General features: G+C 35.2%; 2 protein-coding genes across 3 annotated transcripts; one reads left to right on the top strand and one right to left on the bottom strand.

Annotated features, from left to right (window-relative positions):
- Nucleotides 1-7,117: 7,117 nt before the first annotated feature.
- LOC107851498 (chalcone synthase F) lies at nucleotides 7,118-8,800 on the bottom strand. Its single transcript, XM_016696552.2, has 2 exons — nucleotides 8,492-8,800; nucleotides 7,118-8,212 (listed from the first exon to the last, which is right to left on the bottom strand). Exons 1-2 carry the CDS (start codon nucleotides 8,667-8,669, stop codon nucleotides 7,233-7,235), a joined length of 1,158 nt encoding a protein of 385 aa, XP_016552038.1. The 5' UTR covers nucleotides 8,670-8,800; the 3' UTR covers nucleotides 7,118-7,232.
- Nucleotides 8,801-19,015: 10,215 nt separating this feature from the next.
- LOC107850899 (protein ALWAYS EARLY 3) lies at nucleotides 19,016-46,950 on the top strand. 2 transcript variants are annotated; one of them, XM_016695708.2, is made up of 21 exons: nucleotides 19,016-19,234; nucleotides 22,087-22,207; nucleotides 22,702-22,800; nucleotides 22,926-22,988; nucleotides 24,715-24,792; nucleotides 25,282-25,456; nucleotides 25,820-26,079; nucleotides 26,173-26,527; nucleotides 37,991-38,065; nucleotides 38,867-39,120; nucleotides 39,203-39,259; nucleotides 39,405-39,713; nucleotides 39,794-39,972; nucleotides 40,093-40,375; nucleotides 42,485-42,712; nucleotides 42,981-43,139; nucleotides 43,946-44,089; nucleotides 44,166-44,381; nucleotides 45,610-45,714; nucleotides 45,802-45,900; nucleotides 46,552-46,950. In XM_016695708.2, exons 2-21 carry the CDS (start codon nucleotides 22,097-22,099, stop codon nucleotides 46,714-46,716), a joined length of 3,414 nt encoding a protein of 1,137 aa, XP_016551194.1. In that variant the 5' UTR covers nucleotides 19,016-19,234; nucleotides 22,087-22,096; the 3' UTR covers nucleotides 46,717-46,950. The 2 variants fall into 2 exon arrangements, with proteins under 2 accessions (XP_016551194.1, XP_016551195.1); XM_016695709.2 differs by having other exon boundaries at nucleotides 38,867-39,087.
- The last annotated feature ends 4,563 nt before the right edge of the window (nucleotides 46,951-51,513 follow it).

Below are 51,513 nucleotides of genomic sequence, written 5' to 3' on the forward strand. Positions count from 1 at the left end.
AATAGGTTGGTCATCTGTTGCATTACACCGATGTTATTTCTATGAATAATCTAATAATCTAAGTCTAATCTGTTGCAACAATAGGAAGACCTGTTTGATAATTTCCAATAGATGACCTAAATTTTACAACATATACCTAAATCTTTTTGATATTTTTCAACAGTTACGCTTGAATATCCATGTGCTCGACAACACCAAACCAGTAGCAAATACACACACCACCATGAAAATTTCAGTAATTAGGCTTGAATATCCATGTGCCCAACAACACCAAACCAGTAGCAATAACGGCAATAATGTAGTATATTCTTGCTCGATTTTGTTTCTCTTCAAAAGCCTTGACTTAGTTCAACAAACTCCAGATTACATGATTTGCTTGTTAAGGGTGTCGTTCTTTATACCAATCAAAGTAATCGCAATCACCTAATTTCTAAAAAAAAAAAAAAAGAGAACACAATTATAAAACAATTACAAGTCAATAATTAATCAACTAATTAAATAAAAAAATATTACCTATGAAATCTTACAAGTAAAAAACCTACGACCGGGATTTTTTTGAGTCCAAGAAGTCTTTAATAGAGCTTCATGACTGCACTGATAATATCAAAAATCTTTATCACAAAAAACAGTGGAAGATGCGCTTGACATTGTCAAGCTCAGTTAGAAAAAATGAAAGAAATAATTTAAAGAATTTGGATAGATAAAGAAGATGACGATGAAGAAGAAGATTTGGGAATTTAGGGTTAAATTTTAGGAGGAAGATGAATATATAAGACAATGGGGGGATGACTGTTGGGGGCCAAGTGACGGCAAGTTAGCAAAATATGCCAGGTTGACACATTTGATGCCTATTTTATTTTACGTGTTTAAAATGAATACTGTCTACTTGATGCCTATTTTATTTTTGGTGTTTGAACTGAACGCCGTCGATTGGTTCCGCCTTTTTTATTTCAATTCAATTCACTTTAACCTTTTTACACATAGTGGCAATTTTTATGTCCAACAAAAGTTGAATTTTTATAATGCAACAGATTCTTCATCCGTTGTAATAATTATTCTACCTGTTCTGACAAATAATTTATCTGTTGCAATAGGTTCGTCATCTGTTGCATTATATCGATGTTTTTATCTAAGTCCATCTGTTGCAACAGTGGAAAGACCTGTTTGATAAATTCCACCAGATTACCTACCTGTTGCAACATATGTCTAAATCTGTTTGATTTTTCCAATAGATGTTTTATCTGTTGCAACAGATACATTATCTGTCACAATATTTGAATCTAGTATTCCTTTTCAATTAATAAGTTCAAATCTAAGGAATAAATAAAATTCATAGACAAAATAAAATAAATAGAAGCCTTGATAAATTAGCTGAAATAAGTCAACGAATAAATGAAATGTAAAAAAATTGTTATGGGTACAGATCTCAACAAATAAATCAACAAAAATTTAAGTATACTGCCAAGGATTACTTTGACAGGCTTAAGCTATAAAGATCTACTCAGTATGGACAAGTTGTTCTTTATTCGGTGCTATGGAATTTGGCTTTGCTTGTCATGGATCTTTATTGTCGCTTACATACGGTTTCTACGCTTTTAGTTCTCCGTAGTTCCATAAAAAGAGTAGAATATTGTTAATGTTGTTCAGCAGTAGCTTCTTCTACATCCACCTGGAAAGCCAGAATTGGTCAATGCTAATCACGGAGATACAACAAAATGAAAAAGGATAACTCATCTCTTCTAGCAAATCCAACAGGTCTTTCTCTTATTTTAAATTATCCCAAATAGATTATATTTCTGTTATAATAATGAATCAACTGCTGGGACAAATTTCTACATGAGGAAGACCCTGTATGATAATTTCTAACGAATGAACCATCTGTGTAACATATGAATCATCTGTTGCAGCAGATAGGTCATCTGTTGGTACAAATAAAAGTGGTATGAAGAGTTGTTTGATTTGCTAAAATAGACGAGACATATGTTGTACCAGATCATTTTTCTGGTGCAACAAGTTAGTCAACTATTGCAATAGATGTATATATTTATTTGATAATTTTCAGCAGATGTGTCATCTGTTGAAACCGATATGTGTCTGTTTGTTTTGTCAGTTGAAAGACATATATATTCACCTTCTTCAGCTCGTGCTGCTCTTCTTTGGACTTTGTACGTTGCTCAGTGCAACACACAGACAGAGGAGTTGTAATTTCGCTCTTTTGGATGCTTGATAATGCCCTGAAAATTACTCTTCTTCTTCTCTTAGCCCTAATCTCTAATGGAGCGAATGAAAATAAAATCCTCTTTGATGGAATGAGACCCCTCTTAGATGTCAATTTCTTTACAGAAGTAGTTAATGCATTAATAGCATTAATCACTACTTCATGTTTTGCCTTGCATTCTTGACATTTGCATGCAGAACATTCGCTGGGACAGGCAAAATCTGTATAACCAGTATGATCATACTCATAATGGTTTGTTTTAAATACTGTAAGAGGAGCATCATTAGCACCAACAGCAGCACCACTACCGCCACCAACAGCTCCATCACCACTAAGACCATCAACAACAACAAGCCCACCCTCCAAAATTATTTTTCTTGTAATGGTTGTTGCTCCAAAAAACTCCATTTTTATTATGTCGATGACCTTAGGGTTCGATAAAGTTTGTACAGACCGTAAAGTAAGAAAAAATGACATCTTCAAATCTCGATTGATTGAAACTAGCGACGGATGCATAATCTAACATAAATCATTACATATATTAGAATTATGATTAGATCATTCAAAAAAAGTCATTAATTAAAAGAAAAATTAATTACAATTATACTTACTGCATCCTTCGCGGGATTGAAGAGATCAAGAAATTTTGCATTTTTATTAGTTTTGGCCGACAACCATCTCAAGATTCTTGGACATAAAACTCCTTCCTGGTAGTTCACTTGTTATCTCAAATAAGGAATGGCTTCAAACGCCCAAGCCTATAAAATAACGCCAAGAAATCAAAACCATTATTGAGTGAAAAAAATGAATGATATCATAATAGAAGAAAGAAACATTTACCATGAAAGCCCATGGGAAGCCATATAAGTTGACTGTCTTTGGCGCTAATGGAGTCAACAAATATTTGACAGTCATTTTGAAGCTTTCATACCCCCAAGGATAATTGTTAAACGCCTCAAGATCCTCAGAGAGATTTATTAAACCAAGGCCTATGTTATTGTCAATGTCTCTCACCCATGTATAAACCAAATCAAGCACAATGACTGCTTGTGCTTCTTTGAAAGTCTTTTACCTTTAAACGCTTCTATCAAATTTTTGTTTTTAAAACTTGGACCAACAATGGACACCAGGTCATCAGGATCACACGACTTGCCTTTGCCTTTTTGGGGTGTGCGAAGTGCTTTTTTTTGGGTTAGAATAGGTATAACTTGATAAGGAGGATAACATTTTAGTCCAGTAACTATGGCAAACTCCTTCCAACCAAAACAAACAGGCATGCCACAGTAATTTATCCACACCTCATCCATCACATCTTTGTTTTCATACATAAACCTACGCTTGAGAAGTTCATATACCATTTTTATTTCAAAACGAGCATTGTTTTCCTCCGGTAAATCAAGATATTTCCCACAGTAGCTGTCCCTGAAATAAGCATCCAATTTTTATTCTCAAAGTATTTTTCTGAAGGCGTCGAAAGATTTTTCCATGGCTGACTTAACCACAAAATCACCCGTTAAATCTGCGGCACCATCGCCCTGTATTTTCACAGAATAATGATCAATGCTGAAGGCTTTGACCAACTCTTCGGTGGAAGGGCTATTAGCATTTGCATCATCTCTTTTGAAATATTCCTCCTCCCCGTGTTCATCATATTCTGCTCCCGATTGAGATAACGCTTGTAAAGCAAGCTCATAGAGTGATGGATATAGCCTAGCTGCTTCACTTGTTCCTTTACTTGGACTTGATTTGGTTTCTATTCTTTTGGGAACCATATTATCTAAAATTAACAGAAACATAAAAAAAAAATATTATAGTTGATTAATGCATCGTTAAAAAAGGATAACAGTAAATCAAACAAGTAAAATAGTAAATAACAGTTGCAACAGATCACCGATTTATTGCACAAGGTAGTATATCTGTTGCAGCATATAACCAAACTATTGCAGCGGATGAGTAATGTATTGTAATAATACAAAATATATCACTCATCTTTTAAGACAGATGAATGGTCTATGCAATAGATCACACATTGTTGCGACATATGAGTGATTCGTTGGGATAATTAAATAACTTGTTGCAATGAATGAATAATTTATTGCGATAATACAAAATAAATCACTCATTTGTTGAGAAAAATGAATGGTCTGTGCAGCAGATCATACATCTGTCGTAACATCATCTGTTGTAACATGTGAGTGATCTGTTGGAATAGTTAAATAACCAGTAGCAATGGCTGAGTAATCTGTTGTGACGATACAAAATATATCACTCATCTGTTGAGAAATATGAATGGTATGTGTAATAGATCACACATCTGTTGTGACATTACCTGTTGCAACATATGAGTGATCTAGTAGAACAGTTAAATAATCTGTAGCAACGGCTGAGTAATCTGTTGCAACAATACAAAATACATCACTCATCTGTTGAGAAAGATGAATGGTTTGTGCAACAGATCATACATATATTGCAACATATGAGTGATCTGTCAGAGCAGTTAACTAACCTGCAGCAATGGCTGAGTAATCTGTTGCGACAATACAAAACATATTACTCATCTATTGAGAAAGATGAATGGTCTGTGCAATAAGTCATACATCTGTTGCAACAAATGAGTGATTTATTAGAACAGTTATCAACGGTCAATATTGTTTAGATTTTTTCCAACATAGAGTCGTCTATCGCGGTAGATGAATGATCAGTTAGAAAAATCAAGTCTTGGACATTTTCTGTTGGAAGATTTGATAGGATTTATCCAACAGGAGGTTCATCTGTTGCATCGGATCATTAATTTGATGGTTCTTCCATTGCACCAGATGGTTAATTAGTTGCATCAGATTATTTATCCGATGCTTAATCTATTGCAACATATGATAAATTTGTTGCATCAGATAGTTAATCTGTTGCATCAGATTATTAATCTGTTGTATCAGAATTATAATCTGATGGTTCCTCTAGTGCATCAGATGGTCCATCTGTTGCATCATATGATAAATTTGCTGCATCAAATGGTTAATATGTTGCACCAGATGGACAATCTGTCGGAGGAAACAAAAAATAGTAGAACGATTTTGTTCAACAAAAAAATAGTAATTTCACCATTTTTCCCAAGAACAAGAACAGAACAAATCAACCTAAATTGTCATTTTGTTTTTATAAACACAAACAATAAAATTCAAACTTCAAAAAAATGCAACAAACAACAAAATATCATAATTCACTTCAAAAAGTAAAGAGAAGAGAAGAAATACCAGAAATTAGGATTTTATTCAGACCGCATTTTAAATTAATGCAATAATATTGAAATTGTTAACCAATACTATAAGAGAAGTTGGCTCAAGTTCCTCGTTTTCTTCAAAACTAAAAAGGCGATAAATTTTTACCTGTGAAAGAAGAAAAGGAACGATGAAGAATTCGAAGCTGTTGTGGCCGGAAAGCAAGGTTGTCACGTCGATTGAAGGTTGAAGTCGAAAAGAAACTCGAAGCCCAACTATTTGTAGTCGGATGTTAAAGTCGTCGAGGATTGAAATGAGAATTTACAGAACAGTCGGTTAGGAGAGAGTTGAGAGAAGTTGTCGAGAGAGGGATGAGAGACGGGTTGATTTAAATTGAAGAGGGGAACTCGAAGCCGTACTATTTGTCGCCGAAGGTAGAAGTCACAGGGGGTTGAAGGGAGAAATTTTGCAGAACTGTTGGTTGGGAGAGAGTTGAGAGAAGCTGCCGAGAAAGAGGAAAGAGTGGTTGATTTGGATTGAAGAGGGGTGTGGGTTGGGTTGATTTGTATTTTTGAAAAGATTAGAAAGTTTTGAAAATATTAATCAAGTCCACAATTAACTTAATCAAGTTTCCTAATAATGTTTGACCTTATCTGTTGATCAATGTCACCAATCCTTCATTTAAGACTTAAAAGACACATTTCCTTCAATTTTATCATCTTACTAGCAATTTTTTGAATATAATAAATTCAATATTTTGAGAAACATTACATGTTCTCTTTATTTTTCAGTTGAAACTATTTTGAAAAATTCTTATGGAAGTGAAATGTAGGCTAACATCAAGAAGAGTTTTGAGTTTTGCTTAGTGAACTGCTAGTGATGCATTAGATTATTAAATTGCACAATGTGCTTTTTAAATGAGTTTGGTCTTTAAATTTTACTTTTAAAATGAATTGATATTTAATTTTTGTTGGTCTATATCAAACTTATGCCTAGCCTAGCGGGATCGAAATTCTTTAAAGGAGTGGTACATGACTTGTGAAATATTATGATGCAAAAATATAAACGTATACCCCACAAAAAATTAAAGTTAATTTAATTAAGATTTAGATATTTAATAACAATACAAAAATACTATAAAATGTAATTTTTTTTAATAACAATATAATAAAAAAATACATTCTAAAATATTGGCCAAAACTCTCAAAAGAAAACTGTGACATGTAAAAAAGGAATAGAGAAGTATCAAGTTGATAAGCACTATATTTATAAAGATCCTTTTTTGTGGTACTCTAACCATCTACTTAAATATTATTTATTTCCAACAGGATTCTTTTATGTCCGAGTCTCAAATCAAAAAATTCTAGTTAAGAGTAGAGTGATCCTCAATCATTCCACCATAATTTATGTTAGGCAACACGAAGTTATTTTCACTTGATCGTAGCTAAGAACTCAATGATTGAAGTCAAGATGTTGATAGCCAGTGCATATAGTGAACCTTACATAAGTAAAATTAAAGCAATTTGATCTAGTTTTTGTTAAGTTGTTGAAATTTAATTTGAGACCATGTGATGTTTAATTACTTCCTAATCAAATGAGAGAAATTAATATTAAATTAATATAAAATACTCAATCTCATTCAACAAGTCATACTCCCAAATCTTCAAAAAGAAAAAAAAGAAGGTTTTTGGCACAAATGCAAGACAAATTATGATTGCAATAAACTTTCAAGATTTTGTGTTTCATGAGAATAAGTTGAATTTTCACTTACTTTAATTATTACATAACAAGAAAAGTGTCTATTTGTGAATTTTGTCCACATTATGGAGGACGATAGTTTCAATAGTTAGTCCAGGCCCAAAACCAACAAGCACACCCCACTCAAGCCCTTCGTTGATAGAGCCTTTCCTCATCTCATCCAAAACAAACAAAACGCAAGCGCTAGCGATGTTTCCATACTCACTCAGGACATTCCTTGTGGCTTTGAGTATCTCAGGCTTTAGGCCCAACTTTAATTCGATCTGATCTAAAATTGCACGTCCACCTGCATGTACTACCCAGAAGATGGAGTTCCAATCGAAAATGTCCAAAGGCTCAAATATTTCCGTTAGGCTCTTCTCAATATTATTTGAAATCAATTTTGAAACATCTTTATGTAAGTGAACTGTCAGCCCGACCTCACTAGTATTACCATAAACAGCATATCTAGTATCGGGGATAAGAGTTTGGGTTGCAGAGACAAGCTCAAACAAAGGCCTTTCCACCTCTGCAATTGGGTCTGATCCAATAATGATGGCACCAGCTCCATCACCAAATAGGGCTTGTCCAACCAAAACATCCAAGTCAGTGTCACTTGGGCCATGAAAGGTTGCTACTGTGATTTCTGCACAAACAGCAAGGACTCGAGCGCACTTATTATTCTCTGCCAAATCCTTGGCCAATCTAAGAACGACACCGCCACCATAGCAACCTTGTTGGTACATCATGAATCGTTTTATTGATGGACTAAGCCCAAGTAGCTCAGCGAGTCGACAGTCAGCCCCAGGCATGTCTACACCAGTAGTGGTGCAAAAGACCAAATGGGTGATCTTGGATATAGGCTGGCCCCATTCCTCAATGGCCTTTTGGGCTGCCTCCTTGCCAAGTTTTGGCACTTCAACAATTGCTATCTCTTGCCTAGCACCAAGGGAAGGTGCCTTGTGTTCACAAATGCTAGGGTTCTCTTTCAATATTTCTTCTGTTAAATGCATATACCTCTTCTCAATCATTGATCCATTACCTACAACATGATGAAAACAACATGAGTACTAACTAAAAACATGATAGGAGTTGCTACACCACCCAACACTACTAAAGCATTTTTCTACTAAAATAACTTAAATGTCCACTAAAGTATTTATAAGAAATATTAATTTAAAGATATTTTATATTAAAAAGGTCTAGTGATGAAAATATATAGAACAGAAAGATAGTATATTTAGAAGATTACATAATTAAGATATTAGCTAGGGATAAAATCATTAAAAGACTTGGTCAAACATCATCTAGAAAATCTTACACATGCGCTTAAACTTCTCCTTAAGATCCGTCTGATGCTCACTGTTAGTGACACGAAAAAAATAATCAGGATAAGTGCTTTGATCAACACAATTGAGAGGAGTGGCTGTTCCGATGGCCAAGACGGTGGCCGGTCCCTCGGCCCGTTGTGCCCGGCGAACCTCCTCGACAGTCACCATTTTTGCTATAGCAAATAGTGATTAGATGTGCCTGCAAGTGGAAGCAAAGAAGTAGATTATACTATGTGACTATGTTTTAATGCACTTTGGTTGATTATGTGACTATATATAGAGAGAGAGATCTCACCGACAATATTGAAATACATGAGTAACAATAATATCATACACGCTCCTCGTTAATCACTTAATTTGACTTGACATAAAGTTTAAGAAAGTAAGGAAATTTTGGAATTGTGTGGCCCTAAATTAAAGTTATGTCAAATGAACTACAATGTCATTTAATCTTGTGGTCTTAAACATGTCACCTGAAAAGTTGAAACTAAAGTATTTTCAAAGAGGTCATTCATTTTTAAACGGATTAAAAGATAGTAACTCATTTTTTTTTAAACGGAGGGAGTATTTGATTATTGGCTCGAATATATCATTTGTACATGTGGGATGTGACACTTTTCTATTAATTATGTATTGGATTTGACATGCAACGGCATTGGATGCGACGCTTTTCTAGGATTTGACATGCAACAGCCCAGCATTTGGCTTGTGGTATAATTCGTTGAGGCTTAAATAAATTGAAATGGAAGAAGCATATAAGAAGTATCAGTTGAGGTTCTTCATGCTTGCTTAGCTCCTGTTTAAGGGTATTGCATAATAACAGTGGCGGAGTCAGGATTTTCGTTAAGGGGTTCAGAAGTAAATATACAAATTAATCGAAGGGGGTTCAACATCTACTATATATGCGTAATTTTTTTTAACTATATATAAATAGAATAATTTTTCGTCGGAGGGGGTTCGGATGAAACCCTTGGGCTAGGGTAGCTCCGCCCCTGCACATGAAAAAATTGAAACGAAAGAAGTATAGAAGTATCAGTTGAGGTTCTTCAATCTTCATGCTTGCTTGGCTTACATGGAAAAATTGAAATGAAAGAAGTATATAAGAAGTATCAGTTGAGATTCTTCATGCTTGCTTGGCTCCTGTTTAAGGGTACTGCACATGGAAAAATATGATTATAAAAAGGGGTTGTTGTTAGCAGTATAATTTTGGGCCCCATAATATCAATCCATTTTAGTGCTATGTTATTCATTTAATTTGTGAGCATTATGGAGTTTGTAATACTATAATTTAGGATGATATTGTAAATAAGGATGCTTAAACGATGCAGAAATATAGTAGTCAAGAAGAAAACTGACTTATCAACCTCAAACAATTCCTTTTGCAAATGGATGAATTAAAAATGGTAGGATTGTCCATCTAAAATAACTTGAAGTATTTTCCTATAAATTAACTTGAAGTATTTTCCTCTTATCTTCTTCTTCAACCTCCTCTAATAGCACTTGATAGTTCATCACTTCTTCATAGATTTATTGGATTTTGTTGAAGCTGCTAACATTGTCATATGTTTATGCTTTGTCACTTAGTCGCATCGGTACATATCTTGGAACAAACTCCTCAATCTCTTTACCACATCTCAATTGTGTTGCCTTTCATATGTCTTCTTTTGCTTTTGTTACTTTCATTTCTTTTTCTTTGTTGCCTAGGGATAAGATATTCCCGTATTTCCAGCATATGATCTTCCTCATCGTGGTCAAAAAAATCCTTGCATGTATCAATTGTATAAGTATTAGTTTAACTCAGGATCAAAATAAGTCATTTTTTAAATGAATTCATCAAAGTAATATGTTTTTTTTGAAACTTTACCAAATTAGTATAAACGTTGTTTTTAGTAACGCATTATGCTTTAAAAAAAGTTAACGGATCAAGAAAAGCTATGGATGACGTTAAAATAGAAATTGGTAGTAACGAATTCAACGTCAGATTTATACAAAAATTCTGATGTGGCGGAGTTGCAGAGTCTCGTTACTCACAGTAAAGTTTTATGTCAAAAACGTTACTGACAGTAACCATTCCTATTTTAATGTCATCCACAGCTCTTTTGGTATGTTAACTTTTTTTAAAGCATAATACGTTACTGGGAATAACGTTTATACTAGTTTGGTAAAATTTCAAAAAAACATACTACTTTGATGAATTCATTTAAAAAATGACTTATTTTGATTGAGATCTCGTATTTGTTGGACTAAATCCTAATCTTAATAATGCCCTTGATTCAGTCGTCTTTGCAATGCTTGATTTTCTTGAGTAATCTTAGCTACTTCTTCAGGATTAGAAAAATGTAATAGCTCTTCTTTTTCAAGTGTGTTCAAAATTTCAAATATATGTACTATATGAGTTTTTATGTTACATGAAGATGAAGACATTTAAAAAGTAGTTATAAACATGACATTAAAAAGGGAAATCATGACCAACATGGGTTGTGGTGCAGTGGATGGGGCTGCTCCATCCTTAACCAGAGATTGAGGGTTCGACCCTGGGTATGGAAAAAACTCTGTTGGGAGCGCTGCCATCTTAATGGGTCTTGCAACGCACAATCCGGATTAGTCAAGGCTCCAATGCGAGCACCGAACACCGGATGGGAAACCAAAGAGGGAAATCATGAAAGAGGCGACAAACATAGCGTCAAGTAAAAGTGTCAAGTGGGCCGGGCCAAACCGAAACTGGCCCGTTTAGTTTAACGGGGTTGTGGACCGGTTCCGATTCGGGTTGGGTTAGGTGGGCCGGGCCGATTCCGGGTTCAACAGTACAAATGTTGAAAACAATCCTGAACCGGCCCACTTAATCCAACCCGGTTAAACCACCTAAACCTGGTCAAACCCGGTTAAAAATCAATCCAACCCGTTTAAAAAAAATGAAAAATTCAATATACACTACAATTATATACACTTCAATATACACTATATGCACTACAATTATACAATATATATTTTTTAAAATATATATACAATTACACATATATACGTATCATTCAATATATAATTATATATGACTATACGTACTTTAAATAAAACATATACTACAAATCTACAATAGTACAATATATATATATATACACACTACAATATATATATATATATATAGTTATATACTAATTTATAAAACATATACACATTTATACGTTAAACATATACTCTTACAGAAGATATATACACATATATACGCACCATTCAATATAGATGTACTGCTTTAAATAAAATATATACTACAATGTACATATATATATACAACAATATGTATATATATATAATTACATACTAATTTATAGAACATATACACTTGTATACGTTAAAGATATACGTCTATAGAAGATATATACACATATATATGCACCATTCAATATATATGTACTACTTTAAATAAAGTATATACTACAATATATATATATATATATATATATATATATATATTTACTACTATATATATATACATATACTTATATACTAATTTATAAAATATATACACTTGTATACGTTAAAGATATAAATCTATAGAAGATATAATATATACACATATATACGCACCATTCAATATATATGTACTACTTTAAATAAAGTGTGTGTGTGTGTGTATATATATACTTACATACTAATTTATAAAACATATACACATGTATACGTTAAATATACACGTCTATAGAAGATATATACACACCATTCAATATATATGTACTACTTTAAAATTAAATAAACTATATACTACAATATAGATGTATTACAATATATAGATAGTTATATTATACTAATTTATAAAACATATACACATGTATACGTTAAATATATACGTGTATAGAAGATATATACACACCATTCAATATATATGTACTGCTTTAAATAAAATATCTACTATTCTACAGTATACAATTATATATACTACAATATGTATATATATATAGTTATATGCTAATTTGTAAAACATATACACTTGGATACATTAAATATATATGTTAAATATACATGTGTATAGAAGATATATACAATAATATACAAAACATATACTACTTAATATAAAAAATTAATAATACTTGATAGTTAATTAATGAATATTGAATTTTATTGATTGCAAAATGATCCAAAATTTATAATTTACATGAATAAAAAATCTACAAACTATGCATCATTTTTTCCAACTCATTCATGTTAATATTAATGGGAACTTGTATAGGATAGTCAAAGTCAATGGGGGCAAACCCATGCATTGGACTTGATTCTACTGAGTTCTCCCGCGAAGTCATAATTTCTTCAAGTTTTTGCTCGTCATTCGGCTCCGGGTTCATTCCTTGATTTCTTCTTTCTTCTATAATCCAATCTCTGAGGCAAACTAGAACATTCATTCCATTGTTTCCCAATGAGTGACGGTTGTCTCCAAGTTGCTGTCGTCCCTGACTAATGGTGCTCTCTGATGCAATGGTTGACATTGGAACGTTCAAGATATCTCTAACTAATCTTGAAAGCACAGGATATTGTGATTCATTATTCCTCCACCAATCCAACGTTTTGATCCGTCGTTTGTGATCCTCTGGCGGAGACCAAAGATAATACTTAAGCTCTTCCCGATAAGTTGATGTGTAAGCTCCGTCGTCAACACTGTTCCAATAGAGTAAATCATAAAAGGAATCAGGAAAACCACAATGTGCCGGCCTTTTAGAAAATGATGGCACCTCAGGAGGATGAGGAGCGACAGTTGGACTGATATGTGTCGGTACAGCTAAATCAACTAAATCAGCATATTGGTTATATAATTTATCTATGTAAGCATTCGCATCAGACGTAGCCCTCCACAAATCAGGTTGTACTTGTTCAGAATCATTGTTAGTATTTATTTCTAAGTTACGATAAATAAGAGTACTAAAATGACACATTATATGGTATTTAATGCACGGATTTAGCATAGCACCAACCAAGAAAATAGGGGAAATCGGAAAAAAATATTTTTAAAATTTAGTAAACATGGCTCCAACAGCATTTTCATAACCTTCTTTATTTTTATATTCTTTGAGCAAACTAGAAATATCGATTATATATCCCAAAATATTACAAACAGTAGGATAATAAGCACCGAAAAATTCAACCGTAGCTACATAAAATTTTTTCAAAAACTTAACAAGATCATTAATTACAACCCAATCAGAATCAAGTAGCATGCAATCGGCAGAATCAGCAAATGAACCACAATGTTGGTTAAAAGCTAATGTAATAGGAACTCTATATTTATAACAAGTTTTTAAAAAATCATACGTAGAATTCCATCTAATATCAATTTCCTTAGGCATCAATATCAGTGCAAGTCCATTTTCTTGACATTTAACTTTAAATTCTTTAATTCTCGATCTACGATTATTTCCTTGTATAAAACCAACAGCAAGACGGATTTTTTCAATATAAATCTCAAAAAATTCAAGACCATCTTTTACAATTAAATTATATATATGACATGCACACTTAATATGAAAAATTTCAGGTAACGACGGTGATAACTTAGATTTCAACTTTGTTATAGCAGTCTTATTATTAGAAGCGTTATCAAAAGCGATACATAAGATTTTATTTTCAATACCATAAAATGTTGCAACTTTATGTATCGAGTCAGTAATAAACTGTCCAATATGTTTACGATCTTCATCATATAAAAAAGCAAGAATACGTTTTTGCATCACAAAATTACTATCCATCCAGTAACAAATAACGGTTAAATAATCATTTTTATTTACAGCACGACCAAGATCAGAAGTTAGGGATATTCTACATTGAATATTTTTTAACAATGTAGATAAATAAAAACAATATTGTGAATGAATTCTAAAAATATCTGACCAACAAGTACTTCTAGGAATACCATTAAACATAGGATTATAAATTGCTTGAATATAATGAATAAAAGCATCAGAAGAAGGAAAATTAAAAGGCAAACAACCTACAGCTACCATTTTTGCTATTTCTTTCCGGTCCCTCAATTTATTATACTTTTTCGTTACGTGACCGGTTGTTGGGTCCATTCTAGTTTGTGTGGGCCCACCAACAACCTCACCACCTTGTGCAATTTTTAACTCTCTTTCGTGGTCTTCAGCTAAATGTCTTATTAACGTACTCGTACCCCCTTACTTGCCTCCTCTTTTATGCTTATATATTTTTTAACAAATATTGCATTGCACCTCAGTATCTGATATACGTTCAAAATATTTTCATGCAACACTAGTTTGTTTACGAGCTCTTGGGGCACGGGGAGGACGGGGAGGGAGATTAACCGATTCGGATCTAACATTAACATTTCCTACTTCGGGTGTCTCACCAATATTTTCATCATCTTCATCTAAATCAACCGCATCTACTTCATTTTCTTCTTCTATACCGTAATTTTCCTGAACTTCTAAATAATCCATATCGTGAGCACCTACACCTATTTCTTTCTCAAAAGGTTGACTAAGTGGTACCAGAGGCGAAGGCACATGGGTATATCTAGTACTTGAAGTAACTCTACTGCTAGTAATTCACTTTTTGCTGCCACTACCACTTCCGGAATAAATTTTTTTGACATTTTTACCGTGGTTTCTTAATTTATCCATAGTATAAATCAAACTAAAAAATATTCAAAATACACAAAAAGTAATAAAAATAAATATTCAACAATTAATACACTAATTATAAATTAAAAGTAAGAGATGGAACGGCAATACCAAATTTTGAAAGTATCCGAAGGTTGCGACTTTAGAAACTTCCACTCGTACTTAGTAATCGCAAAATTAAAAAAATTAAAGTGAGCACTTTAGAATTTAAATATATAGAATATTTGAGAATTGAGAAATGAGATTTGAGAGAGAATGAGATTTGAGACTTCAGAGGATGAAAAATTGTGTGGAAAATGATTTGAAAGTGTAGGGTATTTATAGATTTTTTTTATGGGATTAAAAAATGATTTTAAATAAAAAAAAACTTTTTTTTTATATTTGGGCCCAAACTAGCCGTTATAGCCGTTGGGCCAACGGCTAGTTTGGCCCAATTTTCCAAAATCTTAAAAAAAAAAAAAGGGCTTATCTGAGCTTATTTGGGCCGGGCCGAGCCGATTAACCGGCGGGCCCTAATCGGGTTGAGTTCGGTCCAAATTAATCGGGCCCAAATTCAAAACTTAACCGAACCGAAATTCGGGCCCTTAAAGCCCTTGGACTTACCGAGCTGGGTCAAACTGGTTCGGTTTTCTTTAGTGGGTTGGTTTGGGCCGGTTAAAACCGGCCCGTTTGACACCCTTAGCGTCAAGGGACTTGAGATCATGGAAAAGGTGAAAGATAATGATGAAGAATAGTTGGATGTTACCTTTAGTGAACATTCTCGTAAATAATATATTTCATAACATGTAACTAATTGTTATTTCTTTGGTAATAAGAATGTTATAATTAAGTGATCAAGAAAGAAATGAGTTAGTGAGGATAACAACTTTGGTACATCAGTCTTCAATTGCATGCACCTAGTCTCGAATTCGAGCCCTGAGTATGAAGTTGCCATAATTTGACAGAGAACTCTTATCCCCACAGTGAGAATTTCCGGCGTGAATTAGAATTAATCGAGCTCTAATACGGAAACCATACATCAGGTGGGAAACAAAAAAAATAATATACAATTAAATGTCACCTATAAATAGCAAGTGTTATTTCATTCTTAATCTGAAATCTCAAATTCGAACTAATTGGATACGAAGTTAGTCCGGGAAAAATCAATTAACTGAGTACTTTTAATTAACACCAAAGATACTCTTTGATGTTTTAGGTCCATCATATGTATGTTCATGTGTGATTATATATGAAAATAATAATTAATTAGGTATTCTATGTTGGTAATGGTTATTTTTTGTTGGAAATTAAAAAGAGTTGATTATATGTTATGCCGATCAGTGTTAATATATTCGCTTTGTGGTTCGATTAGATGAATTTGCGCCAAATTTTTTTTAGGATATTTATAGGACGAGTCCTTTTCTTATTTCATCTTAAGCGGACAAATAAAAACCTAATTTAAGTTAAAGATAATATTTCAGATCATCAATTTCATTTCTTTGGAAAATTCTTTGTAGTAAGCAAAATATACCATCAACAAGGTCGAGCCAATTCTGCTTAGTCACGTAGAATTCAATATTTTTGGCTCAAATTCATTATTTTATTTGACTATAAATTTTAAATTTGAAATTTGAAATTGCATTTTTAGAATTTAGAGTTGTATTTGGACATACATTTTATTTTGAAAAAATTTAAAGTGTTGTGAATTAAAATCCAAATAATTCAAAAACTAGTCCAAACTTTAAACTTTTCCACAGATAAATTTTCAGAATCTGATTCAAAATCTCTAGTCAAATAAATATCTAAAGAAAACTATTAAAATCTAATTCAGAATCTATGGCCAAACGCCACATAAGCTTATAATATGTTTGCAGTAAATAACGTCACATTGAGAATATCGAAGACTCATCTACAATCGTTCGATTAGATTAATCAATGGTATTTCCTCTCCATATATAATCTCTTTCTCAAAATTCAATTTATAGGTTTGTGAATTCCTATCTTGCTCTCTTCTTCCCTTATTCCCTTTCTGGCCAAAAATTTCAATTATACAAGTTATGTTTCTAACATATATTTTACTTAATTTTTTAAAAATGTTTTATGAATGAAAATTTTAAAAATTCAAATACTGGCCGAACTTGAAAACTTTTTGAAGAGTTCAAATTTATGGTCAAATAGGCACTGAAAGATAATTTTTCAAAATCTATATTTATCAAATGCTAGCTTTAGAGTATGTTTTGGACATCAAAAATCCCACAAGTAAGATTGTCCATGACTCATCAACAACCACTCGATCAGATTAATAAAACGATTATTCCATCCTCAAAAATTTTAAGCCAGTCTAAACTTAAAAAAAAATTAATGAGATTTTTTAAAAAAAATCCAATTCAAAATCTCTGGTCAAAGAAAATATTTTAAAAAAAAAATATTAAAATCTAATTCAGAATCTATGTCCAACACGTACATTTAGGGTATATTTGAAGTAAAAACTGCCACAAGTGAGAATATCGAAGATTCATCTATAGCCGTTCGATTAAGTTAATTGAACGATTATTCATTCTCGGAAATTCTAAGCTAATTCAAACTTAGAAAAAAATTAAAGATAAAATTTTTAAAATTCAATTTAAAATCTCTAGTAATTTATTTTTTTTTTTAAAAAAATCTAATTCAAAATCTACGGTCAAACGCTAGGTAAGCTTACGATATGTTTGAAGTAAACAAAAGATGCCACAAGTGAGCGTATCGAAGACTCATCTACCGCCGTTCAATCATGTTAATCGAACAGTTATTCCATCCTCAGAAATTTCAAGTTGGTCCAAACTTTTTTTTTAAAAAAAATTAAAGATAAGATTTATAAAAATTTGATTCAAAATCTTTAGTCAAAGAAAACATTTAAAGAAATATTATTAAAATCTAATCCAGAATCTAAGGTCTAATGCCACATAAACTTGAGATATCTTTGAAGTAAGAAATACCAGTATGTTTAAGTAAGAAATACCATAAGTGAGAATATTAAAGACTCATCTACAATCGTTCGATCAGGTTAATCGAATGATTATTTTATTTTCAAGAATTTCAAGCTAGTTCAAACTTTAAAAAAGAAAATCAAAGATAAATTTTTTTAAAATTCAATTTAAAATCGATAGTCAAAAAAATATTTAAAGAAAAATTATTAAAATCTAATCGAAAATCTACGGTCAAACGCCACGTAAGCTTAAGATATATTCGAATTAAAAAATGCCACAAGTGAGAGTATCGAAGAATCTACAACCGTTCGATCAGATTAATCGAACGATTGTTCCATCCCTAGAAAATTCAAGCTAGTCCAAAACTTAAAGTTTTTTGTAGATAAACTTTTTAAAAATTTGATTCAAAATCTCTAGTCAAAGAAGATATTTAAATTTTTTTTTAATTAAAATCTAATTCAGAATTTATGATCAAACGCCACGTAAACTTAAGATATGTTTGAAGTAAAAGGTGCCACAAGTTGAGAAATATCGAAGACTCATTTACAACCGTTCGATCAGATTAATCGAACGATCATTTCATCCCCAAAAATTTCAAGCTAGTCCAAACTTAAAAAGGTTTTGAAAATAATATTTTTTAAAATTCGATTAAAAAATTTCTAGTCAAAAAAGACATTTAATGAGAAATTATTAAAATTTAATTCAGAATTTATGGTTAAACGCCACGTAACCTTAGGATGCGTCTGAAGTAAAAAATGCCACAAGCAAAAGTATCGAAAAATCATCTACGGCCGTTCGATCAGATTAATCTAACGGTATCTCATCCCCTATTGAAGTAAAAAATGCCCACAAGTGAGTGTATCGAAGAATCATCTACAGCCGTTGGATCAGATTAATCTAACGGTATTCCATCCCCCATATATATATAACCCTTTTTCTCAAATTCAATTTTGTTCATAGGTTTCTCAAATTCCCTCTTTCAATTTCAAACAAACAGCTTCACTGTTTAGCTCCTCCATTTTTTCCCCTTGCAATTCTTCTCCGTTCATTAAAAAATCAAATCGAACCGAATTTTATTTATCGCGTTGATATGAATTTTTATTTTATGGAAGTATGAAGAAATTCGAGTTCAATTGAGGTGGATTTGAATTGATAAAGTGCACAAACGGTGAATTTTTTATTCTTCTTTTTTATGTGCAAATTCATCGATTTGTTGAATTTTTACTGTATAAATATAATTGTATGGAAGTATGAAGAAATTCGAGTTCAATTGTGGTGTTTGGATTTGAATTGCTTCGTGGCGTGGATAAAATGGCCAAACGGTGAATTTTTTTTTTTTTTTTGTGTGTGTAATCTTATCGATTTGTTGAATTTTTACTGTACAAATATACATTTTTCGTTGTTTAATTTTGAGTAAAGTGGCTATTTTATTTTATCGCGTCAATGTGAATAAATCTTTGCAAAAATCGTGTTGATATGAACTAATGATTGTATGGAAGTATGAAGAAATTCGAGTTCAATTGAGATGTTTGGACTTGAATTGTTTTGTGGCGTGGATAAAGTGGACAAACAGTGAATTTTTTCTTCTTTTCTTTTTATGTGTAAATTTATCGATTTGTTGAATTTTTCACTGTATAAATATAATTGTATGGAAGTATGAAGAAATTCGAGTTCAATTGTGGTGTTTTTGAAATGTTCAGTGGCGTGGATAAAGTGGACAAACGGGGAAATTTTCTTCTTTTTTATGTTTAACTTTATAGATTTGTTGAATTTTTACTGTATAAATATACATTTGGGGTTGTTTAATTTTGAGTGAAGTGGCTATTTTATTTTATCGCGTTGATTTGGATTAATGATTGTATGAAAGTATGAAGAAATTCGAGTTCAATTGAGGTGTTTGGACTTGAATTGTTTCGTGGCGTGGATAAAGTGGACAAGCGGTGAAAGTTTTCTTCTTCTTTTTTTTATGTGTAAATTTTGTCAATTTGTTGAATTTTTCACTGTATAAGTAAAGTGACTATTTTATTTTATCGCGTTGATGTGAATAAATCTTTGTGAAAATCGTGTTGATATGAATTAATGATTGTATGGAAGTATGAAAAAAATCGAGTTCAATTGAGGTTTGGATTTGAATTGTTTCGTGGTGTGGATAAACGGTGAAATTTTTTTATGTATAAATTTATGGATTTGTTGAATTTATACTGTATAAATATACATTTGACTTTGATATGAATTAGTGATTGTATGGAAGTATGAAGAAATTCAAGTTCAACTAAGGTGTTTGGATATGAATTGTTTCGTGGCGTGGATAAAATGGATAAACGGTGAAATTTTTCTTCTTTTTTGAATGTGTAAATTTATCGATTTGTTGATTTTTTACTGTATAAATATACATTTATACATTTGGAGTTGTTTAATTTAGAGTAAATGGCTTTTTTCTTTTAAAAAAATACTGATTAAACCCTAATGCTAAGAAGCTTTGAACACAACTTTGGATGGATTTATTTAATCTGACCGTGTACCGGAAATAGTTTGTATATCCGTACGAGATAGGGGTAAGGTCTGTGTACTGTAGAAATTCATGCTCTGATTCTAGTGAATTTAGCAAAAAAGACGATGAAAATTAATGATTGAATGAAAGTATGAAGATATACGAGTTAAAATGAAAGGATTTTGGATTTGAATTGTTTCGTGGTGTGGATAAACAATGAACTTATTCTTCTTCTTTTGCGTAAATTGATCTGTTTGTTGATTTTTTCACTGTTTAGGTAGACATTCGTGATTCACCATTGTTTAATTTCAACTATTTGGACTGATTATTTTGTAAAAAGCTTAAATCCTAACTGTCTGTGAATGTGTATTTGGACTGCTATTTGTTGAATGGATTTATTTAAACTGAGGGTGTATTGGAAATAGTCTTTGGATCTGTACGAGGTAGGGATAAGGTGTGCATACACTCCGAAGACACTACTTGTGGGATTATACTGCTCTGTTGTTGTTGTTGTCGTTTATCTGGTGAATGATTTATTTAAACTAAGGGCTTATCGTAAGAAGGCTTTTATCTCTACGACGTAGGGGTAAGACCTGCGTACAATCTCCCTCATCAGACCCCACTTGTGGGATTACACTAGGTGTATTGTTGTTGTTTCTATTGAATCGTTGATACTGGTTGTCTATAACTTTCCTTGTTGAAACCTTACACTATTTATAGCACAAGAAGTCTAAAAGACAGAGACTTTATTGTTGATTCTGTTTAATTGACTCAGAATTGGGACACACGATATTTATTTAAGCTGAGGGTCTACAGGAAATAGCCTGTTTATCTCTACGAGGTAGGGCAGGGTCGTACTGACTCCATTTGTGGAATTACACCGGCTCTCTGTTGTTTTTGTTATCTCTTTGTTGAATTGATTTATTTAAGCTGAGGTTCTACACTCTATCGAAACGATGTCGTTATATCTATGAGGTAGGGATAGGGTCTGCATACACTCTACCCTTGTCAGACCCCACGTGTGAGATTACACCGAGGCTGTTGTTGTTGTCGTCGTCTATTTGTTGAGTGATTGTTTCTGGTTACCTATGACTATCCCTGTTGAAATCACACACTATTTATAGCACAAGAAGTCTAAAAGTCTTATTGAATATTCCATCTTTGTCACTCTTGGCTATTAGCCAAAATAGAGACTTTGTTGTTGATTCGATTGACTCAGAATTAGGACACACGGGGTTGACCGGGGACTGGGGAGGCCCTTGAGATCAGTATGGTTGAAGTTGGCTCCTTTTTGAATACATATGCTTTTTCCCTTATATAATTTTGTCCATTTGTTTGTATATATTTTGACAAAATCTAGTAACTATTTATGGACCTTTATTTGCTGGAACTATAATTTGACGTGCATATTAATTAACGTTTGTTCCTATGTAGTTTATCTCTTTCCAAAACATTCAATTGCCACAAAACAGACTTTTACATTGTGCTTGCCTGATTCTGTTTTTTTTTGTTCCTTACATGTTCTCCAGGATTTTAGGCATGGCTCCAACAAAAAAATCTAGAAGTGTAAATAAGCGCTTTTCTCCTACAACTGAAATCTCTCCCAGTAAAGATGGTATTAGTGACAACTTGAAGAAAAGCTCGCAACGGGTAAGTTTTATTATACTTTTGTTTGCTCGTGTAACATTAGATGAATAGAGGTAGACAGTGCAAGAAGAAAGCTGAATGGCTTCGTCAAGGATGTCAGGCCGTTGCTAGAAATGTGTCAGTGAGGTGAAGACATGTTCCTGCATGTTTTTCTTTGAAAGAAAAAGGAGAATACGGAATGAGAAAAAAAGTTTGGTATTGACTTTCACATAGTTTGGGTGGATTAGATGTAAGTTTCTTGTGTGGGAAGTCTCAAATTGTATTTTCCACAGCTTGCCTCTTACTAAAGGTGAAGAATATGCTGGAATGTTAAAGTTCCAGATCTTCCCATGCCAATTCTTGTCAATCAAATGGTTCCTTTAGGGAAGTGGTAATATGTTGAGTTGGAAGAGAATTTTTTTTCCGTCTAGTTTCATTTATTTTAGATGTAACCCATTCTTTGAGGAATCGTGGAAATCTGTATGCATTTTGACGCAGTTCTTTCTATAAAATTGCAGAAGAGGAAGTTGTCTGACATGCTAGGTCCCAAGTGGAGTGACGAGGATCTGACACACTTCTATCAAGCATACCGCAAGTATGGTAAAGATTGGAAAAAGGTCGGTCCAAATTCAAAGTATAATCCATTAATTGAAGTTTATTGAATATCCCAGTAACTTGCATATATTTGCTATTGATTGATCTCTAACGCTTGCCTCTAAGAGCTGCTTGATACTTATTACAGGTTGCTGGTGCAGTGAAACCCCGAACTGCAGAGATGGTGGAAGCTCTTTACACAATGAATAGGGTAGGTTCCGATTGCACACAATAAAGTCACACATGTTTTTATAATTGAATCCTCTTTGCTTACGAAATCATTGAGAGACATAGCTTGATTGGCGATACTTCTCTTTATCTTCTTATTCATTTTTGAGACTATGTTCCTACTGATTTATAGCTGCATTTAGATGTCATCTTTACTGATAGCATGGGTTCAGAGCCCATTTGTGAGAATCTTGTTCTAACACATCATGTTGTTGGCTGACATTATTCATTATAAGTAGTTTTAGGAGCAATATACTCTAATAAGTCAAATCTTTTTTTTTTTCACAATGAAATCTGGTTAGGGCTGTCTACTTTTGTGGGGCTGTACTGTATTCATCTGATGTTCGGTTTCTCTTTTTCTGGTGGGCAATTATTTTATGTTGCCTGCCCACATAGCCTTTGTTTCGTCTGTCTTACTTTTGGAAAATTTAGCCTTTTGTCTTGTCATGATTACTGATATGGCGATATATGCTTCGTTCTTGTATCACAGCTGCCTGTGGATGTTATGAATATGAGCTGCAGTCAATTATGTACTTGCTATTTGTTGTTTTGTACTCATCAGCTGCATAGATTGTAGACGTCCTACAGTACTGTTTCTTGAGTCCTCTGTGATTGTCACGTAATCAAGCACTTTCATTCACATAATTTCTGCTTTGTACCTTGTAAAAATGATGTCCACACAACTGCTGGAAAGGAATACTTATATGTTCAGATTTCTCGAAATAAAAACAAAAACAAAAAGTAGGAAGGGTGAAGGAATATGTTAAAAGGAAGAACATAGTTCCCAGCTTTTGCAGGAGGACATTGTATATCTGTTAGTAATAATATGACTCTTATATTACACCTATCAGTAATAATATGACTCTTATATTCTGCTCCTTTTCCTCTTTGTTTCTTTTCTAAGTATGGCATTTTGTTCTGATGTAACTAGAACTTCTACACATCTATCGTTGATTTAGTTTTGTTAATGTGGCCTTTGTAATATCATCCTATTCTCTCTCTTTCTCTGTCCGTTTAGGCAGTATCCAGATTCCATGTCATCTCAATCAGTTTACTCGACTTTTTGTGCTACTTTATTTTCCTTTTCTGAATCCTTATATGGAAAAATGCAATCCTGTGAATAATTGATATCACTTGAAAAGATTTGCATCGAAGATGACTCTCAGATTCATAAGTCTGCATTACCAGTGGGTTAAATGATTTGTTCATTTTATTTTTGATGCTATTATGTTGCATTAATACAGTGAAACAGTTCTCTATACTCCATTGCAAATAGAAAACTGTTGTTTCCTGGTGAAGGGCATGTCACTAAGAAAGATCCATTTCTTTCAGGAGAGAACACCAATCATCTTTTGGAATAATATTTTTGGGGAAAAATGAACACTTGACTTGCGATCATTACTCTGGTTACATGGTTATATACATAAAAGCACTGAGTGCCATATTAATTATCATAAACCGTTGTCTCTGTCAAAAGAAAAATCAGAAATCATCATAAACCATTGTCTCTGTCAAAAGAAAAATCAGAAATCATGGTTTGTTAATTTTTCCTGCAACAATTTGAACAATCAATATGATCACTGTTCTGTGGAGATACAATTATAAGATTTGAACTTTTAGAACAAATGAGAATGAAAAATCTGCATGAAGATATTCAGTCATACAAAATGATAATGAAAATGACCTACTTTATTCTACTGTACTTTCAGGCTTATTTATCTCTTCCAGAGGGGACTGCATCTGTTGTTGGGCTGATTGCCATGATGACTGATCACTACTGCAACTTGGTAAGGCTTGCGATATAGAGTTTTAAGCAAGAGGAGTGTGTGTTTGCTAGATGTTTTATCTGCCCATCTCTCACTTTCTTCTGCACTCATCAGATTTATTTTTTCCTTCGCTATTTGTTTCAACCTGACGGAGTAGTGTTGCATGTGAGAAATACCAGAATTTTAGTTTAGTGGCATCAGTCGCATCAGTGTATGGAATTGCTTGTATACTTCAATTGAAAAATGCTGTTTGTCTTGAACAGAGCGCTCTTTGCAAGCTGTTATTAAATAAATGTCAGGAAAGCTGATTCTACGCATTAGGCTGTAGGAAAGCATTGTTCTGACTTTTGATTATTGACTAGAAAAAACTTTTCCAAGGAGAAGCGAGTATCTGCTTGATGCTCTCTTATATTTGTTCATGGCTTCTGAGCCCAAATGTTTATATATATTGTACCCGAGTCTTAGTTTTTTTCAATTTTCTGTTTAAGTAACTTCACTCTGGGATGTCAGGCAGCAAGCGACAGTGACCAAGAAAGTAATGAGGATGCAGGAACATCTAGGAAACCTCAAAAACGTGCTCGGGTTAAGGTTCAGCCTAATGTTTCTAAAACATCCGAGGTGGCATCCCCAACGTTGGCAGCTACTCATGGTTGTTTAACTTTGTTGAAGAAAAAGCGTTCAGGAGGTGCGTCCCTTCTACCCCTCCCACAACAAAAAAAGGCTGAATTAAAATAATTAAAGAATTATTCCTACGAAAAAGAATAAAATATCTTTAAAGAATCTTCTGGCTGGACTTGGATTAGGATGTTTCGTACTTTGTTATCTCTGCATACATTTTATGCTGGCATTTTGCTTGCATGCAGTGTAGAGGCTTTACTCAGTTTTTTGTTTTAAGCTGCCTTCCTCTTTGAATGATTACAAAAGAAAAAAGTTCTTTTTGTTTATTTATCTATCTGTAATGGAAGTCTATTTTCTTTTTCTCTTATCTAAGGATTGAGCCCTTGTCACGTGATATTATTGATGAAGTTCTGCTGGAGTTTTCTTTCAGGAAGCCGGCCTCGTGCTGTTGGAAAAAGAACCCCACGCTTTCCTGTTTCTTTTTCAAACGAAAATCCCATGGGTGAGGAGTATTTTTCTCCAAGTAGGCGGAGTTTGAAACTTCAGGCAGATGATACTGATGATGATGTGAAGATAGCATTAGTTTTAACAGAAGCTTCACAAAGAGGTGGTTCTCCTCAGGTCTCTCAGACACTAAACCGTTGGACGGACAGTGCTATGTCCTCACCTCTTGAGACTGCTGAAAGAAAGGTATTGCTCAATTTTCATTTCATATTGTGATTTATCTCCAGAAACTATGTGTGATCAACTTTTTGATATTGTCTTATTCATTTTTACAACTAGCGTGTTAAAATGAGTATGGGCGACAGAAAGCTTCTCAGTAATGAAGTGGATGAAGAGGAGGGAAGCATGGAAGCAGACACTGGAGAGCTGTTGCGGTATAAAGATGATTTGGCGGACACTGGAACCATTAGTCGAGCAGCACAGAAGGGAAGAAGACCTTACAGTGAAAAGTTGGAAGTTGATAGTGGTGACAACCATTTTGATGATATCAAAGAGGCATGTAGTGGTACAGAAGAAGGTCAAAGATTGGGTGTGGTGAGGGGTAAACTTGAAATGGAGGCTTCAGATGAAAAGAATTCAAGGACGTCTTTACAAGCCCCTAGAAAGAGGAGCAAAAAGATGTTTTTCAGGAGAGGTATTACAAAGTTCTATAAGATTACTGAATTCTGGAAAAAATGTTTTGTAGATTACTGTTCATCAGAACTTTCCATTCCAGTAGTTTTAGCAGCATTTTATATGTTCTTTTTAGCCCTCTTTGATTATTCTATTTTATCTCTTGCCATTAGTTTAAAAGGGGGAAAGGGGATATACTCTTGGAAACTGCAGAAAAGTCAGCTCCCTAACTAGATTTGGACATATATTCAAGTTTGACAGGCGGGCTGATCAATAAGTATGAGTTGTTGCTATGATGCAATCACACTAAGCCAAGTCTAACTAGGGCTAATTCCCTTGGAATGAGAATGATAATCTTTAGTTTCATTACAATGACCTTTAATTCTTTTAATTTCCATGTACATGAGTGCATATTGTGCCGTATCTCTATGTTCTTTAGTAGAAAGCTATGTTAATGTCATAGCCTAGACCACTAGTGATGTTGTTCTCTTTGGGCCTATGCGCACATGGGTTTAAAACGCATCATTAGGGTCTAAGGCGTGCGTCTTTATACACCCTCTCTCTCTCTCTCGTGTTTTGTCGGTGTGGGATTCGCCTAGGGTGTTACATACACCCTCCCTTAGGTACTCAACGTCCTCATTGATGTTTGTCCCAATGTCGTTCAAAGTTGCACGCGAAGTTGCTTTAATACCATATTTGTCACAACCTAGCCCACTAAGTGACATTGTCCGTGTTTGGCCTAACCTGCACAGCTTAAAACGTGTCACTAGGGTATACGGCTTGCTTCCTTAAATAAGTTACCTTTACTCAAAAAAGGGTTGCTTCCTTATGTACCCACCATCTTTCCCGTGTTTTATCAATATGGGATATGCCTAGGGTGTTACAGTTAACCTCAAAATATCATTCTCTTACCACCCGTCCCTTTTCATGTCTAGTACAAATCACTCCTCTCCTCACCGTTCTCGTATTCTTGACATTCCATTAATATGAATGATAAAAGTTATTTACCAAAGAAAACCGCACTATAGGTCTCCCAAGTGCTTAATGGAAGTGTACAGGGGGATTGACTTTCCTTATAAAAGCTCAAGTCATTAGATGAGGGTTGAAAACTTCAAATCTCCGTTGTTAATTTCTAACTTCAAATCTCCGTTGTTAATCTCTTTTCTTAACCTCTACTTCTTTTATAAAGCAAGTTAATATTTATGGCGAGTTCTAACATTTACAACCGCTAAAAAACAATCGAAGCAAAAACATTGACAAAACATGCATAATCACGATTCAATAATCACTATCGTCTTCGGCCTACTTGAGTTATTCCATCATAGTTCCCACAACCCTAGTTTTGGTGCATAAACAATAGCAGAAGATGTATAAAAATTCATGGTAATTAACATACAAGAGAAGAATGAAATTGGAATTATATTATCAAAACAAAGATGCAAGTATCTATCAACACTTCAAGAATAAAGAACAAAACCAACAAGTCGTGTCTTTGCTCAAAAAAAGTAAAAGGGTAGGCCGGTGCATTAAAACTCCCGCTATGCGGAAGGGCCCCACCACAAAGGCTTATTGTCCGCAGCCTTACCTTGACTTTTGCCAGAGGGTGTTTAAGGCTTGAACCCGTGACCTCCTGATCACATGACAACAACTTTACCAGTTACTCGAAGGCTCCCTTTGCTCAAAAAGTTGGAAATAATAACAATGTGTCGCAATGCGTAACCATAAAAGGAAAATCTAAGAAAAATATTTATAGACATAACAATACTATCCTAACAAATTAGAAAAACTGGCCGCGTCAGCACTTCATGAACCTTCATTCAGAACTACGGTATGTGGAAGTTGGAAATCACCCATCACCTTCTTTTAGGTTTGGAACTTGTTGGTATTCACGACTCATTCCACGGTTCGTGAATGGCTTTGACAATCCTTCATCTTGAACCGGTCGACTATTTAGGAAGGCAATAAAGAGCACTTAAAAGTAAAGTAAAGTAACACCAGATATTTTTATATTGGTTGAGATCCGATGTATATCTTAGTGAGTTTTGGCTTTGTGAGAAATATTGGAGAAAAATATTATTGAATTATTATGTCTATATTATTATATTGGGACTCTATTTATAGACACTACATTCCAATTCTTTTCCAAATAGGTCACTTTATTACAATCCTTTTTCAGGTAGGATTCTATATGTTATTCCTGTTCCTACTCATATTTTAACACTCCCCCTCAAGCTGGTGCATATAAGGCATATGTACGATCTTGTTATGGATGTAATTAATGCAAGGATCGATGAGAGACTTGGTGAAGATATATGCAAGAAAACTGATAAAGACTGCTTTTGACGTCTGGGAGATCTTAATTGAAAAGGAACAAACTAAAAAAGTGATTAGAAAAGTAGTAATATCGTTGAAAAGTCTATTTGTCGCTGGAAAATTGCCGGAAATGGTATAAAATATATGGGTCATCTCTAAACCAAGACATGAGTAGATCTTGAATAAGATAGTCACCGAAAAACTGGCTGAAACATGCTTACGCATTGGATTCTTAGATTTGATGGCTAAAAAGTGGTCACCATTTGAGAAATAATTATATGGGTAGGTTCGGAATGATGACACGACCCTAATGAGAAAGCGAATTATATGTGTAGGGTCGGAATAATTGCACGACCCTACTGAGATAGAAATTATATAGATAGGGTTGGAATGACGGCATGAACCTACTGAGAAATAGAAATTATATGGTTAGGGTCGGAATGCCGGCATGATCCTACTGAGAAAGCGAATTACATGGGTTGGTTCGAAATGACGGCACGACTCTATTGAAAAAAAAAATATATATATATATACCCTACTAGAAAAAGAGAAATTATATGGGTAGGATCGGAATGATAGCATCACCCAACACAAATTAGATATGAGGAGTCACCGTAAAGACGCATGAAACTACACAAATCAGATCTGAGGGGTCACCGAAAAGACACACGGTGCTATGCAACTTAGATATGAGAAAGTAGTCCGAAAAGATGCACGGTACTACACAAATTAAATATGAGAAGTAGTTCAGAGAGATGCACAGTGCTACGCAAATCTGATATGAGAAAGTAATGATCGGATAGATGCACGATGCTATGCAAATCAAATATGAGCAAATAGTCACCAGAAAGATACACAGTGATCCAACTTTTGTTAACATAATCATTGACCAGACGGGTGACATATATGGATTATAGCCGTCTGCCGACAGCGGAAACTATTTGATTCTTTACCAAGATCGTAGAAGCTCTGATACCATGTGAGAAATATTGAAGAAAAATATTATTGAATTGTTATGTCTATATTATTACATTGAGACCCATTTATGGACACTAAATATCAATCCTTTTCCAAATAGATCACGACATTGCAATTTTTTTTCAGGTAGGATTCTTTATGCTATTCTTATTCCTACTCATATTTTAACAAGCTTGTATAGTTGTAATGGAGTGTAATTTCTACGTCTATACTTAATCTCTTTTCTTATGAATTTTGATACAATGTCTCAGCAGCAATATTTTCCCTCTCTTCCTTATTTTGAGTACGAAGTAAATTTATAATGAAATATAATGCTTGCTAAGAGTAGAACAAAGGAGCTTGAGAAGGCTTGGATCTAAGTTTATCTTCCATCTTTCTTCAAATAACTTTAAGTGGTCTTTAAACTAGTCGTTGAACTTCTTGATAGAGATGGCAATCCAAGAGGTTGATCTTTAGAAAGAGGAACTAGATTGATCTCTTTCCACAAATAAGTTTTAGAGTATTCCGTTAGGGCCGTTGAGTAGATCTTCAAACTTGATTTGTTGTAGCTAGTTGCCTTCTAGGGTTTTGACGAACTTGAGCTCTTGATACTTGTTTCGATAGATGTGATTTCAATTCTCCTTAATTGATGCACTGGAATCTTAACCTTTAACAAAATGTTGGGTCTTTTTTTCTTGGTGCTTGCGTGAATCCTTGTTGTCTCGTGTTTCCTTTCCTTCACTGATCTTGATTGATTGTTTTCCATAAATGAGTGTTGGAAGATGCTCATTTAATTTCTTCTCCTTAAAATTCTTCTTAATGAGCCAATCTTACTTTGTAGAATTTTCACACCTAAGGGGTCATTTGGTACGCGGAATAAGGTGAGATATCCCACAGTTAAGTTTGATACTAAATTTATACTATGTTTGGTCCATGATATAATTTATCCTGGGACTAATTTATTGAGTCACTCTATGAAGATCTGGGAGAGAGTGGTCGAGATGAGGTTGAGACGGATAGTGTCTATTTCGGAGAACCAGTTTGGATTTATGCCTGGCCGCTCGACGACGGAGGCAATTCACCTGGTACGGAGGTTGGTGGAACAGTATAGGGAAAGGAAGAAGGACTTGCACATGGTGTTTATCGACCTGGAGAAGGCTTACGACAAAGTCTCCAGGGAGGTGCTTTGGAGATGCTTGGAGGTGAGTGGAGTACCGCTGGCATATATCAGAGCAATTAAGGATATGTATGATGGAGCGAAAACTCAGGTGAGGACGGCGGGAGGAGACTCAGAGCATTTCATTGCCCTGATAGGATTGCATCAGGGATCTACTCTTAGTCCCTTTTTGTTTGCGTTGGTGATGGATGTGTTGACGCGGCGTATTCAAGGGGAGGTGCCGTGGTGTATGCGTTTTGCAGACGATGTAGTTTTGATAGATGAGACTCGAGGGGGTGTGAATGACAAATTAGAGGTGTGGAGGCAAACTCTCGAGTCTAAAGGGTTCAGGGTGAGCAGAAGCAAGACAGAGTATGTGGAATGCAAGTTTAATGACGTGAGGCGGGAGGATGAGGTAGTAGTGAAGCTGGAATCACAGGAGGTTTGTAAGAGGGATAGTTTCAAGTATCTCGGGTCCGTGATCCAGGGTAACGGTGAGATTGACGAGGATGTCTCGCACCGTATTGGGGCGGGATGGATGAAGTGGAAGCTCGCGTCGGGGGTGCTGTGTGATAAGAAGGTGTCGCCCAAGCTTAAAGGCAAATTCTACAGGGTGGTAGTCCGTCCGGCCATGTTGTATGGAGCAGAGTGTTGGCCAGTCAAGAACTCCCACATCCAAAAAATGAAGGTGGCAGAAATGCGGATGTTGCGCTGGATGTGTGGGCTGACTAGAGGGGATAGAGTTCGGAATGAGACTATCCGGGAGAAGGTTGGTGTGACTCCAGTGGAGTGCAAGATGCGGGAAGCCCGATTGAGATGGTTCGGACACGTGAAGAGGAGGGGCATGGATGCCCCGGTCCGTAGGTGTGAGAGGCTAGCGTTGGATGGTTTTAGGCGGGGTAGGGGTAGGCCGAAGAAGTACTGGGGTGAGGTGATTAGGCGGGACGTGAAGCAGTTACAGCTCACCGAGGACATGACCCTAGATAGGAAGGTCTGGAGGACGCGAATTAGGGCAGAGGACTAGGGCCAATTTGAGTCGCTAGTGTAGGGAAGTACTTGGTGGGGGTTTTATGCCCGTTATGATTCCGTGTTCCATGTTTTATTACGAATCTGTGTGCTTTTCTCTGTTTTATATTACTTATGGGTGCCGTATTTATGTTATGTAATCTTGTGCTGTGCTTGACTATGTGTTTGTGTGGTATCTCGTGCCTTGAGCCGGGGGTCTATCGGAAACAGCCTTTCTACTTCTTTAGAGGTAGAGGTATGGACTGCGTACATCTTACCCCCCCGACCCCACTAGGTGGGAATATACTGGGTTTGTTGTTGTTGACTAATTTATACTATCAACCAAACATGGTATAAATCTAATACCAAACTTAGTCTTGAGATATTCCATCTTATCCAATCCAGCATGGAATTATTTTATACCACCTCTTATATGGTAGTAAGTTAGTACAAGGATTATAATCCCAGGACTATAATCCCGGGATAATTTAGTGTACGTGCCAAACGATCCCTAACGATCTCCCCCTTTTTGATGATGACAATAGAGGAATTAATAACTCAATAGTCAACTTCCTTGTTTGTAATTTCTCTAGACTTTGCAATGAGTTGACTCCTCCAACTATAAGCACTTAGCTTAAGGAAAAAGCATAATTATACATCACCCTCGTTTCACAATACAAAAATCATGGAAAATCCTTTAAATATTGACATCCTATACCAATAACAACTACAACAACATACGCAGTCTATTCCTACAAGGTCTTAAGAAAGGTTGTTTCCAATAGACTCTCAGCTCAAGTCAAAAATAGTCTAAAAAAGATGTAATGGAAGTACGAAAGACAATAAATAGTGTCAAAAACAACAAATAGTAAAACAAAATGTACTACAACAACATAATACTCCACTCGAACTACACGAAAACAATAGATAGTAACAGAAATTGAAGAACAAGAAACTACAAGATTAGTCCTATGACTACTAGAAAGGGAAACAAGACAACACAGTCCTTCCTACTACTATCCTAATCCGTATCCTCCACACCTTTCTATCTAAGATCATGTCCTCGGTATTCTGCAACTACGTCATATCCTATCGTATCACCTCTCTCCGATACTTCTTTGGTCTTTCTTTACCTCTATACCGAACATAGTAAAAATATAAAATTGGTGGTTGTTTGTGTATGGGTTGATATTTCAAAATTGTAGCATTAACCAACTACTAAGTCCTAAAAATAGTAGGCTGCAATTCTTTCCACTATTAGAAAATTAATTTTCTTTTCCATATTAGAACAAACTATAGTATTCAATAATCAAACTTATAATATTAAACTAACAATTACAGTATGTAATATCTAAACTTACAATATTTGATTCGTTAATAGAATACTTAGCTTTAAAGTTATTGTATTCAATTCTAAACTACAATATTCTGTTAAAAAATGAAGTATTCAAACCACAACTACAATATTTCTAGAAAAACTACAACATTTAAATGAAATCTTCAATTTTCAATCCAAAACCATAATATTCAAATAAAAACAACCGTATTAAAAAAACTACAATATCGAAATAAAAAAGGAAGTAATTTTTTTCCCACAAAAAGGAGGTAATTAATATTCTAAAATTAATTACCTGGTACCTACTAGTGGTGGTAGGTGGTAGGTATCCCGTGGAATTAGCCGAAATGCGCGAAAGCTAGCCTAGATATCACGGTCATCAAAAGAAAAATATATTCAATTACAAATCACAGTATCAATATACAAACTTACAATATTTAGTTCAAGAATATATTTTTGAAGATAACAGTTTCAAAAAATAGATATATTATTGAAGATAGTATATAATGTAATTTAAAAACTTAATATCGCTATTGGATGGAATTTAAAAACAATAATGTTAAAATGTGTTATTGTCTTTTCAGGATGGTGGGCAGATTTCTCCTTAGTTTACTCCCCTTGAATGAGAGCACTAGGTGTACTCCTCTTGAAGTTTTTTGACTCATTCATGCACTCATTTTTATCTCCTTTTGTCATCAACAACAGGGAATTCATGCAATCACAAATAACACATGTAATTACCGCGATATAGACTTATAGATCTAATACGATGCACAAAACGAGCAGAATTAATTGTCAAAGCAGTAAAACAAGCAAAATAATAGTCAGCTGGACTTATGTCCAGACAACACAAAGTTCAGAACAATCTAGCAAACATCTATTGGAGTGTAAGAAAGTACACCAGGGTGTTAACAACCGCTTCCTTCATAGCATCAAACTTTGTGCCAACAACACCATAGATCTCCTCAAACTTGTTAGACATTTTGGTGGGGAAGTCTCCAAAATGTTTGACATCTTCTTTGATCACTTTATCCAGCTTTATCCTGAGACGAGCAACATGAGTACCTGTTTCGTTTGTTGTCTCACGAATTTTCTCCACATTGCAAAAGGTGGAAGCCGTAAGATCCTTGGGAGACTTTAAGTTTTGTAATAGAGCAGCCAGCTTAGCAAGTACTTCTGGAGAGCGGTGTAATAGAGCAGCCAGCTTAGCAAGTACTTCCGGAGAGCCGTCAACGGCGGTTGTGGAAGGACAAGCACGAGATGCGTCACGTTTGGTTTCCACCTTTGGGGTTAGGATCAATAATATTAGTGTCATGCTTGGGTTTCCACACCCAACTAGATGTATTTGCATAGTGAAATATGCATTTATAAAATGTGTGACCGTTTTTACCACAACAATAACATGTCTGAGAAACGGGCTCCAGTGACTGGGTAAAGAATGAATCTTGGGCCTAACTCAACCACAAAAGCTAGCTCATGATGAGGATTGTCCAAGTTCATATAAGAAGACCAATGGCCCATCCCTTTTTCGAAGTGGGTCCCTTAACACTCCCCCGAATGTTCAAACCTGCGTGGAATATATAATATGGGGGCCCAACATCGGTGAACAAAGATTGGGATGGGCCTAGCGCTGATACCATGTAAAGAATGGATGTTGGGTCTAACTCAACCCCAAAAGCTAGCTCATGAGGGGAGGTTTGTCCAAGTCCATGTAAGGAGACCAATGGCCCATCCTTTTTCTGATGTGGGACTCTTAATAGACTGCTTGATGAATTGACTTGTTTGAACTAGGTCTGTCACTACTCTCAAAGTTTATTTCAGTTGACTTGCATGAGTGAGTCGACTAATCTATCTTGGCATTAGTGACTGAATTATGGGTCTACCTTACTAGAGGCAGGTTTGTCACCGGCAAGTTCTTTGCCAATTGGCTTGATATTTTAAGTCGGCTACTTTGACCTGATTGAGCTATGGCTGATAGATTTGTGAATATGTCATTGAGTTGCATTTGCAATTCCTGAATTTCTTCTTAAAGAGAATCTTTTTCTGCTTCACAGACTTTTCTTTTCCACTTGTATACTTCTAAGTTCATCAAAATATGATTTAGATATGATATACATGATCTAAGAGTTTTTGAAGTTCACTGCAATTATTGCAAGTTTGAGATCTTACCCCGCTTGTTTCTCCAATTGCCATGAAACATATCGCTTTCATTGTCTGAAACATCTTCATCGCTCCTGTTGTTAAATGCTTTGTTTCATGGAGTGCTTCTTTCTTGATTCTGGATAATCAATTGCTACGTGATCATGCTTGCCGCATTCATAACGCTTTCCATCATTTTTGCATGATGTATTTCCCTTTGTTGAAGTCAGACTTGCCTCTTCTGTTGTTTCTCAATCGTCTTATGGAATTCGTAACCGATCTGGTTATAATTGCAACTTCTTCATCATCGAGTTCTTCCTTCTCTATCTTTTCTTCTGTGCCTTTGAAAGCAACTGTCTCCGTTTTGTAAAATGTGTCTTTTCAAATGCAATCAAGTCTCGTCTAACTTTATCATACCTATATTATTTAGCTTCATGCTTTCTAGGAGAACTACCTTGACATGCCATAGAGGAGGAAAGCTTTGGAGAGTTTTCCTCATGTAGTTGTCTACTATTGGGTAAATTTTACCATAAGCTTTAATCTATCCAATGAGTTTGCTTAGACGAGAACACATGCTTTCAATAGACTCTCCTTCATTCAATCATACACAAGAAGATTGACTATGGTCTGTTTGATCTTGTCAGCTCCCTCAGATGTGACTTCTAATTTGTCCCAACATTTCTTTGGTTGTTTCACAGGTGATATCTTGTCATATTCTTCACCATTGATAGCGTTATACGACAGATTTCTAGCTATGGAGTTTGTATAACTTCCATCTATTACTCCAACTCCAATCTGTTCATCAGTATAGTTTGCCAGATTTGCCAAATCAGATGATGTTTGACCATCTGCTTTCTTATCATCAGATTTAGCGCTTGACATATGGATATTCCCCTGTTTTATCACTCTCCAGATCTCTCTATTCTTACTTTCCAATGAGAGAAATGTTCCCCATTAAAGTAGGGGGATGGGGGGATCTTGTTTGACATGTTCCTTCTTGAAACAAAGCTCCAACTGTGACATGAATTGTCACTTTTTAGGCAAATAGTATGTGTGAAACCAGACTCTGATATCAATTGAAAGTGCAAAGGGGAGGGGGTGAATTGAACTCTTTTTCGATTTTCTAGTCAACTGTCAGTAGCAGTAGTCGACTGTTTAGGAAGGCAGTAAAGAGAACTTAAAGATGCAGAATTTAAAGAACACAAAGTAAAGTGACACCAGATACTTTTATATTGGTTGAGATCCAATGTGAATCTTATTCTAATCTCGTGGGCTTGCAGGGGTGTTCTCTGTAGGTTCTTTTGAGTTGACTTGTACAGTTGTGATGGAGTGTAATTCCTACGTCTATACTCAATCTCATTATTCGTGACTTTTGATACAATGCCTCCCTCAGCAACTTGCATATTTTCCCTGCTCTCTCTTTTGAGAGCACAGTAAATTGAGAATGAAATAAAATTCTTATTAAGAGAAGAAGGAGCTTGAGAAGGTTTAGATGAAAGTATATCTTCCATCTTTCTTGAAATGGCTTTAAGTAGTCTTTGAACTCACCGTTGAACTTCTTGACAGAGATGGCAACCCTAGAGGCTTGATCTTCGGAAAGAGGAATTAGATTGATCTCCTTTCAAGAATATGTTTAGAGAGCTTTCTGTTAGGGCCGTTGAGCAGATCGTCAAACTTGATTTGTTGTATCTCGTTGCCTTCTAGGGTTTTGACGAACTTGAGCTCTTGGTCTTGTTCCCATAGATGTGATTTTAATTCTCCTAGATCGATGCAGTGGAATCTTGACCTTTGATAAATGTTGGGTTTTCTTTCATAGCACTTGTGTGTGAATCCGTTCTGAGTCTTCTTTCCTTCGCCGATCTTGATTGAAAGTTTCTCATTAATGCGTCTTGGAAGATAATCATTTATTTTCTTCTCCTTAAACTTCTCTTTTAATAAGTCAACTTTCTCTTATAGAATTTTCCTGTATTCCTACACATGTAAAACACGCACGTACATTAATTCGGTCATCTTAAAACTAAATCCTCTCGCTTAACCATCAAATAAAGTTATTCAAGTCTGCCTTCGACACACTCTTCCTTCTGTGCCGTAAAGCTATATTGCCATTCTCGGGAATTTCGTCCTTTTCCCCAGTTTTTCACCTTACAAGGCTTGACTTTTTCTGGCATTGGATCAGAACATTACTTTTCATGACATTAATCTCTAGGGAGCTGCTTCATCTTCAAAAGGCTTAGACACGCCGGAGAAGGTTGATAAAGGAGGGACTCGAAATCACAAGTTCTGAACAACTTAGGGCTTAGGAGATCCGTCGATGTTTTTTTTATCTCAAAATACTGTTTCTTCTTGTTTCATTAGTTTGTCTTTGTTTTCCGAGTTATTTCTTCAAGTTCTGTTATTTTAATGCAAAGCAGCATGCTATTTTGGTAAAATGAAAATTGACTGTAAAGCTGTTATCATGTCAATCTTTAAAAGAACACAAAAGAGTAAACCTGTTATTTTGTGATGAAACGTTTATATATCTTGGTAGACTGATCCATGCTAGGGGATAAATCTGCTAATTTTCTTTTTTCTTCTTGTAGACGAAGACTCCCCTTTTGATGCTCTGCAAACTTTGGCTGATTTGTCACTAATGATGCCAACAGAAAATGAAGATGGTAAGGATATAATTTCTGTTTCGATAGATCTTTGTATGGAGGTTTGCTTGTTTGACTATTGGAGAGATGCTTGTTGTTGATGGGATCTTTCCCCCTTTCACATTCTCACTGTCTTAGCGTGGCTTTTTGATGACTTTAATCTCTATGCATTCTTTTTTGGGTACCATTTGGTGTCTAGAACCCGTTGCCTGACTAATCCATATTTGGCTGATAGAAAGCCCACTATTGGGGTGTTGGGGTGGGTGGGTGGGGGAGGGGGGTTAGCATGCCCTACCAAAAGAGGACTCCATTCCCAAGGGTCGAACCCAAGACTCCGGTTAAAGATGGAGGAACCTTTACATTCCACCGCCACAATTATTGGTGGTTATGCATTTCACGTCTTCTATCTTGTTATTTGGAACTTTAGATTTGTAAATTTACTTTGGTCTCAGGTATCTGGATTTTTCCTTTGAGTTATTTACAGAAAAATTAAAGAGGTCGCAAATTTAGGATTTTGATGGGAAGTCATTGCTAGCGGATGTTCAATTCTGGATATATCGAAGCAAGTTTAAAAACCTGGAACTCATAGACCCAATTGTGGGTTCTTCCATCTTGTCATATGATATTGCTTTTCTTTTGTTTTTCTGCTTGTGCTTTTCACTTCCGGTGTTTAGGTTTGTTTTTTCTTCTATTATTTTTTTTTTTAAATAAAAAATTGAAGCTTTGGATATGCTGACTATCCTGTGTCTTTATCACAGTTTTTCAGTTGTTATACCCTGTCTTAGTTGCGACTTATATGATTACTATACTTTTTGGTTTCAGAGTCAATGGTCCCGGCCACAGATGAAATTGATGATCACGTTGATGAATCTGGCTCCTTAGAAGCTGTGCCTGCAAACAAACATAGAGACAAACGTGGATCAGAGGGGGTTATATCGAGATGGAGTCAACCTGTATCAAAGTTTGGAGTTGCTCCCAGTAAGACATCAAAGCATGGAAAAGTTAGACCTACTGATGTTAGTGCTGTTCCTGAAACAAAGCAGGTGAGGAAGGCACAGAAAACGACGTCGTCTAAGGTATTAGGAGGCAGCTTTGCATTCCTACTCAATATTCTGACGAGGTAAATGATATGTAACAATTCTAACGATAATCTTTCAGGCTCGAAAAACTGAAGGTCATATTAACAATGAAGTCTCCGACTCTCAGGAAGCTGAGGTGATTTTCTTATTTTTGTCTATTTCAAATGATTGTTTAGAGATTTAGAAAGATGTTTGAGCCATTGCCTTAAAACATTTTGCCAGATTGGATACCTTAATCAGCTGCATTGTTTCTAATTTGACTTGATCGTTTTCTCCTGTAGGCAAAAGAATTATCAAAGAAGGCAACAAGTAAGGTTAAAAGATCCAATCAGGTTGTGTTGCCAAAATTAATCAAAGATCAGGAGCATGAATCATGTGCAGATCCAAGAACAGAACAAAGTGATTCAGCTCAATCAACTGCACCGATCCCTGTAGAAAGCCAGGTTAATATTCCTGCTAAAGTCAGAAGCAGGCGCAAGATGGACCTGAAAAAATCTCAAAGACAAAAGAAAATGAAGATTCCTGATAAAAGTTTGGATGATACTAGTGCATCCGTCACTGCATTTCATGACAGAGCATTCAGTCTTAAGGTTAGTTGTGCACCTTTGCCCATGTTGTAGCGCATCATCGTGATATGACCACTATTTAACTTGGAAGAGATTGTGTGCAGGAAAATATTTCCAATTTACTTTCCAAACATCAGGTTCGGAGTTGGAGCATCTATGAGTGGTTCTACAGTGCAATTGATTACCCCTGGTTTGCCCAAAAGGAATTTGTGGAGTACCTGGATCATGTTGGATTGGGTCATGTTCCAAGGTTAACTCGTGTTGAGTGGAGTGTCATAAGAAGGTAGCTTGTCAACTTTGTTGCAATTTGGAAGCCTCTCAATTCCGTGGGCAAGTCCTAAATTTTAAGAAGTTTGTTATTTTTATGTTACTGATGGTCCATCTAATCCTTATCTTGATGTAGTTCTCTTGGAAGACCACGACGATTCTCTGTGCAATTTTTGAATGAAGAAAGGGACAAGCTTAATCAATACCGCGAATCTGTCAGAACACATTATAGTGAGCTTCGTGAAGGTACAAGAGAAGGGCTACCCGCAGATCTTGCAAGGCCATTGTCAGTTGGGCAGCGTGTCATTGCTATTCATCCAAAAACAAGAGAGATTCATGATGGAAGTGTGCTTACAGTTGATCGCTCTAGATGCCGCGTTCAGTTTGACCGACCTGAGCTTGGGGTTGAGTTTGTCATGGTAATTCATTATTGCTTAATATATGCTCATACTATATTCTGGCACCAAGATTGGAACGCGATTAGAAATGATCACAGCGATGCAAGTAACACACACACAGGGTAAAATGAGAATGTATCTTTAGATGGTTTGACTGACTTCCTACATAGACAAACATATGCACCTTCCCTTAGGCACAACATTACGATTATTGAAGATAATAGAAAAGGATGTAGTAGATCTAATATCATATGGATGAAGTTGTTCAAAGGGTGTCTAATCTCTTGAAATCTATGTCGACAACATATAAGCATGATTAAGAAAAACGTAAGTACAACAAAATAACATGATAATTGAAGTGAAAGAAACAACAAACAACAGGTAATAATAGAAATCAAAGGACAAGAAACTTCTTGAGTAATACTACGACTACTAATAAGGAAAGATAAGCAAGACAAAGCTCTACTACCTATAACCTTCCACCCTAATCCGTGTCCTCTACAACCTCCTATCCAAGTTTGGATAATGTCTTCAGTAAGATGGAATTGTGTCATTTCTTGTCTAATCACCTTTCCTAATACTTCTCCGACCTACTTCTACCTCTCCCACCTCTCCTACCCCTCCTGAACCATCCATGGCCAACCTCCACATTTGAGCACCCATGCATTTCCTCTTCACATGTTCGAACCATATCAGTCTTACTTCCCGCATTTTGTCCTCCACCGAGGCCCCTCTCACCTTGTCTCGAGTATCTTCATTTCTATTCCTGTCCATCCTAATATGGCCACACATCCATCACATCATCATCATCTCTATAAATTTCATCTTCTAGATATGAAATTTCTTGACTGGTCAATAATCCGCCCAATACAATATAGTAGGTCTAACTACCACTCTGTAGAACTTGTCTTTAAGTTTTGAAAGCACCTTCTTATCACACAAGACTTCGGATACAAGCCTTTATTTATCCACCCACCAATACGGTGTGTAACATCATCGTTAATCTCATCTCTTTGGATAATAAACCCAAGATACTTGAAACTCACTTTCTTTGGGACTGCTTGTGTATCAAGCCTATCGTCCACACTAGCCTCTTGTGCTACGTCACTGAACTTGCACTCCAATATTTTGTTTTGGTTCTGCTCAGCCTAAATCCTTTAGACTCTAGGGTCTGTCTCCACACCTCCACCTTAGCATTAAATCCTCCACGAGTCTCGTTAATCAGAACTATGTCATCCATACACCATGACACGTCACTTTGGATGTGTTGCATCAATTCATCCATCACCAAGGCAAATAAAAATGGACTAAGACCTGGTCCCGGTGCAACCACATTACAACTGGAAAGTGCTCTGAATCTCCTCCCGTTGTCCTTACCAGGTCTTAACGCTATCATACATGTCCTTGAATCTTGATTGCCTTAGTGTATTAGCTAAAATATAGAGCACGATGGAATGAAGGGATCCATATAGGCAATGCCAACTAGTTAGGATTAAGGTTTAGTTTCTATTACTCTCCCATTAGGTCCAGAGTTCGACAAGAGTTCTACTCTGGTTGTAGGTTCACTGTACAAGAACTAGTGTAAGATTAAAATAAATCTTTTAGTTTTAGAAAACATCTCATTTACCTTCTTTAAGACACGATTTACTGTTTGAATAAGGTGGGCTTGACTAGAGCATACAAATGCAAATATTTGTATAGCCAATTTCAACTAGCTTGGGTTTTGGGAGTAGTTTATTGGGTTTTTGGTCCCTTTCGGAGCAATCGCATAATGTAGGAGAAATAAAATTAGCAGTTAGACTATATTAAAGTAAGTCCAATTGTACCCACACTGGTCCCCACCCTCCATATATGGTAAGTCTAATATCTTTTCTGAGGATGCTTCTGAATGCAAAGAAAAAGAAAAGAAAGACATAACTAAATTAAATGGATTACTCGACCGAACTGACTGATGTATTACACTCTTGTGTTGGAACACATACCTTATGTGTCCTTGGTTCATAACATGTTGTATGTATGAATTGGTATTTCAGTACTTGATTTTTGAAAAAAGATATTTCAGTACTTTTTGCTTCTCCAGTGGTTGTTTTCTGGACTGATGCCTTATTGGAACATTTAATGCTCTGCCAGGACTTTGAATGCATGCCTCTAAATCCATTTGAAAACATGCCCACATCATTTAAAAGGCATGCACATGGTGTTGATAAGTTTTTGGGGAGTTTCAATGAGCTTAAGGTGAATGTACGAGCAAATGAGTTTATGAAATTTCCAGCTGGTGGCAACATGGAGAATGGAGAGGTTTTCTCTCATTTCTCCCCACCAAGTCGTCCCATCAGTAATCTCCTAATGCAGACAAAGGTTGGTTCTCCTCATACTATCCCTTATGTACCTTTTATTATTAGTATATTTCAGATTCATCGAACACCCTAATTGGTTAATTGAGTCGAAATACTGCATCAAAGTAGGTTACTAAACAGAAAGGGTATATATTAAACTTTTCGATCATTACTTCCCTTATTGTGTGTGACAATTTCTCTTTCACGTAATTAATAAGGACGAATAGTTTTTTTCTTTATGCATCTTAATATTATCCTTCCACATAACTTATGAGTACCTTGATGGTCAGGTGGCTTCAGCAGAAGCTGATATGCAATGTAAATCTGGAGTCATGAAACCCGCCGCACATCAACAGACAACTCCAAAGCTTTTCCTTGCTGCTCAGCTTCAAGCAAAGGAAGCTGATGTTCAAGCTCTTGCTGAGTTCAATCGTGCACTAGACAAAAAGGTTGCAAAATTAATTTTGTTTCACTTCATTACTTATATGATCCATGAAATAAGATTATACAAATGTGAGGCGTTTGACACTTTGATGAACAATAAGTTTTTAAATGTGAGGAAATGTGTTCCAAACCTATAACTGATGAATAAATGTGTTCCTTTTAACAGTTAAGACTGTTGGATAAGATGGTCACAGAATTCAACAGTAAGTTTGTTTATTCAAACAAATAGAATGATAGTAAAACTTGTAGGCATTCATGTCAGAATTACCAGTATATGCTAATGATGGATAAATATATTTCTTTTTCAAAATTAAAGGGTTTATTTGCGTAGAAAGAAGAACAGGAAAAAATTGTAGAAGGGGTAACCTTTCATGAACCTGCAGGTTAGGGCGCTATTTACTTTTTCCTTAAAGAACACCAAAGAAGCTTTATAGAATAAACTTAGTCTACATACAGACATGCTAGTTTGAGAAAATCTGTGGAGGTTCTTATTGAGCATGTATTTGTTTATGAGAAGAATCTGTGTTTCAATGTTTGTTTGAGGTTGGGAATATTTTAAGGTAGTGGTGATCTAGTTCAAACAGATGCTGCGACCATATCAATGACTAGTTTCTTTGGTTTTAAAGTTGTACTGCTTCTTGTCTTTTATTTTTCGAGGTAGCTGATAAGTTAGGCTGTTCTTGTATTTCAACGTATGTGTTCTGCGACTTTTGTCAAAAGATGTATTTCTCTAGTTGATGTTAGATATATGAGCCATGAATATTTTGTACTAGATGTGCAGTGAGCTCATGACATTGGTTTGAACTTGTAGGAGGCAGTGGTTTCAGAGTTGAGGCGCATGAATGATGATGTTTTGGAACATGAAAAGAACAATGACTATTCTCTTAAAGACTCGGAGCCTTTCAAGAAGCAATATGCGGCCGTGCTAATGCAGTTAAATGAAGTCAATGATCAGGTATGTTTATCCTTTTATTAGAATTTAAATTTCTAAGATGCTCAAAGCTCGCTATAGCATTTGTCTTCTTTGGCAGGTTGCTGCTGCTCTAATTCGCTTGAGACAGCGGAATAACCATCCGGGAAGCCTACCATTTGAATGGCCAGGGCCAGTTACAAATTTTGTTGATCCTAGTGTGTTGGGCACTTTTGATCATTGTACAAGTCAGTCGCAGGAATCAGAATTCTTTGTCAATGAAATAATAGAAAGTTCAAAAACCAAAGCCCGGACTATGGTAGATGCAGCCGTGCAGGTACACAGTCAATCCGCTGTTATTTATGTTGGAATTTTTTCTAAAAGCAGTAGTACTGTGACCCAAATCGGGTTTAAGATGATGATGCTAAAGCGGGCTATGATTCATAACATGTCGATATTTATTAGTTTCTTCGGGAAACTCATTCGCATGGTTGCCAGGTTGAGTTGTTCCTGACCTCAGCAGATTTGGGGATATTCAAATGTGTTTCTGCAAACGCAGTCATTCATTTTCTCTTCAGTAATAGCATTTACAACATCACAAATACCACACTTTGTGATGATGCATGCTCATTATTTAATCAGTAAAAATGAAATTCATAGTAGTATGCTTTTGTCGTCTGAGAGGAGAGACTTTTGCATAAGTTACTATTAACTGTCTAGGGTTTGGGTCGATACTTAATATATTTCCCTTTCGTGTCAATAAATATTGCTTACTCAATGTGGCTTTATATAATTGCAACGTCTCCGGACTTCTAATACTTATCATGCATTACATCTTATTGTGGAAGTCCTAAGAATGACAGTTTATTCCGATTTAGAGTTGTGGGATGCCTTTTCATTTTAATTTAGCTAGATCAGTTGGTGATTTCTTGAGCATTTTTTAATAAAATAATTCTTTTGTCTGGGACTTTTTGAAACTTTTGGGCCCTTTGATTCCAATTAAAAATAATATGTGATTTGCACTGGCTTATTGGGCAATGAAGTGGGTCGAGAACCATGAGGTCTCAGGTTCAAACCCTAGCAGAGAAAAAGACATTAGATGAATTCCTCCCATCTATCCTAGCGTTGGTGGACAGAGTTACGGAATTAGTTGAGGTGTGCACAAGCTTGTTCGGTCACCATGGTCATAAAAAAAGTAATGTTGCATAAATGGTGTATCATTTCATGCATATACCAGATCAAAATATTTGAGAAAATGCATCAGGATCAAAGTTGAGAGAGAAATGCTGCCAGTACCTTTATTGAGACATTCTATTGAGAACCATTGAAATTTAGCTTATTTAAAACCTTTAGGGTTCTTACCAAATTTAATAGTATTAGACATCTTCTAATCTGTTTAGACTTGATTTTATTAATTCCCTACCACCGTATGGGAAATGTTATGTATGTGTATTGCATCCTAATGTTATTTATGTTTCTTCTGCCGTTCTTGTGACCTTGACACCTCGTCAATTTCTTCTGCATGTTATAGATTCGTTTAGGTTCTGATTGACTTATGTGTGTAGGCGATGTCTTCGTTTAATGGTGGTGAGAACACCACTGATAAGATTGAGGCGGCTATTGATTATGTGAATGATCGGATTCCGCTAGATGACTCTTGCATGACCTCCGTGAGATCCTTTACCAACTCATGTTTGCTCTGTGACTATACTTGCTTCTCTATATAAATTGATTTAAAGTGCATTGATCTGTTGCAGCCACCTGATCCTAAGTCAAAGAATGCATCAGACAAAAATGAAGCAGAAATTCCTTCTGAACTTATCACAAACTGCATTTCTACTTTGCTTATGATTCAGGTAAATACAATTTATAGCCTCAGTTCTTTTCCCATCTTATGTTGACAAGTTCCTTTATTCCTTCAAAATGTAACTATTGCACAATGACGTGCATCATAGCATGGAAAAGAAACCAACAAATCCGACAAAATCCAGAGAATGGAAAAGTAAAAAGCCCTTCTTTCTTCTCTTCCCTTACGTGTTTATCAACTCTAACCACCAGGGAAAAAAATGTGTGCACCTGAGTATTTTCCAGGTGATGTCATGGGGTATGTGTTTTGACTGTAAGAGTGAAAATATGGCTAGAAGAATAGCTGAAGAAGAGCAGTAATGTCTTAGAGCCTTCCTTTCATTTTGCTTCAATACCAATAGACCGCTTCAACGATAAGTAAAACAACCAAAAATATCAAGATATTCAACTATAATTGGACATAGATAAATTTGTGATCCTGCAAATGGGGGCTTCGTCTTTGTTTGCTGTCATCCGAATTCAACAAGAGAAATACATCTTCGGGGAAACATAGAGTTGGGTGGTTTTATAGTGAGGAAAGTTCAAAAGAGGGCATAGAACTTTGTGGTACTCGAGTGTGGAGTGCATCTAATCTCATTGTACCTCTGCATTTCCATCTTTATGCTTGACATTAAACGTTTATCCATTGTATATTATTGCAGAGGTGTTCGGAAGGACAGTTTCCACCTTCTGATGTGGCAAAAGTGCTTGATTCCGCTGTAGCAAGCTTGCAACCCTGTTGCTCGCAGAACTCAGGAATCTACGGTGAAATACAGAAGTGCATGGGAATCATCAGAAACCAAATTCTGGCAAAGATACCAACGTAGACCATATATTATTATCAAGTCTCATCCCTTTACATCTTGTAAATTCACCATGTAGGTGACTAGCCTTATTCATGGTTCAGCTCTTGGATCAGTTTAAACTTAATTTGCCAGCCTCAATGGTGTTTTCTGCACTTTTTGTTCCCTTCTGACTGAATCTGTACCTGCTAGCCTCTACCAATTGGCTTGGAAGTTCAAAGAGGCATGAAATGATGAAATGTTGTACTTCAACTATCATATTATGTTGTTGTAGTTACTCGCCTATTATTAACTGCTATTTTTGTTGCTATTCTGAATCATGGTCTATCGGAGACAACCTCTCTACCTCACCTTTGAGGTAGTGATACGGACTGCGTACACTTACCCTCTCCCAACCCCCCACTGTATGGGAATCTATTGGGTATGTTGTATTTTTCTTACTATTTGCTATTTTGTGTCTGTCAGACAGTCTCTCTTCTCTCTCTCTTCTCTGAGATAGGGCAAGGTCTGCATGCACTCTACCTCTCTAGATCCTGCTTTGTGGGATTATGCTGGGTGTGTTTTTGTGGCTTTTTGCCCATGCAACTGCTTTGATATGCTTTTTGCTTGAGCGGAGGGTCTATTGAAATAATCTCTCTGCCTAGGGGTAAGGTTTGTTGCATACACTCTACAGTCTACTCTCTGAGACCATCGTTGTGGGGTTACACAAAGTATGTTGCTTCTTGTCCATGAAACGTCATTCTCTTATTGGAACTAGTTTTGTGCTATATGTTTTTTCCAAATAAAATATGCATTCTTGACATGGATTTAATAACCGTAGAACTTATTTGGTGTAGGCAATAAATCTCTTTTCAATGGGATGTGTTAAAAGAGTTTTCTCAATGAAATTTAGACTTCATTATTTGATGTGAACTAGATTTACCTCACGTGCGTTGCACGTGTGATGCATATATTGTTGAGTTATTATATAGTTAATCATTAAAATCCAAAGTAAATTGTGTACTTGTTAAATCCTTGATGATAGTAATGTATCGTAGGATTTACAGCTTATAATTTTATTTTTGCGATTTTATGGATTTTGACATTGTATTTTGAGTTTCTTAACAAACAAACTTAAAATATCAGATATATATGAGACTGGCTTTCTTTTTGGACAAAATTTTGCATAGCAAGCAATGACTGCTATTGTACTTTCATGAGTTTTAGGTGTTGGCGATAAACGTATCTACTTATGGATACAATTTTTTTATAAATATTTTCTACAATTAACGGGTATAGATGTACGAATCAACAACTATTTTTTTAGCATAATGTACACAGGCCCTCTTCAGACTTCACTATGTAGGAATATACTGGGTTTGTTGTTGTTGTAATGTACATAGAAAAAGATTTGTCCATTGTTTATTATATACGGTGGAAGATAATACTTCAATTGATTGTTTCAGACGGAGGGGAAGATAACATAGATGAAGATGTTTTTGAAGACATCTATACATTAATACAATTGACTGAAACTTACAAATTTTTATATGTAGAAGTCGCTATTGCTAAGAAATCTGAAAGTTGTGCAAATATCGAAAACAGAGGCTGTCTAACAGATGATCTGGAAAGCTGTGACGCGAATAGCTTGCTGCCAAAACAAAGCTATGTTAGAGCCTGTAAGTGTAATTAATTAGAGATGATTGGTAAATCAATAGTTGTAAAGTGAAAAAACTTAGAATGTGCAAGAAGAAGTTAATCGAACCTTAAGATATTCACAGAAGATGGAGTTTGATGATAAATTTTTACGTGGTGTGTTGTTTTATAGGTGGTGAAAAACATTGGTGGCAATGGTTTGAAAAAGTACCGTTTCCCATAGTATATATAGATATAGATATAGATGGTGATAAATTTGCAGGAATTTAAACAGCTAAGGTAATATATGTGGGAAAAGTTTAGATGTGTTTTTGACTACTATTTGTTAAAAAAAAAAAATTGACCTACATAATTACTTTTAATAGCATGTTTACATGTTAATATTTACTGAGCAAAACGGAAGGGATTCCGCAACGAAAACATAGTCAGCTAACATGCGGCGTGTAAGATAAATTTTAAAAATCTTCTGTATTTCCATGGCAGCATTTAAACATACCACTCTCATTCCAGCCTTCACGCCATCGCGGGAACCTTAGGTATCCGAATGTTGTATACAGGAAAGTTGTTGATCATGAGAGTAAAGTATAAAAGTAGCTGCACACAGATGTTGTTACGGCAAAGTTTCATACAAGGATTTATAACGTTGTTTATCCTTTAATGGATTCACAATTTTTTGGTTTCTGCAAATTATCACCATAACATTGTAAGAGATGACTGTAAAATATTCGCACACAAGTATTACAGTAAAAAAAATTGACAATTAAAACGGATTACATAAATATGTCATATTCTGAAGGTATAAATAGTTCAAAATAATTTTTGTATATAAATGAATATATCCACAATCATTCACAAACAAAACCGTGAAAATGTGTGCACTCGAGAACGAAATTGTTGTTTGTAAACGTCAGTTCAACTTGTTTGTGCACTGAAGTGTATTTGGGGTTGACGCGATCCAAGCGACCATTAACAATGTAGTAAGAATTATTTGGCTTGAAGAAGTCCTTCCATATTTCGATATGCTTATTGAATAAGGTTGTCTGAATCTTTGTCCCCTATATTTGATTGGGAAAAGGCTTAAATATGCGACTGAACTATAAAAAAATGGCTCATTTATGCCATCCGTTAAAAGCTAGGCTCATTTATGCCATCGCCGTTACAAAACCGGCTCATCCATGCCATTACTTTTTAACAGCCGATTTTTAAAAACAGTCTTGCCACGTGGCAACTTATTAGAGGGCCACGTCATTTTTTATTCTTTTTAATTTTTTTTTAAAATTTTTTTTTAAAAAAAAATTAAATTTTTTTTTTGATCCATTAAAAAGAATCCACGCAACTTTTTGATCAATTAAAAATTAATTTGATCTATACTTTTAAAATTTGATTAATTTTTCATGAATATATTCTTAAAACATTCTCATTCGATTCATTTTTTAGTCATTTTTGACATATTAAGATTGTTTTATATTTTACCTTTAATATTAATTATTTTTTTCTTCAAATTAATTTCAAATACAATAGTAAACATCATTTAATAAATATATTATAATAAAAAAGTTATTTTAATTGACGGGCGAGTAACTAAAAAGGAACGGAGAGAGTATACACTCCACGCTTTTTATCACTTTATTTATTTATTTATTTTAAAAGATTCACGTTAACTAAAGCTTTTGTTATTTTTCAGTTGAAACTAAGGGTGTCAAACGGGCCAATTTTAACCGGCCCGAACGGGCCCACTAAAGGAAACCGGATTGGTTTGACCCGGCCCGATAAGCCCAAGGGCTTTAAGGGCGCGGGTTCCGGTCCGGTTGGATTTTGGATTTGGGCTCAGTTAACCCGGACCGGACCCAACCCGGTTAGGGCCCGCCGGTTACCGGCCCGGCCCGGATAAGCTTATTTAATTTTTTTTTTTTACTTTTTTTTTTTTTTTTAAGATTTTGGTAAATTGGGCCAAACTAGTTGTTGGCCCAACGGCTATAAACGGCTAGTTTGGGCCCAAATATTAAAAAAAAAGTTTTTTTTAATTTAAAATCATTTTTTAACCCCAAAAAATTTCTATAAATACCCTACACTTGCAAATCATTTTCCACACAATTTTTCATTCTCTCAAGTTTCAAATCTCGTTCTCTCTCAAATCTCATTTCTCAATTCTCAAATATTCTATATATTTAATTTCTAAAGTGCTCACTTTAATTTTTTTAATTTTGCGATTACTAAGTACGAGTGGAAGTTTCTAAAGTCGCAACCTTCGGATACTTCCAAAATTTGGTATTGTCGTTCCATCTCTTATTTTTAATTTTTAATTAGTGTATTAATTATTGAATATTTATTTTTGTTACTTTTTGTGTATTTTGAATATTTTTTAGTTTGATTTATACTGTGGATAAATTAAGAAACCTCGATAAAAGTGTCAAAGAATTTTATCCCGGAAGTAGTAGTGGTAGCAAAAAGCGAATTACTAGTGGTAGAGGTACTTCAAGTACTAGATATACCCGTGTGCCTTCGCCTCCGGTACCACTTAGTCAACCTTTTGAGGAAGAAATAGGTGTAGGTGCTCACGAGATGAATTATTTAGAAGTTCAGGAAAATTACGGTATAGAAGAAGAAAATGAAGTAGATGAGGTTGATTTAGATGAAGATGATGAAAATATTGGTGAGACACCCGAAGTAGGAAATGCTAACGTTAGATCCGAATCGGTTAATCTCCCTCCCCGTCCTCCCCGTGCCCCAAGAGCTCGTAAACAAACTAGTGTTGCATGGAAATTTTTGGAACATATATCAAATACTGAGGTGCAATGCAATATTTGTCAAAAAATATATAAGCATAAAAGAGGAGGCAAACAAGGGGGTACGGGTACGTTAATGAGACATTTAGCTGAAGACCACGAAAGAGAGTTAAAAATTGCACAAGGTGGTGAGGCTGTTGGTGGGCCCACACAAACTAGAATGGACCCAACAATCGATCACGTAACGAAGAAGTATAATAAATTGAGGGACCGGGAAGAAATAGCAAAAATGGTAGTTGTAGGTTGTTTGCCTTTTAGTTTTCCTTCTTCTGATGCTTTTATTCATTATATTCAAGCAATTTATAATTCTATGTTTAATGGTATTCCTAGAAGTACTCGTCGGTCTGATATTTTTAGACTTCATTCACAATATATTTTTATTTATCTACATTGTTAAAAA

Source organism: Capsicum annuum, chromosome 12, assembly GCF_002878395.1.
Source record: "Capsicum annuum cultivar UCD-10X-F1 chromosome 12, UCD10Xv1.1, whole genome shotgun sequence".
Lineage (NCBI taxonomy): Eukaryota > Viridiplantae > Streptophyta > Magnoliopsida > Solanales > Solanaceae > Capsicum > Capsicum annuum.

What these genes read in the sequence shown, in the direction of transcription:
- LOC107851498 (XM_016696552.2), bottom strand. Translation starts at nt 8,669, where the DNA reads ATGGTGACTGTCGAGGAGGTTCGCCGGGCACAACGGGCCGAGGGACCG. An exon ending in GGAGAAGTTTAAGCGCATGT is followed by an intron (nt 8,213 to 8,491) that starts GTAAGATTTTCT and finishes ATCATGTTGTAG; the next exon opens with GTAATGGATCAATGATTGAG.
- LOC107850899 (XM_016695708.2), top strand. Translation starts at nt 22,097, where the DNA reads ATGGCTCCAACAAAAAAATCTAGAAGTGTAAATAAGCGCTTTTCTCCT. An exon ending in AGAAAACGACGTCGTCTAAG is followed by an intron (nt 39,121 to 39,202) that starts GTATTAGGAGGC and finishes ATAATCTTTCAG; the next exon opens with GCTCGAAAAACTGAAGGTCA. An exon ending in CTACTTTGCTTATGATTCAG is followed by an intron (nt 45,901 to 46,551) that starts GTAAATACAATT and finishes ATATTATTGCAG; the next exon opens with AGGTGTTCGGAAGGACAGTT.